Consider the following 58,260-nt stretch of genomic DNA (forward strand, 5'->3'; position numbering starts at 1 on the left):
AGCCATGAATTTAAAAGACGCTTACTCCTTGGAAGTAAAACTATGACCAACCTAGACAGCATATTAAAGAGCAGAGACATTACTTTGCCGACAAAGGTCCGTCTAGTCAAGGCTATGATTTTTCCAGTGGTCATGTATGGATGTGAGAGTTGGACTGTGAAGAAAGCTGAGCACTGAAGAAATGATGCTTTTGAACTGTGGTCTTGTAGAAGACTCTTGAGAGTCCCTTGGACTGCAAGGAGATCCAACCAGTCCATCCTAAAGGAAATCAGTCCTGAATATTCATTGGAAGGGCTGATGCTGAAGCTGAAGCTCCAATACTCTGGCCACCAGATGCAAAGAGCTGACTCATTGAAAAGACCCTGATGATGGGCAAGATCGAAGGCGGGAAGGGAAGGGGACGACAGAGGATAAGATGGTTGGGTGGCATCACCTACTTGATGGACATGAGTTTGGGCAAGCTCCAGGAGTTGGTGATGGACAGGGAGCCTGGCGTTTGCAGTCCATGGGGTTGCATAGAGTCAGATATGACCGAACGGCTGGGCTGAACTGAACTGAACTGAAACAGGGTGCAGCAAGCATCCTTGATGAGGTGTGCCACAGGTGTTTGAGGATATTCATGAGCTAGAGGCTTCAGTGGGATTCCCATGTGGCTCCTACCAATGCAGGAGACATGGATTTGATACCTGAGTTGAGAATATCCCCTGGAGGTGGGAATGGCAACCCACTCCAGTATTCTTGCCTGGGAAATCCCGTGGACAGAGGAGCCTGGTGGGCTACAGTCTATGGGGTCACAAAGAATCGGACATGACTGAGTGACTAAACAAGAACAAAGTGTTCATCGGGCCTGGGGGTCAGTGGTCTCTGGCAAGCTTGTCTGAATGGCCCCTCATGGTGGCCATTTGGCCAGTGGTGAATGTGATGCCCACTTCCCCATGCCCTTCTGGGGACTTTGAAAATCTGTTGGTGAAATGGTCCCTCCAGTCGACTGCGTTTAAAGTGCACTGGCAGAGTAGAGATTGAGGGAGAGGGAGGGACCCCTGGTGAGGTGGTTGGCTGTCACATGGGGTGGTCTTCTGTGTCGGGGCAGGCAAGTCTTCCTGAGAGAGTGACGTAGTCTGGCCCTCCAGATGGAGGAATTGTTGCTGCAGGTGAGAAAGAGGCAGGGGCTCCTGGCAGGTGAGTCACTGCAGGCCAGTCAGGGAGGTGTGGGCGGGAGTGTGGGTTTAGGGTGCAGTAAGGCTGTTGGCTTGGCAGGAGGGGACAAAACCGGCCTGTGAGAGCCTTGATTTGCCTTCTTGGTGCTGAGGAGTCAAGCAGGCGAAGGAGAAGGCAGGACCCAGGGAGGACGGGCAGGGCGACCCTACAAACACTGAGCACAGGGTGGAGGGAGCCCGATGTTTTATTCATGGCCGGCACACAGCCATCCATCTCTGCTGCCCAGCCCGCGCCGCCTCCATCATTCTGCCATCTCAGGCTATTTTGGGCTTGGGCTCTGCCTTCCTCCCCCATCATCCAGGCCCCTCTCCCCTCCTGGGGTGGGGGCACTTATCCTGGCTTGAGGTGACAGGCAGAAGCCATGCATCTACCTCCACTGAGCACTTGGGCAAACTGAGGTTCCGAGAGGTGCGAGGCCCGCGTGGCAGACGGGGGTTGTTCCTCCCATTTCAGGCGGGAGGAGGGGCCCGGAGGACCTCAGGTGGTAGACAACGTCCCCAGATCACATGGGGCGTCAAGACTGCCGGGAAGCTGGAGCTGTCCCCACCTGTCACCGGGCAGAAGACGGGCAGGTTCCCCCCGTGCCAAACCTGGGCAGTCTGCCAGCACCTGTGTCCTGCGTCTTCCCAGCCCCACGTGCACCTGAGCCATCCCGTTTCCCACAGCTGCACTGGCGTGTTTACCTCTTGTCTCCCTGGGGAGCGTTGCCTCCGCATCATCTGATGTGCTCACCCCTCAGTGCTCATGGCCGTGCCTGGCACACAGTAGGTGCTCTGCAAATACTCTGAATGAATGGTTGCCAGTTCTGTGCTCACAGACTTCTGCCCCCCCAAACCCATTCCCTGTCAGTCTTCCTTATCCTATGACTCTTACTGGGCACCTACTGAATGCCAGGCCCTGTGCAAGGGGCTAGGGGCACAGTCGTGGCAGAACAATGGCCCTGTCCTCATGGAGTTGACATTCAAGTTGGGGATTAATAAATATTGGGGGGACATAGTGCATTGAAAAGAAAATGGCAGGTGAGAAGGGCCCATGCTGCTGGGTGGGAGGAACTGCAGGTTAACATCTAGTGGTCTGGGAAGGCCTCCCAGAGCAGGTCACGGCTGAGCAAAGACTTAGCAGATGAAGGACTGAATGAAAATCCGTTTGGGGAAGACATCCCTGGCAGAGCAACAGAAGGTGCAAAGGCCCTGGCGTGGGCTTTTATTTCCTTGCTTCCCCTCCCCCACACACAGACCCTAGGTAACCTCTGCAGTTCTACCTGCTGAATTCCAAACCTCCTCTCCACCTCCACTGCCACTATCCCTGGCTGGACATGGTCGGTGGCTGCCTGTGGCCACCCTGGGTCACACTTGTCCACCTAAATTCCTCTTCACATGGCTCCTGGATTTTTCTGGCACCTGATTCCAACCTTCCCAGCACAGAGATCCCCTGTTCACCCGCTACTACTGACAGTAGGAGCCCAAACTTCAAGCGTGGCTGGGCTTCATGGCCCTACTAGGTTCCCTCTGCTCTCCCCTTTAACACCTGCTGTTGGTCCTGAAAACCCATGGGCCCCACTGCTGAGTCGCCCTCAGATGCCCCTCTGGCCTGGGTTGGAGGTGTCCCTGAGGGTCTGTGACTGGGATCCTGCAGCCCAGAGAGGAGGGGTGAGCCATGGTCACAGGGGCAAAGGAGAGGGATGAACAAAAGCAGACTCAGGCACTGGCCTCTGTCTTCTCACTTGTGAGGGGTCATGGAGGGCAGTGTCCTCTCCCCAGGTTCCAAGCTGGTTTTTAGACTCCCAGGGTAGTGGAGGAGCGGGGCTTGCTCTTCCCCTCCCTCTCTGCTACTTATCCACTTAACAGCCCTGATGACCTTGGGCCAAGAGGGGAGGGCTGCTTCTGGAGGGCCCCCATCAGCCCCATTAACACTGTTAGCAGCCCCCGGGGAAGCGAGGGCCACCGGGTCGGGTCGCAGCAGCGGCTTGGCCATTAACAATCCATTAGCCCCGTCCCAACCCCCACTCCAGCCGGGGACCTGCACTTCCTGGCAGAGCTTCTGCCCCCACACTAACCCTGCAGGCTCAGAGGCCCCTACCTCTGCTCAAGGGCTGGCTAGCCTGTGTAGGGCTGAGGAGAACAAAGGCAAGAGAGAGCCTGGCAGGTGTGAGCTGGTGGCTGGACCTCTGAGCAGGGGGTGATGGCAGGTAGGGAGGGGGTGGGCTGTGGGGCCAGCAACTCAGCACAGACTCCCCTCTGTCTCTTTACCAAGTAGGGGTCGTATGCTGTCCTCTGTGTCCTCCCTCCAGCGTGCGTGAAGTCCCTTTTACCCAGGAGCAGCTGTGCCAGATCAGGTAGGCAGTCAACAAATACCCACAGAGCTCACAGTAAGCAATGTTCTATCAAACCTTCAGTGTGAGAACAAGACTTAGACTCCCCTGGTTACCGAATTCATTCATTCACCAACACTAGGTCTCCTGAGCTTCCTGCCAGCTTCTCATACTTTCTAACTGGGAGAGTCTAATTCTATTTATTGAGCATCCACTGTATGCCAGGCCCTGAGCAAAGCAGTGAAAGAGACAAATATTCCCAGGGCAGGGTGGAAAATAATCATGTGAAACGACCAATGGGGCAATTTCTGAAGGAAAGTGCCATGCAGGATATAAAACACAGTTTCCCGTGAGCAAGAGTGGGGGGCCCTCTGTGGTCTGGGGTCTTGGGCTGGGGCTGTCGAGGAGGACACCACTGAGCTGAGGCCCGGATGGGAAGAAGGAGCCTGGCAAGTGGAGCGCTAGGGGAGGAGTGCTCCAGGCAGCAGGGACAGCAAGTGCGAAGGCCCTGGGGTGCTGAAGGAAGCCCAAAGCCAGTGAGAAGCACAGCAAGAGGTGGGCGAGGGCATGGGGGGCACTGAGGACCCCGGGGGTCTGGTTTCTTGCTATGCACAGGACAGTTGCCGGAGAGCTCAGAGCAATGCTGGACTCCATCCAGCTCACGTTTCCAAGGGCTCGTCTGGCTGTGCGTGGCTGCAGAGGGGCCAACAGGGAGGCCTGAGAGGCGGCTCTTCCAGGTGTCTTGAGCCTTAGGCAGCGGGGGTGAAGGGTGGCAACAGACTTGGACTTGCTTGGAGTCCCAGTCATCAGGAGTTAGAAGCCTTGGGAATCTGAGGATTAGACGCTCCCAGTTAGAACCATAATGAGAAGCCTCTGGGCACTTGGCCTCAGACACTGACAGGAAGCTCAGGAGACCTGGCTCCTGGCCTTGCGGCCTCAGCCCCCTGGGCCAACCTCCACCTCTGTCTAAAACAGCCTGCCCCCCACTCCGACTCAGCTGCCCCTGAAACTACCATGTCTGACCCGCTCCAGGCCCCCAGCATGTTGGTGGGCTGCAGGGCCGGCCCTGAAAGGCTGCTCCGCCTGCGTCCCTCATGGCAGGACTGGCCAGAGACCCAGGCTGTCCACACTGAGTGCTTTGTAATATTCCTTTACCGGCTCCTCCCGAGGCCCTGATGAGATGCGGGCTGCTACCCTTTGGGCTTCATGCAGGAAGGAAGTGAGGTTCAGCAAGGGTCCAGATCCAGCCTTTGCCAACCACAGGGGACAGGCTGGAGAGGAGTGTGAGTGGGTGCAGTGGGGGGGCAGCCACCTGCCTGCCTTGCTAAGGGGGTGGTGGGGAGGGGAAGATGGTCTTCAAGTGAGGAGGAATGTCAAGTGGTGTTGTAATTGGGATACTCCAGGAAGTGGTTCAGTGGGTGAAGAATCTGCCTGCATGCAGGAGCCGCAGGAGATAGGGGTTCGATCCCTAGGTCAGGAAGATCCTCTGGAGGAGGGCATGGCAATCCAGCCCAGTATTCTTGCTTAGAGAATCCCCATGGACAGAGGAGCCTGGTGGGCTACAGTCCATGGGGTCACAAAGAGTTGGACATGACTGACGCAACTGAGCAGCACGGGAGAAAAACTGTTACACTTACTCAATTATTTGATATCAAGCCCATCAGGGTGAGGAGAGAGCCCCAAATCTCAGCAAAGTTGGTGTGTTGGGGGGGGCGCTGGTGCTGGGGGTGGGAGGAATGGAGGTTTCTTCAAGTTGCAAGGCCAGGAGGGTCCTCTTACCCCACAAGCTCATGCCCTCATGATGGAGGAATTCCAGGTGCTGTGGGGGACACTTTGGTGAAGATCCCAGAAGAAGATAGACCATGCTAAGTGGAAAGGAGGGCCTCCTGGGAAGGACAGACCAGCGTTTATCTCTGTCTGGGTCACCACCAGCTTCATACCCTCCATGCTTCTCGCCTCCACCCCCGCCCCCCTTGCCCTCCTGATAAAATTAAGTCCCAACTCCCTGGCCTGAGTGGTCCTCATCATCTTGTCTCGTATTCTCCCTCCGGCCCTGCCAGGTCCTGCCCTAAGCCGCTTTGATTCTTAACCAGGCCTGGTAGTTTCCTGCTACTTGGACCACCATCTTCCTTTTGCTCACAGATGGAGAACTTGATGTCATTTTTTTCCTGGTTTGGTTCAACTTTTCTCCTCAGTAAATCACCCCATGTGTCTCACCTGCTGGCAGGAGTCCCTGGTATGTCCTCGGCCCTCAGTTACCTCATCTCTTCAGCTGGGATGGAGGCTGGACTGAAATTTCAGAATTCTGAAGTGCCTGTGCTGGAAAGGATCAGGGTGTCCAACCCATAGGCCCTCGAGAAGGTTTCCACAGTGGTCGGCTAGAGATCAGTCATCCCCAGGCGCTCGGCCCTCAGCAGAGCCTGGCCCTTGGCAGGTAGTCAGGGTGAGTGAGGAAAAGCTGAACATTTTGAATTCCATTTTAGAATTAAATTTCAAATTAATTAAAAGAAATTTATTTGACTGCACCAGGAGTTGTGGCACTCGGGATCCTTAGTCGCAGCAGATGAACTTTTAGTTGCAGCATGTGGATCTAGTTCCCTGACCAGGGATGGAACCTGGGCCCCCAGCATTGGGAATGTGGCGCCTTAACCACTGAACCACCAGGGGAGCCCCTCAGACTAATTTTTTAAATCATGATTTTTGCCTTCACAAATATGTCTGGGAATGGAACAGTGGCTGGGAAATGGGAACCTTATGGAGAATCATTTCTGCGGGCTCCCAGGAGCCACCCCATGGGCCTCCACTTCCCCATCTGTGAAATGGGAACACTCAGGTCTCCATGGAGGACTGAGTGTGTTAGAGAGGCTCAGTGTTATGGACAGAAGCTGTAACAGCTCCGCCCCCCTTGGAGACAAAGGTCAAGATTTCTCCAGGTTCCAGAGGAGGCCCTCCTGAGCCTCCACCCCTCTGAGTCCTCATTCACCTACCTATCCCTCGGTTTCCTTTCTTCCTCACTTACAGCATCAGTTTTTTCATTCACCTCTCACCTCCATCTGACTTCAACCTCCCCGCTAGATGGAGGTGAGAGGTGAATAAAAAAACTGATGCTGTAAATGATTAAGAAAGGAAACTGAGGGACAGATGGAGGGTCAATGGATAGACGAATGGATCAATAGGTGGCTGGATAGACAGGCAGATGGATGGATGGGTCAACCGATGAGAGGCTGGGTGGGTGAACAGATGGCTAGCAGAAGGACAGTGATGACGATGGTGAGAAGCAGCAGCTATGATGCACTGAGGGATGCCTCTGTGCCCCACCTGCATTTCACACACTCGATCTCATTAAATTCCCATTTCAACTTGGTGAGGGAGGCATTTATGCCCCCATTTCAGAGATGAAAAAAGCGGAGTCTGAGATGTGAAATGACTTACTAAGGGCTCACAACAAATGACAAAAATCCTTTCTCAACCTCCCTCTGTCCTCCTCAAATGATGATGGGCAGTGCCTCCTCACCTGGTGTGAGCTATGTGCTGACATAAAACCCTGGATTCCTCATCATGCTTCCCTCACTGCACACATTTTGTGCCTAAGACCTGGTTTGATGGAAGGCTCAGGAGGGATCCCTGGACAGTTGTGCCCCAGCTCTGGGCACTGCCCTCTCAACTCGACATGCCCCCTGTCCTGATGAATACACACACACACACGACACGCTGACCAGAGCCCCACCCAGACAGAAGCAGCCCCCGCCTGCTGCTCAAGGACAGAAGAGTCCTGGCTACTTGCAACACCTCTTGTAACGTGGCTCTGACTACCCCAGTGGCAGCTCTGTCCGGCTTTGAGCGGCTCTGGTGGTAAGAAAAGTTGCTCTTTCTTCTGCAGGAAGAATGGACCAGAAGGAGGCTGACTTTTGGCCTCCAAGAGACTTTGATTCCACTCCTACCACCTGGTCCCACCACCAACCATTTGTCTTTTCTGTTCTCTCTGCCCAAAGGCCCTCCTTGCTCCTGTTCATTTTGTAATGCTGGGCCTTTAGGCACCTGAGGACTAGGGGGAAACAGCCCTGAGACTTTTTCAGGAAAGGGGCAGCAGCTGTTGTGAACCTCAGGTCAAGTCAGTACTTTGTGGCCGTGTGATATCAGACTCGAGGTCTCTGTACCTTGGTTTCCCTCAACTCAAAGTGGCCAAGATGCTCTCACAGGGAGAATGGGGGTGGAGAGGTTGCCTGGGAATTAAGTGTGTTGAACCCAGGGATGAGCTGAAAATATCCTGAGGTCTTGGGGCCTCCCCAAGAAGCCCGGGTTCTGGGCCCCCATATTCAGCTGAGCTGCCTGCTTTCAGAATTGGAGGATGGGCCGCTTTCTCCAGGCGGCCCACCTGCCCCATTACAGAGCCCCTTGTGGACAATGCCTGTGCCCTCCCAGCCTCCCCGACCTGGGCCCTCTCATCTCTTTCGCTGCCCCGTCTTCTGAGTGCTGGTTTTGGGTGCTGGAGACTCTGGTTTTCCAGGGGTGTCAGGAGCCTCGGCCTGGAATCTGGGGAGGAACCAAGAGCTGCACCTGGAGAAGACGGCTCCCTGGTGGACTTGGCAATGGCAAGGCCAGCAGTGAAGGCATGAGGTCTCTTAGGGCACCCCCAAGGACAGCACCTGCCCGGTCCCTACCCCAGGGCACAGAATCCCCTTCTGGTCTGACCCCTTGAGGGAACCTTGGAGCTTATGCAGATAGCTGTGCTCGAGGAAGGGTGAGCTTGGGGCTCTGAGGTGTGTGGCCATAGGGCCAGGACCAGAGTTGGGCCGCCTCTCTGGGGCTTTCTGGCCCTTTCCTATGCCTTAGACACCTCCTCAGAATCTTAGTTTTAAATGCATCACCTAATATCCAGGATCCTCATGGGGCCAGTTATTGCAGAGGTTAAAAAGCTCACTGTGATGTGGCAAGATGTGAGGTGTGTGTGCACATAGATTATAAAGCTGAGTGGCACGTTTCATCTCAACCACACTGTGGGGCCAGAGATGAACATAAACGACATAACCCCAGCCCCGAGAGTGGGATATGAGTGCTTCTGTGACTCTTCTTGGTGACGAAGTACTACTACTTCATCTACTGCTGATGCAGATACCAGGGTTTGCTGCTGCAATTCACAGCTGAAGGAAATGCTCAATTTCAGCTGTGCTTGGTAAAAATAGTGATACTCTCCCCATTCAAACACGTGGGCCCAAGTCCATCCCTGACATTTCGCCTGCTCCCGCCCTCTCTGCCAGGAAGAACAGCAGCAATAATGCCACACTCAATGATGGGTGGTGACAAGTGACAGTCACTGGTCTTTATGGAGGCCTTGCCCTGTGCCAGACACTGGGCGAGTGATTTTTCTGTGTCTTATCCTTACCACTTCCCTGGTGGCATAGACAGTAAAGAATCTGCCTGCAAGGAGGGAGATCTGGGTTTGATCCTGGGGCTGGGAGGAGGGCATGGCAACCCACTCCAGTATCCTTGCCTGGAGAAACTCCATGGACAGAGGAACCTGGTGGGTTACAGTCCATAGGATCGCAAGAGTCAGACACGACTGAAGCAACTAAGTACACACAGCACATCCTTACCACAGCGCCTGCAGGGTAGGCACTAGTATAGTCCCCATTGTGCAGAGGAATAAACTAAGGCACAGAGAAGTTAAGAAACTCACCAAGGTTACTCAGCTTGTAAGTGATGGTATCGGGATTTTGATCCAAGCCTATCTAACCCCAGAACCCATGGTCATTACTGAACCCTCTGTGTTCACAGAGGGATGTTCCCTGGGGCTGGGCTGGGCTCTAAGGATGTATAGTTGATTCTATGTTTGTCGTCCTCATCTCTAGGCTAATGGATTTTAAATGGAGGCGGTACTAACTGTCCCCAGCTGTGGATGGGCCAGTCTCGGGGCAGGGTTCCCTCCAGCTCTGAGCCTGTGGCCAAGATGCCAGTAGGGGTAGCACTGGGCCAGGAGAACAGGGCAGGCACAAGTGTGCCTGCAGACCACTGGGGAACCACACGCTCCCATCCCTCAGACCAGCAGCTCCTCCTGGCCGCTGGCACAGGGCGAAGCTGTCCCCAAGGAGCTTCTGTGAGATTTAGGTCATCACAGAGTGTTTATTAATCACCACAGACAGGATGGGGTTGGGCAGCTCCACGGGGAATCTGGAGCTGGAAGGAGCGGTCACAGGAAGGAGCGGTGGTGGGGGAGGAAGGGGGCTCCGGATGGCTCTCTGGACCAGCCTCCTGGGCAGCAGGGAGCCCCTTCTCCCCTCCAGCTTTTATTTTACTTAGTTTTGGCTGTGCTGGATCTTCCTTGCTATGGGAGGGCTTTCTCTCTTTGCAGGAAGCAGGGGCTACTCTCTAAATGTGGGCATGCAGTTTCTGATTGCAGTGGCTTCTTTTTGTTGTGGAGTATGGGCTCCACATGCGGGCTTCAGTAATTTTGACCCAGGCTTAGTTGCCCTGTGGCATGTGGAATCTTCCTGGACCAGGGATCGAACCCATGTCCCCAGCACTCTAAGGCAGACTGCCAACCACTGGACCACCAGGGAAGTCCCTGGGCTACTTTTAATGAATTGGTGTGTGTGTGTGCTCATGGAGCCCTTGAAGGTGGTGTGAAGGCACAACTGACCCACAGAGAACAGTGCATCTCCCTCCTGCCCCTAACCTCCTGATCCTCCTCCGGGGAGTCAGTTTGCCGTCCTGCGGCACTTCCAGACCCTTGTCCTTCCAGACCAGAGCATGGGCCTCACTCCCCAAAACTGTGTGCGCCTCACCTCCCCGGGTGTGGGATGAATCCCCAGCATCAAGGGATGTGTCTTCTTAACTTGGCCGGTGGTGGCCAGACTGTGGTTGAAATGTCAGGGCCTGGCTGTAGGCAGGGAGGTGACCCAGGCTGGAGGTGGTCCCGATGCAGTGGAGAGGGAGATACCCAAGCTGGAAGGGGGATGTGTTTGGGGAAGGGGAGGGGGGACATCCCCTCTGCTCTTGAGGAGCCCCCAGTCTGAGGGAGAATCAGGCTTGGAGAAGGACAGTGATGTGATGTGGGCAACTGGCAGGCTGCAGGTGCCTGGGGCAGGCGTGGGACCCAGCCTGGGAAGGCGGGGCACCAGCGAGGTCGAGGGAGCCCCTACTGTGCTGGGAGACCTGCATCCTCAGTCTGCTCTTCCAGTGAAGCATCTGAGGGCTGCCCAGGTGCTGGGCACTATACCTGGGTCTCACCGCACCTGCTCCACAGCAGAGGAAGCAGAGGTATGGGAGGGGAAGGCAGGAGCCAAGTCTCCTCCCTCCCTCCACCCCAGCCCTGCCCCTGTTAAGAGCCCAGGCTGTGGGTGCTCCTTATATAGGCGCTTCCACCCAGGTTGATCCCTGAGACGGGACCTTGGGACACCAGGGAGCCTTGTTCACCCTGTCACTTTATTACATTTACAAGATAACTTGACTTAAAAAATGCTGAAGTGATAAATGCTTTCTGCACAAAATTTAAAAACAAACAAAAACGACCAGCCCTGAAACCCATCTGTTGCACTGTGCAAACCACTCTGGTTCCTCAGGGTGGAGGCTGAGCTCCTGCTGAGGGATCTGGTAGGGGGTGGCACAGGGGCAGGTACCCTCCTGGCTAGCCTGAGCCCAGAGAACTCAGGAAGCAGGGTGGACATTTGCCTCCACACAGAAGTGAGTGAGGAAAAAAGGCTCCAGACCTCCAGAATTTTTGCTTTGTGATGCAAATCTGAATGGTCTAGTGGTTTTCCCTACTTTTCAATTTAAGTCTGAATTTGGCAATAAGGAGTTCAAGATCTGAGCCACAGTCAACTCCCGGTCTTGTTTTTGCTAACTGTATAGAGCTTCTCCATCTTTGGCAGCAAAGAATATAATCAATCTGATTTTGCTGTTGACCATCTGGTGATGTCCATGTGTAGAGTCTTCTCTTGTGTTGTTGGAAGAGGGTGTTTGCTATGACCAGGGCGTTCTCTTGGCAAAACTCTGTTAGCCTTTGCCCTGCTTCATTCCGTATTCCAAGGCCAAATTTGCCTGTTACCCCAGGTGTTTCTTGACTTCCTACTTTTGCATTCCAGTCCCCTATAATGAAAAGGACATCTTTTTTGGGTGTTAGTTCTAAAAGGTCTTGTAGGTCTTCATAGAACTGTTCAACTTCAGCTTATTCAGCGTTACTGCTTGGGTCATAGGCTTGGATTACTGTGATATTGAATGGTTTGCCTTGGAAACGAACAGAGATCATTCTGTCATTTTTGATTGCATCCAAGTACTGCATTTCAGACTCTTTGGTTGATCATGATGGCTACTCCATTTCTTCTAAGGGATTCCTGCCCACAGTAGTAGATATAATGGTCATCTGAGTTAAATTCACCCATTCCAGTTGATGCTGTCAAAGCGCTACACTCAATATGCCAGCAAATTTGGAAAACTCAGCAGTGGCCACAGGACTGGAAAAGGTCAGTTTTCATGCCAATCCCAAAGAAAGGCAATGCCAAAGAATGCTCAAAATACTGCACAATTGCACTCATCTCACACACTAGTAAACTCGTGCTCAAAATTCTCCAAGCCAGGCTTCAGCAATACATGAACCGTGAACTTCTAGATGTTCAAGCTGGTTTTAGAAAAGACAGAGGAACCAGAGATCAAATTGCCAACATCTGCTGGATTATTGAAAAAGCAAGAGAGTTCCAGAAAAACATATATTTCTGCTTCATTGACTATGCCAAAGCCTTTGACTGTGTGGATCACAATAAACTGTGGAAAATTCTGAAAGTGATGGGAATACCAGACCACCTGACCTGCCTCTTGAAAAACCTATATGCAGGTCAGGAAGCAACAGTTAAAACTGTACATGGAATGACAGACTGGTTCCAAATAGGAAAAGGAGTACGTCAAGGCTGTATATTGTCACCTTGCTTATTTAACTTATATGCAGAGTACATCAAGTCACTCCAGTACTCTTGCCTAGAAAATCCCATGGATGGAGGAGCCTGGTAGGCTGTAGGCTGTGGGGTCGCTAAGGGTCAGACACGACTGAGTGACTTCACTTTCACTTTTCACTTTCACACATTGGAGAAGGAAATGGCAACCCACTCCAGTGTTCTTGCCTGGAGAATCCCAGGGACGGGGAGCCCGGTGGGCTTCCATCTATGGGGTCACACAGAGTTGGACATGACTGAAGTGACTTAGCAGCAGCAGCAGAGTACATCATGAGAAACGCTGGGCTGGAGGAAGCACAAGCTGGAATCAAGATTGCCGGGAGAAATATCAATAACCCCAGATATGCAGACGACATCACCCCTATGGCAGAAAGTGAAGAGGAACTAAAAAGCCTCTTGATGAAAGTAAAAGAGGAGAGTGAAAAAGTTGGTTTAAAAGCTCAACATTCAGAAAACGAAGATCATGGCATCTGGTCCCATCACTTCATGGGAAATAGATGGAGAAACAGTGGAAACAGTGTCAGACTTTATTTTTTGGGGCTCCAAAATCACTGCAGATGGTGATTGCAGCCATGAAATTAAAAGACACTTTCTCCTTGGAAGGAAAGTTATGACCAACCTAGAGAGCATATTAAAAAGCAGAGACATTCCTTTGCCAACCAAGGTCCGTCTAGTCAAGGCTATGGTTTTTCCAGTGGTCATGTATGGATGTGAGAGTTGGACTGTGAAGAAAGCTGATCGCCGAAGAATTGATGCTTTTGAACTGTGGTGCTGGAGAAGACTCTTGAGAGCCCCTTGGACAGCAAGGAGAGCCAACCAGTCCATTCTAAAGGAGATCAATCCTGGGTGTTCATTGGAAGGACTGATGATGAAGCTGAAACTCCAGTACTTTGGCCACCTCATGCAAAGAGTTGACTCATTGGAAAAGACTCTGATGCTGGGAGGGATTGGGGGCAGGAGGAGAAGGGGATGACAGAGAATGAGATGGCTGGATGGCATCACCAACTCGATGGACTTGAGTTTGAATGAACTCCGGGAGTTGGTGATGGACAGGGAGGCCTGGCGTGCTGTGAATCATGGGGTCACAAAGAGTCAGATACGACTGAGCGACTGAACTGAACTGATGGAAATCTATCTGTAGCTGTTCTTAACATAAATAGGATCATGTAATAGGCCCTGTTTTGCTTCCTGATCCTCTGGGGGCTGGTGAGGAAGTGGAGATGGTGTCTTGGCCAATTCACTCTCCGTTGTCTGGCCTTACAGATCTACCTCTATTTCGGAGTCAGGCCCAGTTCAGAAGAGAGGAGATGGAGGCAGAGAGCTCCAGCCCTGCCCCCTTTTGAGAAGGGAGGGGTGAGGGGCTGGTCCTGGGGTAGAGACTCCATAGGTGGATGATGGCCCCTGTGGATACTGCAATGGGTGCAGGCAGTGGCCATTGGGTGGATTATCCCAGCGGGGAGGCCTCCTAGGGGAAAGCAATTTTTTACTGTGAGAGCTGAAGCGACTTCCCTCCCTTCCTCTGTTGCCCTTTATTCCTGTCGGCCTGGACCCGCAGGTCATAGCTCCTCCGGACGAAGGGAGAAGGTCTTGGACCCCCATGGTTCTGCCAAGGAGGAGGAGAGAGAGGTTCAGGAAGTCTGGGGGGTGGTGTGGAGGCCTTGCTGGACTGCTTAAGTCCTCAGCAACCCCTTGACACTAGGAGCAGAGCCCAGGGATTGCTCTAAAGTGGCTCCCACGGCCACATCTGGAGTCAGGTTTTTGCACTCTCACCTCTGCGTTCCTCTGGGAGGGGTCCTCTCAGGTGGGCTGAGCCTACATTGGAGCAAACATGTCCCTAGCAGCCCCTGGGGACAGAGTGCATCACCCAGCTAATTTAAAGTCTTGGGGCTGGTTCTCATTGGTTGGCTTCGATCACATGTCCAACCCCAACCAATCACAGTAAAGCTCACAGCGAGACGTGGGTCACTTGTGTTCTGGGCTCACTGTGGTTCCAGCCATCCCTCCAGCAAGCAGGTGGCAGAGGGCACAGGGATGGCCTGGGTAAGATTCTCAGGAGAGGGGCCCAAACAGTGGGAGGATGTGGACCACCAAGGCCTCCCAAGTGGCCCAGCCAGGACGGCACCTGCCTAGCAGACAGGAGACACTGGATGGAGTGGCCTTCACCCTGGTGCTGCCCCCTGATCTCCAGACAGCTGCAGCCGCGGGGCAGCATGGGGAGGAGGCTGAGTGCAGAGCCTGCGGGAGGGAGACGTCAGGCAGCCCGCTCCAGGCTGAGATCAATGCCTGCTTCCTGACCGGCTGGGCAGGACTCAGTGTCCTGTTTCCAGGACTGTCCTCCGTTCCTGGAGTTCTGTTCTCATCAGATAGATGCTGAGGGTCAGCCCAGGGCCTGCAGGTGCCCGGGGATAGAGGAATGCATGGCCAGGAGCTCCCAGCTGTCTCTTTCTGGACCTCTCCCTGCAGTCATGTCTCCACAGCACCCCTGACAGAGGACCTTAGCCTCAGCCTGCGCACCTGTCACGTCCTCCCCAGGCAATCCCTTCCTACTGTTCTGGGGCTGTGGGCTATGAGCATGCTATCCCTGCCCTCATACAGCTGACATACCTTGGAGGAGACCGACAGTAAACAAGATGCTGCAGAAAGTGGCCTGCTGGGAAGAAAGCAAAACAGGGGAAGGGAGGCTGTGGGCAGGCCTCTCCAAGAGGTGCCCTGAGGTGCCCCTGAAGGAAGAACAACCTGGGAGGAGGGCTCAGCAGCAGAACCAAGCTGGTGGTGTCTGGGATCTGGATGGCCAGGCAGTGTGTCGGAAACAGGGAGGCTGAGAGTGGGGAGCATTGGGACTTTGGTTCTCTGTCCTGCCCTGAGAGGCCGTGAGCCTGTTGTATGTTTTGAGGGTTTCCCGCTGAGGAAGGAGAGACCTGGGCAGGTTCCTGGGAAGAGGCAGTTCCTGGGGCTGTGACACTGAGAGGAACCTTGGGAGCCTCAGGGCGGCAGCCTGCAGGGCGAGGTACCAGTGAGGCACTGCCTGGTTTTCACATCCCAGTCACTGGTTAATTGACACTGGTATTGTCATATTAAGATGCCAGTGTTACAGGAGCTGGCAGCTCTGAGCCTGCTGGCCACTCAGCCCAGTGAACCCCAGGCTGCAGAGTCCCCTCTTCACCAACCCCTGCTCCTCATGGCTCTGTGGCCTCAGGAGCAGCCCCTAGTCTCTGGGCCTCACACTTCTAAAATACAGTGAAGTCGCTCAGTCATGTCCGACTCTTTGCGACCCCATGGACTGTAGCCCACCAGGCTCCTCCATCCATGGGATTCTCCAGGCAAGAGTAGTGGAGTGGGTTGCCATTACCTTCTCCAGGTCTCAAATAAAGGAGCGGCTCAATTGGGCCAAGGGGCTTTTTGCCCTTCTGGCCTTTCTGTGGCTCTGAGAATGCCTGGCTCAGCAGATGTTTCTTGGACAGCAACTGTATGCCCCACTCAAGGCTGGGAGGGCCTGGGCCCCACCCTGGAGTAGAAGAGAGTATTTCAGAGTAAGGTGCGCTGGGAAGGGCTGGCTGTAGTCAAAGCTCCTGCTCATCTCACTGGCTTCTCACAGAGCTGTGGGAGGGGGTTGTTTTACAGAGAAGGAAGGGGGACCTCCCTCCCAGGGCGAGTCCAAGTTCCCCTGACTGGCCCTGCTTGGCCCCCTCCACATCAGAAGGAAGTGTGATGCCCCCCCCACTGCTGTGGGCAGTGCCCTGGAAGGACCATGAGCCCTCTGCCCACAGGTAGACAGTGCCTGCATCTGGACATGGGAGTGCCTCCCCAGGGAAGTTGGTGACCTTTGTTGCCCAGCCAAGGGCCCATAGTGGCTGCTGGTGGGTGCGATTAGGGTTAGGAATTGAGTTCCCACCTGGCAGGCAGGTCAGGAGGGAGTTGCAGAGCCTGAGGAGTCAGGCTTATACCTCTGCTGGATGACCTTGGGAAGATGCCTGCCTCTCTGGGAAATGGGTCTGATAAAGATTCTGGGGGAGGCTGGGGCCCCGGGGTCCGGCTGACTAGCTCTGAGACTGGCCCTCTGGGTGGGGGCTCTGTACTTGGGGCTTAGGGTGCCCTCGTCCCAGGACCTGCTTGAGTTCAACACAGAGTTGATCCAAGGTATTCCTGTCTATTCCCCATCTGAGACCGTTTACTGGAACTGTCTCCCAGCTGAGAGGTGTCTTGGCTCCTCCGGGGACCCTGGGTGTCTTGGGCCCCTTCCTCCTAGGGTGGTACTCTGTCCTCTGTCTTCTGGGAAACTGGGCAGGGGAGGGTGGGGAACTGAGCCACTTCCCTCCTCTGTCACCGTGAGGGAGAGGGAGGAAAAGTTTCCTGAGAGCCGTTGGTCCCCAGGGAGCTGGTCTCCGAGGAGGAAAAAACCAGGACACCAAGTACCAGTGGGCGGGGGGAGGGGCTGTGGCTGGGATCTCCTGGGATGCCCCTTTTCTCCACTGCAAGCTGTCAAGGCAAGGGCGCTCAATGTGGGGGCAGATATACTTTTGAACTCGTGAAACAGGGCTAGTGTCGTGGTAACAGTGGAGTGTGGTTGTGAGCCAGCGCTCGGCCAGCGTTCCGCCGTGAGCCTGCCGAGGGCGTTGGGAGTGCTTGGTCCTCAGTCCTCACTGTAGCTGCATGACCCGGGCGAGGAGAGTGAGGCACAGGGGGTAAGGGGATCCGCCGCCACCGCTGGGCAGAGGACCTGGTGTGGCTCCAACTCTGGACAGCCTAGGGTGAGTTTCCTTGGTGGCCTTGGCCACGCCAAACCGCCAGCTGCCTGGGGCTGGGAGCCTGGGGCTGGTGGGGCCTGTAGACCGCTCTGTCTGAACCGCCAGCAATCTGGGCGGTGGCCAGAAAGCCATCCTCCTTGGTTAGAATCCTGCAGCCAGTCTCCCTGCTGTGCAGACACATAATTATATTTCACATTAAAGGGGAAGCTGGAGGCTGAGGGGGCCAAAGAGCTCTTTGAGGCTGCTGCTCTGGACACAGACCTGCCTCCTTGGCCCAAATCTGTGGCCCCTGAGCTGAGCAAGGGTTCAGGCTGGTGATAAAATGGGGTCTCCCTTTTAGGCCAAGGTCCAGCAGGGCAGGTCTGTGTGCCGGGATGAAAGGCCTGGGCCCTGCCAATGGCTGAGAGATCTGAGGCCCAGACAATAGGCCCCAGGAGGCTTGAAGGGCAGGCCTGTGGGAACAGGCTGGGAAGAGGCAGAGGCAGGGGTGTCAAGAGAAGAGGGTCACATGGGGGGTCAGGTCCTCCGAGAAAGAGGGCAGGGGGAGGAGCACAGAGAGAAAGCAGGAGACAGGAAGAGTCAAGCAGAGCACAAGATGAGGAGGAAATTCTATTAAAGAGGGGGAAATATGTGTGTCTGAGTGTGCACGCCTGGTGTGCAACGGGAAAGGAGTCCATGGGAATGTGCAGGTTGAGATCCGTGCACAGGTGCCCTCCTGCAGCCACCAGCCTGCACGCGGAAGTATGAGTGTTTATGGCACCTGCGCACCTGCAGCCGTCATGTATGTCACAGCATGCATTCTGCATGTGTGGATCCAGCGCCCGAGCTCGTGTACTGGGCTGTGTGTGCCTTCGCCATGCACCTGTGTGGGTCCCTGGGAGGACATGCCTCCGCCTGTGTGTGTGTGTATGTGTGTGTGCGCGCGCGTGTGCACGCTCGCGCGCGCGCTTCAGTGCGCAAGTGGCTGGTGGTGTGTCTGTGTGTGGAGGGGGGCCGGGGCCAGGGACGCCCGGTCAGGCCTGGGGCTGGTGGGCGGGGGCGGCGGCGGAGCGGCGCAGAGCGGGAGTGCTCTCGGAGAGTTAGAGTTGTTGCCGAGCTGGGTTCTGGTGACAGCCGGGCGCGGAGCTGGGAGCGCGCCGAGCCTCAGTCTCCTGCCGCCTCCTCGCCCTCCATTCCACTCTCCCCGCCTTCTCCGGGCCTTGCCTCTGCCACCGCCTCCCGGGGAACCGTAGCTGAGGGCGAGCGGCCGGAGCGGGCGTGGAGGCGCGGGGCGCCTGGGCGTGGGGGAGCGCGCCGGGCCCAGCCTGGGATCAGATAGCAGCAGGCGGGGGAGGGGTTGGATCGGCCGCACGAGCCGCCGGACTGAGGGACGGAAGCCAACCGCGCCGACCGGAGCGTGCGCCCCGCGACCGGGGGCGCCGTCCAGGCGCGCGCCCCCGACCCGCGGCTGGACCGGGGCGATCGGCGGCCCAGACCGACGCGCCCCTCAACATGGAGCGCCCCCGGGGGCTGCCCTGAGGCGGCGGCAGCGATGCAGGCAGCGCGGCGGCTGCCGGGGCCAGGAACAGCCGCCCGGAGCTCGGAGGACGCGGAGCGCGCAGTGCCCAGGGCACTGACCGAGGTAAGCGCCCGGGGGCTCGGCTCCAGCTCCCCGCCGGTCCCCTCCCGAGCCGACCGAGCAAGAGAGGGTGCCGCAGCAGGGCAGGTGGGACGGCGGGCTTGGTTCGTCCTCTCGTTTTCTGTTTTTTTCTTCTTTTCCCCCTTTCTCCCCCTCCCTGGTGAGCTATCGGAGGAAATGCTGACTGCAAGCTTTTCTCCCCTGCCATGTCTCCAGCCACCGCCACCAAGGAACTTCGCTTCTTGCTAACCTTCGTCCTGGGGGCGCTCCGGGAAACTTTGAGGCGCCCACGGTCCCCTTCTGGACGACTTGCACGAAAAGATTCGGGAGGGAGCGTGGGAAGGCACTTTCGTGGGCAGCGTCAGTCTTACCCATGACCTTCTCCGGAGACCCCCCGACCGGGGTCGGGGTGCAGAAGGGAGCGCGAACTACTGGCCGCCGGGAAAATGCCCCCAGGCCCAAGGGCTGCGGGTCCTTGGAGTCGGCTCTTTCCGATCTTCTGTGCTCTAATGGAGCAAAAACATTCTGGAAACGGTGTTCTCTGTTGGCGAGTGAGCTAGCCAGCGAGTCCAGGCGCACCTTATTTTTTTTCTTTGCTTTTAGAAATCGGCCTTGATCGCGGAGCGGGGGGCCTTGGCTGAGAAGCCTGGAGAATTCGGGGCCGGGGTCCCCTCACCGTGCTGCGGTCTGCTCTGGACGTCCTGGGGCGCGGGGAGGGGCCCCGGCGACAGCAGCTGGGTGCAGATCTCCTGTGGGGCTTCAGATGGGATTCGAGGCCTGTTCTGACGAGTGTGCACATGTCATGTGAATATTTAAACTCCTGTGTTCAGAACGGGAGAGCACAGCAAAGTGTCTCTTTGGAGGTGGTCTTTAGTTCTGCCTCTCCACGGCCTGGATCTGCTAGGACCTGGCCACCCTGCTTCCCTTTTCCTGGGCTGCTCATCCTCCCGGAGCACTGCCCTGCCTGGGACCACTGCCCGCTTCTTCTCTGCTCCCCGTTGCCCAGGATGGACCCTGGAATAAAGTGCTGGGGACCTCCTGCCCCCCCCATATCCATGTCCCGTCCCACAGCCCAGGGTTTTCAGGCCCCGTTTCCTGGGAGCACAGAGGCGCCCACACGCCACTGAAATCAGCAGCCACCTCCTCGAAGGTGTGAACCCAGAAGGTGGTAGCCTCTGGCCTACCCCTCACCTGCTCCCCAGGTGCAAAGGACAGCCAGGCCCCGGATGCTGCCTGACGTAGACCCCAGCCTTGCCTTGTGCTAGTTTGCTCCTTTGCAGTGCCTCATCACAGGTCTCCGTCCCGACCGCCACCATGTGGCCAGGGAGGGCCAGGGAGGGGACAACCCATGGAGCGGTGGGGGTTTCTGGCCTTCCTGTGCTGTGGCATGCTCCCTCCTCCCTTGTGAGAAGAGCACCTCGTGCTAGATTCCCATCCCAAAGAAACTCCCCAGCAAAATCTGCCCCTCAGCTTTTGGGCAACCCCTCCCTTCCAGGTAGGGGCCTGGGTTTTGGCAGCTCCAGAAAGGGGGCATCCATCATGTGGGGCCAAGACCCCAAGGGAGAGCAGGGTGCAAGGGGGAGGGGCTTGCTTGAGCATCCTTGAGGACAAGAAGAGGGCTCCAGTGTGCGGGACAGCAGGGGAGGTCCCTCTTCTCTACTGATGTACCGCTAAGCGCATGCACTGGGCATTCTATAAATGCTGGTTGTTTACAAACACCTGTGTGTGTATATGTTTGTGTGCTCAGTCATATCCAACTCTTTGCAACCCCATGGGCTGGAGCCCACCAGGCTCCTCTGTCCATGGGATTCTCCAGGCAAGAATACTGGCATGGGTTACTATTTCCTTCTCCAAGGGATCTTCCCAACCCAGGAATCAAACCTGGGTCTCCTGTACCGGCAGGCGGATTCTTTACCACTGTGATTGGGACACACCTGGCACATCTGAATTCCCAGTCCTGGCCCTTACCTTGTGCCCCCTGTTCAGGTGAGGGTAGAGCAGAGCCCCCTCCCTAGACCTAAATGGGATGGACCTTCCCTTGGTGAAAGGGGCAGAGCCTGACTTTGTTGGTCTCTCCCTGGACCTCTTCCCATGCCCGACTGCCATTGTCAGACCCCCCTTGGGCTTCAGGTTGCTCAGGAGGGGACCTCCTGAGATATGTGCCTGGTGGAAGGATGTTCACTGAACTTTGCTGTACACGGAGGAAAAGGTGCCCAGGGAGGGGTAAGATCTTGCCCAGAGCCACACAGCTTGTCAGGAGTTTGAGCATAAAACTCCACCTTGCTCTCCCTAGGCCAGAGGGCTGCCCTGTCAGGTTTCCTGTCCCAGGGCCATGCTGTCCCCCCTCTCAAGTCTGCCCAAACAGGACAAGGTAACACTGGTGGTCCTCAGGCAGTGATAACAGGAATAGCAGTCGCGGTGACAGCAGTGCCCTGTGGTTGTGAAGCACTGGGACCGGCTTGGCTGTGGGCAGATTCCTCTGGCCTGGCGAGGCCTCAGGTGCCCTGGGCCATGGCTGGCAGTACCAAGCATGGCACCCAGAGCCTTGGCACAGTGTTTGGGGTGGAAGCAAATGCACTGTCACTCCCAGAAACCTCTGTGGCCCTTGTCTGGCTCCAGGCTGGAGGCTGCTGGAGCCCCCTCAGGGCCCACCTGAATCCCACTCTTAGCCTGCTGCTCCCAGCTCGGCTGGCCGTCCTTTTGACCGGCTTCACCTGGTGCCTGCCTGTTGCTGGGCCCCTGCTGGGGCTTTTGCTGTGAGTGACACTGGGCACATCTGCCCCTCCCCTGGGGCTGCAGCTGGAGCCTTGCCACCGCTGACCTGGAGGAGGGGCTGGGGGAGGCAGCTCATGGACAGCAAGGGGGTTGAGGCTGGGCTGGCCACTCGGAAGGTGAGGTGGGTGTGGGCTTGGTCCACAGGATGGCTGCTCCAGAGGAATTTGGCTCTGTGGTAGGGAGACAGCCAGGGGAAGGCCAGAGATGAAAGAGAGCCAGCCTGAAACTGGGCTGCGGGCAGGGCAGGAGGCTCAGAGGCTTCAGAGAAGCTGTGGGGGTGGGGATGGGGTTGGGGGTGGGGGTGAGATCAGGCTCAGGCAGGCGGGTTTTCCAGAGGATCTGGGGCCGAGAGCAGAATTGGAGCCCTCACTGGGACTGGCTGAGGGCCCAGCACTCTGCCAGCTGATTTAATTTCCTAATGGTCAGCCAGTGCAGAGGGTGGCAGTAGCTTTTGAGTCCCAGGGAGGCTCCCGGAGAGACTGGAACATGGCTCCGACCCGGAGCCCACCTTCTTGCATCTCCCAGATACCCTGCCCAGATGCATCTCTGCACCAGGCTGACTGTGGCGGCTCCTGCACCCACGGCTGGTCCCCTACAGGCCCTGGTGCCTGCCCGCCATCCCAGCTCCCAGGTTGCTGTGTCCTCAGGGCCTGGTTAAGGCCTGGCATGCAGTAGGAGCTCTGTAAATGTTCAGCGGGTCTGTGTCTGGGCTGCTTTCTCTGCCGCAGAGCCTCAGCAGAAGCGTGCTCCTGGGGTGGAGACTCTGGTGCTCTCTGCTGAGCTGTGGCCCCAGTGCAGCGTCTGGCATACAGAAGGTGATTAATAAATGGGTATTGAGTAAATGGAGACCCAGCGCTTGCCCTCAAGGATCTCTTTGTTTCAGGAGAGACTTTGGGGCAGACAACTGGGGCGTGCAGCCGGTGGTCTGACTGTGGCGAGTCACTTCTCTTGGGCCTCAGTCTGTCATCTGTGAAGTGGGATCAAAGCTCCAGGCAGGGAGGCTTCTGAGATGCCCAGGATGGGACAGTGAAATGTGAGCCTCTGTGTGTTCCTCTGGGGGGGGGGTCCTAAAAGAAATGGGGTGTGGAGTGGAGGGGCTCTGTGGTGGAGGGCATGGGCTGCTTTTGCTGTGAGTGACACCAGGCACACCTGCCCCTCCCCTGATACCTTCCTCCCCTTGGACAGGTGGGGAAACGTAGGCCCAGCGAGGGCAGGCGAGTCCCCTCCACACTCCACTGCCTCCACTCACCCCACCTGTGTCCTGCTGCTCAGTCTTCCTACCCAGCTGTTGAAGTGGCAGCTGCAAAGGCTGCATGAGGCTGTGGGGGCCCTGGGCCCCTAATTAGCCTTCAGTCACATGGCACCTCACATGGCTCTCTTGGCGTGGCCCCTTGGGTCTGGGCTCTGGACCCTCCTCATCCGGGTCCACAGGGCCCTGCAGACTGGCCCTCCTTATGCTTTTGCTTCCTCCTCCCCTCAGGTCGTCCTGCTCCCTCCCCTCTGCACCTCCAGCATGCAGGCCAGCTCCTGCCCCAACACTCCCCTGCAGATGTCCACTTGACTCCGCCCTCATCACCTTCAGGTCTTGCCTCTCTCGGGCTCCCCTGGGCAAAGCGGTCTGTCGTGTTTGTCTTGTTTCCTGGGGTCTCCCTTGGAGTGTTAGTACCTTGAGTGCTCATCTCCTGAGCTCACCTCTGGGACACAGCCTGGTCCCACCAGCTCACTGTGGCCATGGTCCCCAACTGTGGGGGCATCCTGGGGGAGAGGATGGTGGGACATGCCCACTGTGGGAGTGGAGGGTCAGCCTGTGGCCTGAGAGGGTCAGCCCCAGCTGGAGGTGGCAGACCTCTCAAGGAGCAGAGTTGGGGGAGCAGTTGAGACCCTCTGCCCCTAAAGCCTCCTCACAGCATCTTGGAGGCATTCCTCGGAGAGCTGGGCTGGGTGGGTGGGTGGGGGGAATCTGGAGATAAGATAGCGAGGTACTGAGCTCTGTGTGTGTGAACAGCCGATGGCCGAGGTCAGGGAGGGGCTGTGTGCCCCGGCTCCCCGCCCACCTCCTCTGCTTCCAGCTGCAACCCAAGCCCCCTGAGTTGGCTGCTCCAGCCTGCAATTCCCCAGCACTTAAAGCAAAAATAAATCTCTGCCAGCAGCTGGCATTCTGGGTGGTAGCAGTCACGCCACCCCCTACCCCGACCCTGTGCCTCTGGGCTCTTGGTTCCAGGCCAAGCTGGGCCAGGGGTGCCAAGGGGAGCTGGCTTCATCTGGCCTCTTTCCAGGGCTAGAGGTGCCTCTCTGGGTCACTGTCACTGGGAGGGCAGAGGTGGATGGATGCTGGCGACTCCTATGGGAGCTGGGATCTGGGGGCAGGTGGGAGCTCAGAGGTAGGGATTCCCAGGGGCCTGGGCCATGACCTTGTGGAGTCAGGGTGTGGGCAGGACCCTGGAGCCCCTCTCACATGACACCCTCAGGGTGGGCCCCTGGCTCTCACTGTCTTTGCTGGGCTCTCTTTCTGTTCTCAAAGAGCCCTGGAGGTCTCCGATGGGTGAGTTTTAGTGACACAGGCCTCAAGGAGCTCAGAATTCAGCATTATTCATTCTTCTGACAATGAAGTCTCCAACAAGCATCATTGCTATGCCCTGTGCCTGGGGCTGGGGCCTGGGAACTGATGTCTCGGTTGGGGGGATAATGAAACAAGTGAACAGACACTTAAGGAAGCATAGACTGTCATATTCTTCCGCTAATTATCACAGCTTTTTATGACAAGAGTGTTACATGCTCATGGTAAAGCATCAGACAATTTTATGGATATAAATGAATTTCTTTTTCTCAAACTTTGTCTTCCCCTCACCCCTACCACGAAGCTACATGCTCTTGTGACTGTCATTAGAGAACTTCCTGGGTTGTCCGAGTGCTTCACCAGTACATGTCGGCAGGGCCCTGTGTCTTTTTCCCCATCCCCATTTCCATGTTTCTCATCTTCCATCCCCGCTGTCCATGCTGGTTCCCCAGGCCCCATCCCCTGGGGCTTCATCCCATCTCCTTCCATGGTGTTGGCATGAGGGCTAAGTCAGAGCCTTGGGACCTTGACATCTTAGCTGTAGAATCTAGGAATTCACAGCCACCCAAGTTCCCAGGCAGTGGGCTCTGAGTTTTGGTTGTGGTCTCTTTGGGACAGAGAACCTGGAATTGCAGAACTGGTGTATCTTGGCCCTGGGAGGTGTGTTGAGTACACACCTCTTTGCTGGGGGACCTTCTTCCTCAGCCCCCTCGGGCAGTAGTTGGAGATTCCAGATCTGGCTCCATCCTTAGAAATCCTGGTTCCAGGGGCCTGGGGTGGAGCTCTGGCTTAGCACCCACGGGGAGGTCACCCTGCTGCAGTCAGACCTGGGCTGTCCATGCCTTCTGGGTCTCAGGGACCGTGTGGCCCAGCATGGACAAATGCGAGGCTTAGGCCGGTGTGTTGCCTGACCTCGAAGGGAAAGCCCTGGCCAGGTTGCTCCTCTGAGGCCCTGGGGGCAGTGGGTGGGGGGGAATCAGGCCTCTGCTTGGGACGGTCACTCTCAATCCGCCACTGAGCTTCCTGCTGGGGGCCACCATCACTCCTGTCGCTTGGTTTGGAGGAATCAGAAGGCCGGGCCCCGCCTGGCCCCACTGAGGGCCCCTGTGGGTCTGAGAGGCTGAGTTGAGAGGGCCGCCTGGGTGCTCACCCCGAGCCTCAGCAGTCCTCCTTGTGAAGTGGATGTGAGCATCACGCCTCCGTCTGGGAATCTGTTTTCTTATCCCCCTTCCGCTCCAGCTCTGCGGTCAGGGTAGCCAGGGCAGCCAGGGCAGCCTCCTCGTTCCCTGCCCCCAGCCCCTCTGCCATGCAGGCCGGAGGCTAACTGTGCCCATCACCTTGGCCCGCTGTGCCTCAAGCTGTCAGCAGCACCTGCCTGGCCAGGGTGGCCAAGTTCCCCCCAACCCCCATCCCGGCTCCAGGAGCCTTCAGGACCATTGGAGGGAATGCCTTCAAAAGTCCTTGGGGGCAGCCACAGAAAGGCCCCTTCCCTTCCCTGGGGGCTTCATAGCAGAGGAGACCCCAGCCACCCTCTTTCTTTCCTATGCTGGCCCTGCCAGCTATAGCCTCAGGGCACTTGTGGGCTTTGTCCCAATCCTGCAGCAAATGCCCTGACCCTGAGGCTATAGAGCGAGGTGACCAAGCTCTGAGTCCTGTCCTGACCCAGCTGCCCTCCTGGTTGGCCTCAGATCAGACACTGGTGGAGGGGGTGGCGGGGGAGCAGCACCCCTGGGAGCTGTGAGCTGAGCCTTTGGTCTCAGTCTGCTCATCTGGGAACTGGAAACATGAGGGCAAGTGGTTGGACAAATCTGCAGAGCTGACATGTCTGCACTGCCCTCCGTGGGGCTGCCGTCCTGCAGACAGCTAGGTCCCAAGGGGAAAATGAAAGTGGGATGGTGGGCAGCAAGTGCAGTCTGTGCTACTTGCTTCCATAACAAGTCAAAACAGACTGGGGGGCTTAAAACAGAGCAGGCTATTGTCTCTCAGTTCCAGGGCCAGAGTCTGAATTCAAGATGTTGGCAGAGTCGCTTCCTCCTCGAGGCCTCCTGGGGTTCCTTGGCTGGTAGACGTGTCCCTGCCGTGTGTCTTCACATGGCCTTCTGCTCCCTGAGTCTTCTCTCCTCTCTAGAGGACACTTGTCATTGGATTTAGGGCCATTTTCCCCTGATGACTCAGTGGTAAAGAACCCGCCTATCAATGCAGGAGACATAAGAGACATGGGTTTGATCCCTGGGTTGGGAAGATCTGGAGGAGGGCATGGCTACCCAGTATTCTTGCCTGGAGAATCCTATGGACAGAGGAGCTTGGCAGGCTACAGTCCATGGGGTCACACAAAGTCAGACATCACTGAAGTGACTTAGTGTGTGTGATCCAGGATGGTCTCATCTCCAGATCCCTTGCTTAATTATATCTGAAAAGACTCTTTACCTAAATGAACTCACATTCACAGGTACTGGGTGAACACGTGGTTTGGGAGAGCCATCGTTCAACCCATTACACGTGGTCAACCTGGGTATGCTGCCCTGCATCCTGATTTTTTTTCTTCTTTAAGAAAAATATGTAGTGTTTAGTGACTTATCTTGGAGAGAGAAGCATATTCAGTATGCTTGGTTTGTGCTACTTACCAGCTGTGTGTCCTTGGGCAGATTGCTTGACTGTTCTGTGTCTCTATTTGCTCATCTGCAAGTGGAGGTATTGATGGTCCCCACCTCATCAGACTGCTGGGAACTCTCAGAGGAAATGCACAGGAGAGGTGTGGTAGATGGCACCTTTGATCAGTACGTCCATGAGCAGAATGGTTTTATAGTCGCCCGCATATAACACTGCTATGATCACCTGGGTCCTGAGGTCCCTGTGCCAGGACCATGCAAGCAAGAAATCTGTATGTGGCCCTGCTGGGTCAGAGGGCCTGTGCCTTGGCAACTTTTAGAGCTGCTAGCGATGTGCCCTCCAGGTGGGTCGCTGCCCTGCACCTCGGAGAAAGGACGAGACTCTGTCCTTGGCAGCGCCTCCACAGGCACCTTTCTTGTTTTAGAGCCAGTGGAGCTTTTCTTCCTGTTGAAATACCTTTCTGTGGTTCCCTTCCTGGCTGCTGGCTGCTGCTACCTCCTGCTGAGCGGTTATTTCCTTAACCTTTGTCCTTCTCCACGTTGAGGTCTTTCCCAGTGCCCCTGCCACATGTGGCACCCTTTCTCATCCTGGTGGGTCCTCATGGTTAGACCCAAGATTGGAGAGCAGCTGCCCTATTTCCAGATGCCAACACTGAGGCTCAGAGAGCTCACACAGCAGCCCAGCCTCTCTTGTTTCTAATAGTCCATCTGTACCTGGAGCCTGCAGGGCCTCCTCAGGTGTCTTGGTTTCCCTGCAAGCCTGCTGTCACTGGAGGGAGAAAGTTGGGTTTCAATCTTCCTGTGCCCCTGTCCTGGCTGCATCCCTAGGCTGCCAGGCAGAGTCCCTTTGGAGATGGCTGATGTGGGATCTGCTGGCCTCAAGTTGCTGCCCCGGGAGCTTGGGTGTCCTCAGCCCCCTCCTTTGGCTCCTGGTAACCATCAGGATATTTTAGATGCTTCAGCAAAATGCCTGCCTTTGCGGTGACTTCAGCAACCCATGGTGTCACTGGGTGCCTTTATTTCTCAGGAAGTGCTCTGATGTTTCACTGAGACTTGGCACCCAAAGATAATAATGGAGATGACTGTTTACTCTGTCTTCTGGTTCCAGGCACTGCTCACAGTGCTCTCCCAAACTTTGTCTCATTTAATTCTCAAATGTACTGGCTGGGAGAGGGGCAGGGATTGAGAGATGAGGCACCAAGGGAGGCAGGCGGCCAGGTGGAGAAGCGCCGAGGCTGGAGGCCCCAGGACCTTCCAAAGACATGAGGTTCTGTAGGAAGGCCACGGGTCCTGCTGGACTCTCCCTTGAGGGAAGGCTGAGACCTGGGCTGAGGATCCAGGTGCAGTGTTGGGCATGAGCCAGGTTGGCCTGGATTTAAGTAGGGCTGCCCCTTGCCCTGTCTGTGGCTCCAGGCAAGTAGCTTCACCCTCTGAGCCTCACTATTCTGAGAAACAGGGCCAAGTCTGCCCTTTCAAACGTCATTCTGTGTGCCAGGTTTCAGGAGTATTACAGAAGCCTAGATGGTGAAGGGTTCTCAGCGGCCTGTCCATTTTACCAGTGGGAAAATTGAGGCTCAAGAAGGGGAGGGGCTGAATGACCTTCCCCCTCCATCCCCTGAGACCTCAGCCACAGGACTTGGGGCTGGTCCAATCTCCCTTGTCTTTACTCCCACAAAACTAGGATAGGAAGACAGATCATTGTTTGAGCAACTGCTCTGTGCTGAGAGGCTCATGCAAGGGAAAGATTTAGGCCAGAGCCCTGCTGAAGCTCTCAGGGTGGGGATCAGGCCTCCTTTATCCTTTCCTTAGGTAGAGGTGAGGCTCCCATCTCTCCATCAGCCCCTTGTCCCTGGAGCCCCGAGCCCTCCCAGGGCTGAGTTCTGTGCTTCTGCGTAGGTGGGAGCGCTGGACTTTCCGCAGACCTTCCCGTGAGTGCTGCTGAGAGGCTGGGATGTGGGGGCATGGCAGAGCTGCTTGCGGTGGAGCAGCGCTGCCCACCGACCCATCCCTTGTCCACTTCACTTTGGACCAAAGTTAAATGAATTCACGTGGCCTGAGTAGAAGTCCTCAGGGGCTGGGGGAGCAAAGAAGGTACCTCAGGGGAGGGGTGTCTTGCCCTGGCCCCACAGAAGGCTGTGGTGGCACCTGTGCCTCCCAGGGTGAGTGTGCAGCCAGTGAAACTTAGCCCTTCAGAACCATCCCTGGTGCCCTGGTCCCCTGCTGCCTGCTTCCTGAGCCCACCCTGTCCCTCCTGGACATGCAGGAGATGAGATTTAAAGGGCATGACCCTCTGCTGCTCTGGTGCTGCATGGACCCCTCTCTTACTCTGGTCCCAGACCCACCTCCTCCCTCTCCATCCAGATGCTGCTATCTTGGTCCTGGGGCCTGGCCTCCCCTCTAGGCTCCTGGACTCTCAGCCGACAGTGTGGCCTCCTCATTACTGAGAAAATCGAAGAGGAGCCTTCCACTTGCTCCCACTGCAGCTCCCACCTCCCGCCACCTGCACCCCTTCACCATGCCTTTATGCCTTCCCCGTGACTTCCCACCTCCCGCCGCCTGCATCCCTTTACCCTGCCTTCCTCCTGTTCCTGTGACTGGATTGTTGTGTTCCACGTCCACTCGGCCCTCCGCTCTCACCCACCCAAGGCCAGCGCTGTGGTGTCTCCCTCTCCCCGCTAGAGCCTTTTCTATGTGCTGCGCCCGTTCCTTCCAGAGGTGACCATTGAGGGCCTGCCATGGGCTGATGCTTCCTCCAAGCACCAGGACATACCAGGGGAGAAAACATAGCCCGGCCAACATCCGTTTGTAATACAAATGCTCAGTGAAATCGAGGAATTGAGGGAAACATTCTCAACTTGTTAAAGGCACCTACAGAAATCTAGAGCTGACACCCCACTGAACGATGAGAAACTTCCCACTAGGATCAGGAGCAAGGCAAGGAAGTCATCTCTCACGACTGCTTCTTAACGTCTTATTGGGGATCCTGGCTAAGGAGGTAAGAAAAGGAAATAAAAGATATACAGATTGGAGAGGAAGACATAAAACTATCTCTGTCCACAAATGACATGATCATCTTTGTAGAAAATCTGAAGAAATTGACACAAAAGCTCCAGGAAGTATTTCTGTGCTCTGTGCTAAGTCGCTTCAGTCGTGTCCGACTCTTTGTGTCCGACCCCATGGACTGTAGCCCACCAGGCTTCTCTGTCCATGGGATTCTCCAGGCAAGATTACTGGAGTCGGTTGCCATTTCCTTCTCCAGGGGATCTTCCCAACCCAGGGATCGAACCTTGTCTCCAACATCTCCTGCACTGACAAGCAGGTTCTTTATCACTGAGCCACCAGGGAAACCCATGGAACTATCTAGATTGGTGCAAATGTAATTGCAGTTTCAGATGTGAATTTTAAATCATTATAACTAGGTTCAAACACATCTTGATTACTCAAAATAGGAACCATTACAATCAATATATTTTTGCCAGTGAGAAATAAGGAAATCAGCGTGTTTATTCCTGTAGCATAAAAACCCATGTTTTGTGATTAGATGAACTCTTGGTGCTTTTGAACTGTGGTGGTGGAGAAGACTCTTGAGAGTCCCTTGGACTGCAAGGAGATCCAACCAGTCCATCCTAAAGGAGATCAGTCCTGGGTGTTCATTGGAAGGACTGATGTTGAAGCTGAAACTCCAATATTTTGGCCACCTGATGCGAAGAGCTGACTCATTGGAAAAGACCCTGATGCTGGGAAAGATTGAGGGCAGGAGGAGAAGGATGAGATGGTTGGATGGCATCACCAACTCAATGGACATGGGTTTGGGTGGACTCCAGGAGTTGGTGATGGACAGGGAGGCCTGGTGTGCTGCAGTTCATGGGGTCGTAAAGAGCCGAACACGACTGAGCGACTGAACTGAACTGAACTCTTGGAAAGCATTTTCTGCCTCCTGCTGGCTGTGGAAGTGTTTTCCCTGCAAAAAGCTGTTGAGAAGCTTCAAGAAGTGGTGGCTGGCGAGAGGTCAGGTGAATATGGCGGATAAGGCAAAACTTCGTAACCCAAGTTGTTTAACTTTTGAAGCACTGGTTGTGTGACATTCAGTCTCATATTGTCATGGAGAATAATTGGGCCCATTCAGTTGACCAGTACGGCTGCAGGCACTGCAGTTTTGGGTGCATCTCTTCGATTTGCTGAGCACACTTCTCAGATTTAATGGTTTCACCAGGATTCAGAACGCTGTAGTGGATCAGATGGGCAGCAGACCACCAAACAGTGACCGTGACCTTCTTTTGGTGAAAATTTGGCTTGGGAAGTGCTTTGGAGCTTCTTATCGGTCCAGCCACTGAGCTGGTCGTCACCAGTCGCCATATAAGATCCACTGTTTGCCACATGTCACAATAATCTGATAGAGAAATGGTTTGCTGTTGTTGCATAGAATAAGAGAAGATGACACTTCAAAACGATGTTGGTTTTGGTCAGCTCATGAGACACCACTTATTGAACTTTTCATCTTTCCAATTTGCTTCAGACGCTGAATGACTGTTAATGGTTGACACTGAGTTCCCCGGCAACTTCTCCTGCAGATGTGAGAGAATCAGCTTTGAGGACTGCTCTCAGTTGGTTGTTATCAACTTGCGATGGCAGACCACTATGTTCCTCATTTTCAAGGCTCTCACCTCCTTTGCAAAACTTCTTGAACCATCCCTGCACTGTACCTTTGCTAGCAGTTCCTGGGCCAAATGCACTGTTGATGTTTCAAGTTGTCTCCACTGGTTTACGAACCATTTTGAACTCGAATAAGAAAACTGCTTGAATTTGCTTTTTATCTAACATCATTTCCATAGTCTAAACTACATATAACACAAAGAGCAAGTAATAAGCCATTAGCAAAAAAAAAAATAGAGCAAAATATGTGCGTTGAAATGATATATAACATAACCGCATTTATTTAAGAATGTATTCCAATATCAGATGGTGAAGGTTAACAATGCAAAACTGCAATTACTTTTGCACCAACCTAATATGAGTTTGAGTGAACTCCAGGAGTTGGTGATGGACAGGGAGGCCTGGCGTGCTGTGATTCATGGGGTCGCGGAGAGTCGGACACGACTGAGCGACTGAACTGAATTGAACTGAATAATAAGCAGTTAAAGCAAGGTTGCAGGATACAAGGTTAATGTACAAAAGTCAATCACTTTCATATACACTGGCGGTAAACAAGTGAAATCTAAAATTAAAATCACAATACCATTTGTATTAGCACCCCCACAACGAAATTGTGCTGTGCTTAGTCACTCAGTTGTGTCTGCCAGGCTCCTCTATTGATGGGGATTCTCCAGGCAAGAATACTGGAGTGGGTTGCCATGCCCTCCTCCAGGGAATATTCCTGACCCAGGATCAAACCTGGGTCTCCTGCATTGCAGGCAGATTTTTCACCTTCTGAACTACCAGGGAAGCCCATGAATACTGGAGTAGGTAGCCTATCCCTTCTCCGGGGGATCTTCCTGACCCAGGAATAAAACCTGGGTCTCCTACATTGCAAGTGGATTCTTTAACACCTGAGCTACCAGGGAAGCCCTCAAAGAAACTACCTAGATATACATCCAACAAAACTCTAATGAATGAAATCAAAGGAAAGCTAAATAAATGGAGAGATATTCCATGTACATGGATAGGAAGACTCAATATTGTTAGATGTCAGTTATTCCCAGCTTGATCTATAGGTTCAATGTATCCCAATCAAAATCCCAGAAAGTTATTTAGTAGATATTGACAAGCTAATTCTAAAGTTTATATGGAGAAGTGAAGGACCCAGAACAGCCAACACACTATTGAAGGAGAAGAACCAAGTTGTAGGACTGATGCTAACTGACTTAAAGACTTACTATAAAGCTACAGTAATCAAGACAGTGTGGGATTGGCAACGGAACAGACAGATAGATCAATGGAGCAAAATAGAGAGCCCAGAAATAGACACACACAAACATAGCCAACAGATCATTGACAGTGGAGCAAAGGCAGTACAGTGGAGCAAGAATAGTCTTCCAACAAATAGAGCTGGAATCACTGGATGTCCACATGCAAAGAACTTAATCTGGACACAGACCACGTTACCCTTCACCAGACTGGGTCATAAATGTAAGGCACAAAGCTATGAAACTCCTAGAAGATAGTGTAGGAGAAAACTAAGATGACCTTGGGTATAGTTAACGGCTTTTTAGATGCAATATCAAAGGCATGATCCATGAAAGAAATAATTGACAAGGTGGATGGACTTCATTAAAATTAAATGCTCTGGGAAAGATGATGTCAATAGAATGAGAAGGCAAGCTTCAGACAGGGAGAAAATATTTGCAAAAGACACATCTGATCAAGGGCTGTCATCCAAAATAAACCCAAAACTCTTAACACTCAGCAATAGAGAACAAATGACAGACAGTAGAAAAAAAATGGACCAGCGACCTGAACAGATACCTCAGCAAAAGAAGATATACAGATGGCAAGTAAACATATGAAAAGATGCTCTATATCATTTATCTTCAGGGAAGGGTAAGTCAAAACAACAGTGAAACACTGCTCCATGCCTTTAGAAGGGCTGGCGAGGAGGTGGAGCAACAGGAACTCTCATCACTGCTGGTGGAATATAAATGGTACAGTCACTTTGGAAGACAGTTTGGCTGTTTCTTATAAAACTAAACATACTTTACCGTATGACCCAACAATGATACCCCTTGGTATTTACCCAAGGAAGCTGAAAACTTATATCTACACAAAACCCTGCATGCAGATGTTTCTAGCAGTTTTATTGGTTATTGCTAAAACTTGGAAGTAACCAAGATGTCCTTCAGTAGGTGATGGATAAATAAACTGTGGTCCACCCTGACAGTGCAGTATCCTTTAGCGCTAAAAAGAAACGAGCTCTGAAGCCATGAAAAGACGTGGAAGAACCCAAATGCATACTTAGCCATATGCATGAAAGAAGTGAAAGAAGCCAGTCCTGAAGGGCTGCATGCTGTGCCATGTGATTCCAGCTACCAAATGTTCTGGAAAAGGCAGACCTATGGAGACAACAGGCAGATAGGTGGTTGCCAGGGGTGGAGAAGGGGAGATGGATAGGCAGAGCATGGAGTTTTTAGGGCAGTGAACTGTCCTGTGTGATACTGTCATGGCAGATACAAGTTCATTTGTCCATTTGTCCAAATCCACAGGCCATACAGCACCACGAGTGGGTCCTGATGTAACCTGTGGACCCTGGGTGATGTTGACGGGCCCAGGGAGGGCCATGGGTCATAGCGAAGGTCCTGCTCTATTGAGGAATATTGATGATGGGGGAGACTCTGCATGTGTGGGGTCAGGGTAAATGACAACTCTCTGTTCCCTCCCCTCAATTTTGTTGTAAACCTAAAACTGCTCTAAGAAACACTCTTGAGGAAAAAAGAATCCCGGCCCTCACATGTCCGTGGGCGACTGAGTTAGTGACCAGAGAACCTGTGAGAGGGCAGGGTCATCTGAGCAGAGATCCATGTGGACTTGGGGAGGAACCAAGAGGGGGCCTGAGGGGAGAGGCTGGGGTGGATGCTGTTCACCAGGTCAGGTGTGGGTTCATGTCTGTTTGGTGTGTGCCCTCATAGGAGTGGATCACAGTGAACTGAGGAGCCCCTGAGCCCCGTGTCACTGGGAGTGCGATGGAGTCACGTCACCCACTCCAGACCAAAGTGGAGCCATGGGAACCCTGGGTCCCACAGGCCTGGCACACAGTAGGCACTCAGCGTGTGCTCACTTAAGGGGCACAGTTGTGGACGTGTGTATGCCCTGCAGTGCCCAGTCCCCCATGCGGGCTCCCCACAGAAGGGTGGGTCTGCCTGCTGCAAGGAGGGCAGAAAGGCAGGCAGGGGACAGGAGCCCCTCCTGTGGCACCCCTCAAAGGCTGCAGCTGCTCCAGTGGGAGGCGGGGGCCCAGCTGGCCCCCCACCCCCTAATCAGCCTGTCAGCACTGAGGAGCTGGCAGGAGCTCCCATCAGCACTATGCTGGTGGCTGGATTTGGAGGGAGTCCAAGCCACCTGGCTCCCCTTGGCTTGGGGTGCGGGTGCTGTGGGAGTGCAGGGTCTCACTGACCCCCACCCTCCTTTCTGTGTCCCCCTCCTCACAACACAGCATCCTCAGGGTTAGAGCCCAAGCAAGTGAGTTCAGAGGGTAGGCTTGGGACCAGTCTTGTAGGCAGGATCAGGCTGGTTGAATGGTAAACAGTGTGGACGGACAGTGGGCCGGAGGGTTGCTTGGTTGTGTGTTCTGTGGCTGTGCAGGGCCGTGACTGTGTGGAGGGCATGTGTCTGAGTGTGTAAGCAGTCGTGAGGAGTTCGTGCACTGTGACCAGTGAAGCGGATGCAGCCGATGGTGCGGGGGGGAGAGCTGTGCCACTGTGTGTGCGCAGCACCTGAGGCTTTGGGCCCCACTGCCCCTTGGGTCGTGCTCAGACCCTCAGTAACTTTTGGGTCCCAGTGCCTTCTGCTGTCCCCCGTCCTGCACTCTATCCCAGCACCTCCCCAGCTCATGGGTTTTCTGACCCCGTCACCCCTCCATCCCCCCTCCCCAGCTGCAGGGAGGCTGGGCTCCTGGGTCTCAGGAAAGCATGCTCCTGGAAGCTTCTGCTGCCTTGGGCTTTCGTGGGTGTTGATGCATGGCTTCCCTGAGGTGACCTCTGGAGGTGCCAGTGCTTTTCTTACCCCATTTACAGAGGAAGGCACGAGGCTCAAAGGGGTTCGGGGACTTTCTGGGGCCCTGAGGTGCCTCTCTGAGCCTCTGTCTAGAAGTCTGGCTGTGGCTGACAGAGTAGCCTTCAGAAGCCCGGCTTCAGGGCCCCAAATGGTCTGTCCCCATATCCCTGGCTACTTGTAGGGCCGGCCTGTTCACCTCGCCCCCATGCTGCCCTTGCTCATGGGCACACAGTCTCTGCAACTCCCTGCCTTTGTGCCAGGCCTGGTGCCTTCTCTTCTTTGCTTATGGGGCCATCGCTGTCTGCTGGTTGTTAACCTGGTGCCAGGGCCTTTAATGCCCCCCTGGGGGCCTGAGACCCCTGAACCGGTGACCTGTCAATAGGAGGTAGAGGCCTGAGTGGCAGGAGGCTGGTGGACCCTGGACAGTTAGGACCCCCTGCCCTTCCTTCCACAGCTGATGGCTGAGTGCCCACTACCAGGTGCTGGGCTTGTCCCTACAATCAGAGCAGGCCACAGAGACCCAAATGCAGCCTCCAGGTGCGTCCTGCTCCATCTTCCAGCCTCCATGTCTGCACTGAGGGTCTACATTGGGGCTAGAATGTGGTTTCCCTAAGCTCGGGGCTGGGAGTGCCACCAGGGCTCAAGGGGTCTGTTGCCATTGCTGGTCACAGCCCACATGGTCTTCAGCGTTCAGAGGCCACCTCCCCATGCCTCAGTTTCTTCTGATGTCAAAGCAAGACTCTGGGAGACTTAAGGGAGAGCAGCGAGATAAAATCCTGGTGGGCGTGCACACTCATTTCTGGTTCTACACACAGACATCATCCTTCACCCCTGCCCGGCATTGTGCTGGGTGACTCCAGCGATGAATCAGATCAAGAAGCTCGGGATACCTAGTATGGCCAGGGTTTGTGTGACACAAAGAAACCCAGGGGCCATGGATGGTTGGGAGTGGCCCCAGACTCAGGCCAAGGGATGAGGCAGAAGTTGGCCAGTGGCTGGCACCCTGCCAGTGGGAGCTGCTGGGGTTCAGCATTGCCAGAGGCGAACCATCGGAAAATGTGCATTCATCTTCTTTCCAGAAACCCTTTCTAGGCGCTGCTGGGGCCACAGAAAAGGGCTGCCTGGACATGCTTGAGGACTTCTGGGTCCTGGCAGGCCTGGAAACAGACCACGAGCGCACAGCATGGCCAGTGCTGGAGTGAGTGGGTCCCTCCTGCTGTCCCCCTGGTGCCTGGCACAGAAATGCTGCTGCTGCTCATGGTGGTGATCGTGGTCACTCTTCTCTAGGCTCTTTATGAACTTATCAGTCCTCAAAGCAGTCACATCTGAATGCCCGTACATTACAGATGGGGACCCGAGGCCCTGTGAGGCCAGTGACTTGCCCAGGGCCTGGCCTTGTCTGAGCTGCAACCCTAGGATTGCACGTAGTCAGCACACAGGCAGGGTTGTGGACTGACTGGGGGAGGGTAGGGAGGGGCTGTGCCCTGTGGCCGGGGCACTTCGGGCCTTCATTGGGCCCCAGAGGGGACGCCCAAGTGGAGGTGTCCCTCAGAGGTGTCTGCTGCCCTGGCCTTGGGGTCGAGTGGAATGAGGAGCTGTTTGGCTCTCAGGCACTTGCTGAAGCTGGAGTGGAGTCCAGCACACACCTGGACAGGCCTGCGGGAAGGCAGGGAGACCATGGCTCAGAGGGGCTGCCAGGTGCCTAGACATGCAACTAAGGAGTCAGAGATGGAATTTGAGCACAGAACTGGCACACTGCAAAGCCCATGCAGCTCTGTGGGTCACAGGTGGGCTGCTTCCCACTTTGCAAACGTCAGCACAAAAGCCTACCCTGTGGCCACAGGCTGAGTGGTGACTGTGTAAAGGCCCAGTGCTAGGCCCCATGTCTCAAGGGCCCAGCCCTTCTAGGGGGCCTGTCTGCACCTGTCTTACAGATGAGGACACCAAGGCCTGAGAGGGGCCCGCACTGCCCTTCGGTAGCCAGAGTTCTAGCTGGCTCAGTTCCCAGGGTCTCAGGAGAAGCCAGGGATTATGGGATGCCTGGGGGATGGGCAAGGGATTCCCGGAATCCCCCATCCAGTGCTGCTGTGGCCTAGTGAGGGGCCCCTTGTCTGTGAGGGTGATGGTCAGAGGTTAGCAGTAGGATGCAAGTCTCTTCACACTTGTCCCTGTGCTGACAGCTGGGCCCTTGGCAGCACCAGAGCCCGGCAAGCTGGCCTCCACAGCTGTCTGGAAGGTGGGCTGGGTATTGAGGCAGGGCCACCTTGCAAAGTGAAGGGGACCCTCATGGCTTCTGCTTCAGGTAGCAGTGGGGACTGGCTATGCTGAGCCATTCTCTCCCCCAGGGGCTGCTCCCTGCACTCACTGGAGGGTCATCAGGGCATGGATTGGGGCACATTACCAGGCAGGGTCATATGTCTGGCTTCCCTTCCTGGCTGCATGACCGTGGGCAAGTCCCTTCACCTCTCTGAGCTTTAGTTTCCTCTTCTGTAAAACAGGAATTGTAATGAGTCCCCTGCCTCTGGGACTCAACTGGGGAGGTGTGTGCCGGGCAGCAAAGGCCCAGTCTTTGGGGGCGGCCTGGCAGGGGGTTCGTCCCCAGCTCTGCGTCTTCTAGGCTGTGTGGCCTTGGAGAAGTCACTTTAGCTCTCAGTTTCCTTATCTGTCCTCTGGGGACAGCAGCAGACCCTCCCTCAAAGGGCCTTCTCGGGACGCAGTGAGCAGGCAGGGCAAAGCCCCTGTAGCTGTGAGCGGAGTCTGGCCCAGGCTCCTGAGCAGAGTGTGCACCTCCACTCTGCCTGACGCTGCCGGGTGGCTGCCTGCGGGGAGCGGCGCCCGGCTGGTTCCGTCTGATGAGATATAAATAGCGGGCAATGTTTGCGAGCGAGGATCCGCCTCCCTCCCCAGCCGCCAGGGCAGCGAGGCTGACGAGCTGGTCGTGGGGACGGGAAGGGGACGGGAGTTCGTGAATAAATCATCACACGACCCGGGTTAGTGCCCCGGTCTCAAGGCGGCGGTGCAGTTAGCGCCGCCAACAGGCGGGAGAGGGTGACGCGCGCGGCTCGGCCCAGCGGCCCTGATGTGCCTGGCGTCTGGAGCGCCCTCTTCTGGGGCCCGGTGAACCTGCAGGGCGGCCCCACCCAGTCCCGTCCCTGCCTGCTGCCTTCCCAGGTGGACTCCCGGGTCTCCGAAGGGACCCCGCACCACGGACTGCCTGCCCACTGGGTCGAGCACTCGTGTCCTGGCTCTGGAAACCCTCACTGACTCAAGGACAGACAGGCCAGGCTGCGAATGGAGCCTGGGCCAAGCCTGGCCCTCTCAGCCCTCCTGATCCTCTTTGTGTTCAGTGGTTTGATTTTTTTTTTTTCTTTTAAACCAAGGCCGCCCCGGCTTAGCCAGCTCCTGCCCCATTACCAGGGTGACCAGGCCAGCCATGTCCTTCACCCCACAGCTGCAGCCAGGTTCAGGTGAGGGACTAAAGTGCATGCACATGCATGTAGCCTGAACATGTGTGCATGGCTGTGTCACACCTCCTACACACGTGTGTACACACAGCTCACACATACAGATACACGCGCGCAAGAACAGACACATGGAGACTCACCCCATGGTGTCCAGCCCTGGTGTGATGGAGGCACAGATGTGCCCTCGTGAGGACACAGCCCAGGCCCCTTTGCTGATGTTCCCAGAGGAGCAGGGGTGTGTAGACGCACACCGGTCAGTGTGTAAGCTTTGTTTCTCATGCCCTGGTCTCTGAATGATCGCCACCTCTGGCCACGCATCTGTGCGATGAACCACAGCACCCTATCTCCCGGCCACTGCAGCCTCCAGCTCCCACAGCACCTGCGTCCAGCTGCTGTCCTTCTCTGGTCACCTCCCAAGTAAACTGTCTGCTCCCAAACCCTCCACTCTAGATCTGTTTCTGGGGAAACAAACTGGGGCCACATGCGTGCACACTCTGACGCTCCTGGCATCACACGCACCCACACCCTAGGCCGTCTGTCCACACAGGATATGGGCACATGTGTGTGCATACCTTTGTGTGCTGGACTGGGGTCTGGGCACTGTGCGTAGACTAACAGGCAGGCAGTAGAACTGGGTCCCTTTCAAGGATCTGGAAGTGAGACAGGGATTAGTCATATAAACAGGTAGCTCAGATGTAGAGGAGGGCAGGCTGGAGCTGGCAAGGCCGGGACCATGTGCAGAAGGACTCCCCAGCCCCGGCCGCTGGCAGTGCTGACGGTGTAGATGAAGGCGGGAGCAGCCTCCCAGTCCCTTGGCTTCTGGTCATGTGCCCCAGCCCCTGGGTACGCACGACCTCTCCAGGATGCCCGGCTTGAGGATGGCACTGACTAGCCTGTAGCTTTGGGGCACTGTATTCTATCTCTGACCCTGTTGCTTCCTCTTGGGGCAGAGTCTCAGGATTGTTGAAAGGTGCACACAGTTGGTGCTAAATAAAAGTTCCAGGTAGGAGAAAGCTTTTCCTGGGGCTCTCAGTGGCCACCCTTCCTGCTCTTGGGGAAACCGCCCCCACAGTCTACCTCCTGGGCACAGGCTCAGAGAGGGCCAGTGGCTCAAGGCCACACAGCACACCAGGGCCTAATACAGTCCAGACCCCACCCCCCTGTCCCCTAGTCTTGGGCTCTCTGCAGCCCCTGGCCTCCCACAGTACTGGTTTGCCATGAAGGAGAGGCAGCTGGGGAAAGCTTCCTGTAGGAGGCAGTCCTGAGCCCCTTGGAGAGAACTGTGGTTTTTCCTGGAGATATTGGGGCCAGACATGTGGTCCGTGCCTGAGTCTTGGTTTCCATGGTCCTGAACCTGGACCCCAGTGGCTCCTGCCCAGCTCCAGGTGGGCCGGCTGTGCGGCCCTGAGCCCGGTGCTCGCCCTCTCTGAGCCCCGTCTGTTGTGAGTATCTGAAGGAGCCACAGTGTGAATGGAAGTAGCACGTGCCACGATGTCCACGCGGGTGCGCAGTTCCAGTGGTTAGGGTTGGAAAAGCTTCTGTGGCGGAGGCCAGTGGGAGGCCGTGTGGGTCAGAGGCTCAGACGCCCTCTAGCTTGCTGGCTTCCCACCCTGAGCCTCAGTCTCCTCGAGCAAGGCAGGGTGTGGGAGCGTTTCGTCCAAAAGCCATTTCTGGGGCGTGGATTGTTCTTACTGCTGGCAGATGAGAAAGAGGAGGCTCGGGTGCCCCGGCACACGCAGCTCTAACCCCGCTGCCTCCCTCCAGTTCCTTGAGCACATGGAGCAACATCCCAGCCTCAAGGTCTTTTTGCTCATATTTCCAAGAACACTGCTGTCTCCTCCTGCAGACCTCAAGTCACATGTCACCCCTTCAGAGAGGTCTTCCTGTGCCCACTCCGCTTCAGGTATGACTCGGTTCTTTCCTCCCCAGCATGGTTTTTGTCTGCCTTGCCCCCTTGGCCCTGAGCACCGTGTCTGCATACAGTGGAGGCCCAGGTGGTGTCTGCCGAGTGAGTGAATGCCCCATCCGTCGAGCAGGCAGAGGCCCAAGGCCTCGGCTGTGCTCCTGGAGCCCAGCTCTCCAGAGGATCCTGGATGGAATGATGGGTCGTCCAGAAGCCCACCCTGTTTTCCTGGATTCCTGATCTCAGAGCACAGCTTCCAGCCCATCCCAGGGTGAACCCTGGACCTCAGAGGTCTGTCAGGCCTTCCTAGTGAATCTTCTGTTCCCAAAATAAAGCCAGATTTACAAGATGAGGAGGAGGAGAAGAGGGAAGCTGAGAAAACAACTGTCCCTCTGCTCCCCTAGCAAGTGTCCAGGTCCATGGGGCACTGAGGCCAGGAGCCAGGCCGTGTCCTGCCTGACCTTTGCCTGGAAGGCCTCACACTGAGCCCAGCCTGCCGTGAAGCAAGGTGGCCCTCGGTCAGGAGGGTTCCTTAGGGAGGAGGTGGCTGGACACAGAGGGACAGAGGCCAGGTCGTGGGTGCAGGGCTTGGATCTGCTGCTCAGGGCCTGGTGATGGTGGACACAATGCTTCTCTCTGCAACTTACTTCCTCCTTGCTCAAAGACACATGGGCCATCTCACCTGGACTGTTCTTGGGTGCAGTGCCAGGCACTCAGCAGAAGCTAGGCATTTGATTCCAGGGTTCTAAGAAACATGCTGCTGGGACCTGGCAGGGAGCAGCAGGGGACCCAGGGAAATCTTGAAAGGCTTCCTAGAGGAGGCATCCTTGGAACTTGAAAGATGAAACTCAGAGCAGGGCTTTCCGAGGTGAGGGCCCAGCCCAGGCTGAGGCTCTGGGTGTGGACATTTCTGAGATGTCCCCAACTGAGGATGGGAGGTTCACATTCCCACTGTGTCTTTTTCTCTTGTTGATTTATAAGAACCTTCTATATACTAAGTATATCAGCCCTTTCTATAGCAACCGTATCATTTACCTTTCATTTTGCTTATAATGCATTTTCATGAGCAACATCATGCATATTTTTATGGTGGCCAATTTTCCAACCTTTTGTTTCGTGGTCTTTCATGTCCCAGGGTGTTCTTGTCCCTTTGTCTCAGGTCTCTACTCTCCTGTAGACACTTAGAAAATGTTTGAGACTTAAGTTGAAGGTTGATAAATTATAGCTGTAAGGAAAACAGACACCACAGTGCCTTTGCTCACTACATGGTCCCTCCCGTCCTATCTGCTCTCCCCTTCCTGCTTGGAGTGAAGTCTAGTCCAGGCCCTCCATGGAGGGACCTGTGACCCTCCTGCTTCAGGGCGAGTCAGAGGCTCAGAGAGGTGGTGGTGGGAAGGTGTGGGGGGACCAGGATATTTCCAGCTCCATGTACTAACCATCATGACCACGTGAAATAGATAACATTATTCATCCCATCTCACTGGTGAGAAAACTGGGCTCATAGACTTATATGACTTGCTCAAGGTCATCCAGGAAGGGACAGAGACAGTATGGCTTTGAAAACAAGCCATACTGCCTCTGGTTTTATACTTTCAAACTCTTCTCTGGCGCCCCATTGCCCTTGGGGTCAAGTCCAAACTCATTAAAATGACGTGCAGGGCCTCTCAGCACCTCGGTGTAAAGTGCACAGGCCCTCAGCATGTCGTCTCCCTGCTTTTAGGGTCTCTTTCCACGCCCTGCTCATCCCCAAATCCTTAGGATCCTGAATGCAGGTGCTGGAAGGGCCAGCCCTCTCGCGTGTAGTAGGAACAGAGTTCAGAGTTGGGCGAGCTTTGCCCAAGGCCCAGTGTGTGAGGAGCGGAGCCAGTGTGCACCCAGCTCTCTGGACCCCAAGTGCTCCTGGCAGTGCTGTGGTCAGTCTCAGCTGGGCCCTCTCCAGGGAGTCCCCTGCCCCCGGACTGGGTCACACTCCTCCCCTGGCCTCCAAAGGCTCTGACCGTGCCTCTGACCCTGCCTATTGTGGCTGCTACCTAGCTCGCTGTCTTCCTGCCTGATGAGGTGCCCCTTGTAGACAGACGCTGCTGGTCCATCACAGAGCCCCTGGTGCCCAGCTGAGTGCGGCAGTGAGCGAGCCCTCAGGAAAGTTTGCCTCCCAGAGGGAGGTCCAGAGAGGGACGGGGCCTGCCCTAGGTCACATAGTGAGTTTGAGCAGAGCTGAGGGCCCCATCAGTAACCCAACCCCAAGACCCCCCAGACCCCACTTGGTCCCAGGACCCAAGGAGGCCCAGGGATGGGGCAGTGTCTATAATGGCCACTCTAGCAAAGGGCACCAGGAATCTCTGTCCTCTGCTGCTCCCAGGGGCCTGGGGCCAAGGACACCCTGTCTCCCTCCTGCTCCTACTCACCATGAAAGGATGTTCTCAAGATAAAAATACCCTCGGAAGTATTTCCTGGTGCCTGGCATGACCTGTCTTCCACACTGGGGGCCAGAACTTCCTGCCCTGGCTTCACCTTGGGGCTCAGAGAGTGGACATTTATCCCTCCCGGCTGCTTGGCTCAGCCTAGCCTTGTGGTCAGTGCATCCAGCCCCTGTCTCCAGGCCATGGAATCTGAGGGACCTGAGGGGTGTGGCCCCTGTGGTTCCTGTAGCTGGCACTTACTGGGCACCCTTGCCAGAGATGACACCCCGGGCACAGAGCTGGGGGGTGGGGGCAGGGCGGCCAGACCCAACCCCTGCAGGGCTCAGGGCTCTCCTGCTTCAGTGCCTATTGGGTGCGTCCTGAGAGCAACACACCGGGCCACACAGGAGGGTGTTGTTCTCTTAGAACACTGGGATGGCCAGCATTTACTGTGCGTCTGCTGCGCTGGACACCCTCTTTGTACCCTCCCCATTTTGCAGATGAGAAGCCTGAGGCCCAGGGAAGTTCCCACTGGGAGCTAGGGGGTGATCAGGCCTCAAATGCAGGGCTGAGGCTTGCTGGCCCCTGAGTCCCACCTCCAGGGGAGACTGTCATTGGTGAGGATGGTGACTGTGGTGGTGGAGCCGCGTGGTGCCCAGCTTGTGCCCAGTGCACTTCCCCCACGGCACTGGGCGAGGCTGATCAGGACGGGGAAGGGACCTGTCCCTGACTGACAGGACGGTCCTGGGGAAAAAGCAGAGGGCTCCCCTCCCTTCCTGGGAAGCTGAGGGACAGTCTCGCTGTCATGTCAGGTCATCCCTGTCAGCTGAAGACCCTACCCCTGCTCTGACCTTCCCTGTTCTGGACTGTGGACCCCCCCCTCGGGAATATGTTTAGTGAGCCTCCGAGGGTTGGGGGTCACATCTGTCTCTTGGGCTGTGGCCACTGCAGGGGAAGACGGAGTGCTGGGAGGGTGTCAGATCCTGGGCTCTTGTCCCTGAGCTGCCACACACTGTGTCTTTGTGACATGGGGCAGTCCCTGCTCTGCTCAAAGGCTCCATCTCCTCCTTGTGGAATGGAGCTGGTTTTGCTTCCCTCACAGGAGAGAGCCTGTTTTAGGAAGCAGGGAAGCAGAGGCTCAGAGAGCTGGGGAAGGCAGGCCGAATGACGCCAGGAAATGGAAGGCAGGCGCTCCTCCGTCTGCCCTCCCCATGGCCAGAAGTCATCTCCCCTGGTCAGAGTTCCAGCTCTCAGTGACCTCACCCTTTGCAGCCTCAGTTTTCCCATCTATCCCTCAGGGTGGGCTGTGAAGGTTGGAGTATCACTGAGGCCAGGAACCCAGCACCCAGGGCCAGACACAGTGCGTGTCCACTCCAGAGAAGGACAAGAGGTCAGAGGCCCTGGAACTGGTCCTCGCTGTCAAAAGTCCAGCTGCCTGATGGGAGTCTGGGGTTGAGCCTCCATCGGTTTTAGAGGGGCCAATGGCAAGGTCCATGGCTACTGCTTTGGGAACCATGAGGAATGGGGAAGCAGGGGGCTGAGGGCTGGGTGTCTTGAGGTGAGCCTGGAGTGAAGGGAGACCAGTCAGGCCACCTCCTAAGAGCATGAGCAGGTGCCCGAGCCAGGAAGTGACTCAGCCAAGGTCATACAGCTGGTGGCATATGAAGAGAGGCAGAGCTGTAACTGGAACTGGGTTTGTATGCTTCTGAACCCACCACTCGGAGAAGGCAGTGGCACCCCACTCCAGTACTCTTGCCTGGAGAATCCCAGGGAAGGGGGAGCCTGGTGGGCTGCCATCTATGGGGTCGTACAGAGTCGGACATGACTGAAGCGACTTAGCAGCAGCAGCAAACCCACCACTGGCGCTGCCTCAGAAGGCTTGTGATGTGGGGCTGACTCACCACTAGTTCCCTTAATCCCAGCTGGAAGATCCAGCGTGACTGTGGACGCCCGCCAATGGTGGCTGCGAGAGGGTGGCCTGCATGGGCAGCGTGGTCAGAGGACATCTCAGGTAGACTCGCCTCCAAAGACACCCCGATGCCCCCTTCCCCCTGCCCGCTGCCCTGAGCTCATGGCATGCTGCAGAGGAAGGCGGGGACTGTCTGCTCACAGCGGGGCCTGTGGTTGGTGTGCTGAAGGCTCTGCAGGTAGCCGGGTGCACAAGCCACACCCTGAGGTCCTCAGTGACCTGAGGAGAACCGCCGCGGTGCCCCTGTCTCTGCAGCAGGAGCAGCAGTGGCTCCAACTTCATACGGTTCCAACGGCGCGAGGCTTGCCTGAGTTGGTGTCTGTGAAGCACCTACCAAGCGTCTGGCACGCAGTAGGCATTCAGTAACTGTCAGCGGTCACTTTCTCTGGGGGCCCACATCGAACTGCCTTTCTCTGGTTCTGAAGGGTTGTTATGAACAGACTCACAGGGTCCTCCACCTTCCACGGGGTCCTGGGAAAGCAAGCAGAGATGGGGGCTTGTGTGGGAGTTTATGACTGTTGAGTCCCGCCCACCAAGGAGAATGGTAACTGTGCTCTGTCAACTTCAGGGTCTTCCAGCCGCTGAGGCCCCTCCAGCTGGTGGGGAAATGGCAGCCACTGCGAGTGCAGCCTTGAAGACGGTCACCTGCTTGGTGAGCACGGTTACCTAGAAGATAGGCTTCCAGAGGTAAGACTGGGCCACGGTGTGCCCCTGTCCACCCAGCCACCCTTCCACCCAGGTGCTCACCTCTTCACCCAGCTGCCCATCCAGCCATTCACCCACCTGTGTGACCTCTCAGCCAGCCTCTATCCATCTGCCATCCATCTAACGCTTCACCTGCCTACCCAACCCATCCAGCCATCCTTCCACCCATTCACCTCCTCCACCAGCTAGCCAGCCACCCATTCATCCATCCATCCCCCCACCCACCCATCCGTAGATTCATCTGTCCTTCCACTCCTTCATCCGTCCACTCAAACATCCATCCACCCACTCTGTCCATCCGTCCGTCCATCCGCTCAGTCCATCCGTCCATCCACCAATCCACTCAAACATCCATTCGCCCAACTCATCCAGACGTTTCTCACCCACCCAACCGGTCCACCCCTCCAGTCATCCTCCATCCGTCCATCTAGTGTCAGCCCCGTTTATGCATCTACACGCTTGACCACCCATCGGTACATGTAACGGTCTCCTCAATCATTGATCCACCCGTGCCTCTGTTCAGCAGCTTATTCCCTTGTCTTTGTCTGAGCAGCAAACGTTTACTGGGTGCCCGTTCTGTCCCAGGTCTTCCTCAATCCCTCTGGACCTCTGAGACTGGCCAGAGATGGGGCCAAGGCAAAACCAACTCTCACACAAGGTGGAAAAGCACCTTCTGGTTCAAACAGAAGAAGCCCAGGGCTGGAGAATCTAAAAGGGCCTCAGGGAAGTGGTGGGCTTCCACTGGTTCCTAACCGATGGATTTCCAGCATTCCCATTAGCTGTGATTTGGAGACTGGACCACGTGGGGGCAAGGTTCACCATAGGAACATCCATAAGGAGCCTGTCGCAGTGTCCAGATAGGAATGCCTGGACAGAAGTGGTCTGTGGGCAAGGAGTGAGGGGATGACTTTGGTCATTCAGGAGATGAAATGCACAGGACCTGGGGACGGGGTGGATCTGGGGGCTGAAGAGGAGGGAGGTGGCCAGGCCTGTTGCTGGGGTGACTGGGGAAACGGTTGGGCTGCCCAGTGACCTCTGAAGGTGCGGGGGGTGTGAGGAAAGAAGGGGGGAAGTAGGGGGAAGGTGTAAGCTTTGGAGAAGAGGAGGAGCCTGTTCGGTCTGCGGTGCTGGGAGGATGTGGGGGTGGTGGGCTCAGGATTGGGAGTCCCTGCTGCGGAGCAGCCCAGAGGCCTGAGGAGGGCCCAGGCCTGAGGGGCCCTGCGAGCTTTAGTAGAGCAGCACCCCAAGTGTGCTCTTTGCAGTGGGGAGCTGCTCCCTGGCCTGCCACTGCACAGGTGGAAAGACTGGTGTTGGTGGTTAGAAACTGGGCAGGTGGGCCTGGAAGTGCAGAGGGCCCAGGGACAGCTGAGCATTGGCCAGGCCCATCACCAGCACACAGCTCTCCTCAGGTGTCACATGGGCCTTGCAGGGGCCCCACCCTGAAGGCCTGCACAGTGTTGACTCCAAATGTTTGCAGCCTGGGGGTGACATCTGGGGAAGGGGAAGGACTGTGTCTGGGAAGGGTGGGCAGGAGATGGCCATCATCACCCCAGACTGTGAGGGCAGAGGTGTTGGGCTCTCCCCAGCCAGCCTTAGCTTACTGAACCCTGAGGTGCCAGCCTGCCCTCCCCACGCCAGGGATGCCCCTCTCCCGCCTTTACACCCTGAGCTGCCCTGTCTCCCTGTGGTGCAACCTCCAAGCCTGGCCCAGACCGCTTGCTCCCTATGTGACTGAGTGAGGGCACCCTTCTCAGAGCCTCCAACTCCCCACATGTGGATGAAGGGTTGCATTTTTCAAGCCCTTGTGCTGAGTCTGATAGATAGTGTCTGGATTAGAAAAGAGGGCGCAGCCACCACAGGCTGTAGTGAGAAAGTGCTCCGTGATGGATTAATGATGTCTGCCTTGGGCATGGACTGAGGAGGAGGTGTTCATAGGCTACATGCTCGCTTTCCCTGAGACAAGTGCTTTATAAGGATTCTTCCAGTTGACCATGGACTTATAAGGACTTGACCATGAGGTAGTGAGTGCCCCTTCCCTGGGTTCCAAGCAGGGCCTGAATGGCCATAGATCAGGAGTGCTGGTGAGGGTCTTGCCTCTGTTTTTGTGTGCTGAGAGAGGGGCTGTTTGTGTCTTCTGAGAGAGGGGCTGTTTGTGTCTTATCACCATGTGGCATTGCAGGGACCCTGAGGACTGAGGCTAGGAATAGAGTGTCATGTCCGCAATCTGGCCTTGGGGCCTGGAGGAGATAAGGAGACGGGGAGTTGAGTTCTCAACCCCCAACACTAGGTGGTCACTTCTGAAAGGCTGTGTGACCCTGCGTAAATGACTCAAGCTTTCTGAGCTTCAGTTTCCTCACCCAGAAAGTCATAAGAAGGGATCACATGAGCTGTTTGAGCTCTTAGTGCCTGGCAGGTAGTAAGTGCCTGACAAATATTGATCACTCTGTCACACCTATGCAGGGGTCCTGCCACCTGGGAAGCCTCTGGCGGGGGGGACATTGAGCGCCTCCTCAGTGGCCCCTCTATCGACCCAACTAGTCAGTTCTTTCTTGGCTTTGCCGTGGTTGCTTCTCGGATGCTGCAGAAACCTGAGGCCCAGAGCCTCAGGGGACCTGGCAGAGGGTGGCCCACTCCATCCGGAGGCACCTCCTGATGACTCGGCCCCACCGGTAGTCATGTGTGAGCTGCCTGCCTAAAAGCTCCCAGCCCAGTCCCTGCTGGGGCACTGAGTCTGCTGTGTGCCAGAGCCTCTGTGCATGGGTGCTGTGGCCGGCGGGCATGCTGGCTCTGGAGACGCTGGGATCAGGACAGGTTTGCCTCCCCTTGGGGGTCTCTGGGTCCAACCCACTGTGGGTGCCTCACACCCCACCTCCAATGCTGTAGTCTCCTGTCCCGGCTCAGGTGGGAGATCCCAGTGCCTCCCCTTCCCCTCCTAGCAACATCTGGGACCCCTGCCAGCCAACCTGGGCTTCCAACTGCTGTGATATTAACTATTGTCTTTATTATGTATCTCATCCTGGCCCACGAGGTGTTTTGTGACCGGAACAATTCTCAGCCTCAGTTTTCCCATTTAGAAAATGGAGAGCTAGCCTCCTTGCTTGCTAAGGCCTCTTCCAGCAAAGCAAATCTAGCTTCCTGTCTGTCTAATCTAACCGTATGCACCCGTTGACCAGGAGCCAGATAGGCCTGTACATCCCTGGTTGAGGATATTGTCCCACTTTTCTTTTTTTTTTTTGGCCATGCCCTGCAACTTTCGGGATGTTAGTTCCCAGACCAGAAGTGGGATCCAACTCAGGTCCCCTGCAGTGGAAGTGCAGAATCCTAACCACTAGACCAGGGATGTCCCCCACGTTTCTTAAACCAAGTCCTTAAAGACCACAGAGCCCTGCAACCTTGCCTTCTGTGTATGGAGGGTCCCTGGGTGTTTGGCACGTTTGTGGTGCCAGGGCTCCTACTGTGGGTCCTTTTCTCAGCCTTTCTTTGTGGTGGTGTGTTCACCAAGTGCCTGCGAGGACTCCCCACCGCCCTGGCATCTCATGCACACACACCCATGCACATGTGTGCCCACAGAGCTGTCTGCTGTGTCTCTGCTCCTTGGCTTCCAGGGGTCTTTGCCTGGGTGACTTTGCTCCAAGTACCAGTTTCCAGCTCTGAATAGTGGGGGAGTGGCTGTGAATGAGGCCTGTGGATTTTCTCTATGGTTTTAGAAGAAACATCAATAGAATAGGTCTGGGTGGGGCATAGGCACCCAGCCCAGGCAGAGATGCCAGTGATCACTGTGACACCCGCCACCTGCCTGGGAGCTGGCCAAGTCACAGCCTCCATGTGAGGCTGCCCAGCTGCTGGGAATAGTCGTGCCAGTCTGGGCTCTCTTGGCCTTTGATTCTTTTGATTCTGTCCCCGTTACAGGCCTCAAGCTGCTCAGAGCCTTAACCAGAGCAGCCGTGACCTGCTGGACATCCCGCACGTCCTCCCGGCCACACAGACCTGCCTCTTGCAATCTGGTGGCATGCTGCCGGCTTCTGCGTGCCCCATCTTGGTCACCTCCGCTTGGAAGGCCCAGGAATCTTGGGCTGGACTGTCTTCCAGGCACACTCCCTGGGGTACCCCCACCGCCGGCTCCTTGCCTCCTGGCCCAGGCAGAAGCAGCACCCACCATTATAGCCTCAGGCCTCAGCTTCTCAGACCCACGGTGAGGTAGTCAGCTGGAGCAGCTGTAGGGGATAATGGCAGCATGAGGAGGGCTGCCGCAGAGCCTGGGGTCCCCGCAGTGGGGGACCTTGTGTCAGACAGAAGTAGTTCTGAGTTCAGCTCTCCTGCTTAGTGGTTATGTGATTTTGGGAAAGTCACTTGACCTCTCTGAAACTCCATCCAGAGAGTAGAAATAGCCACAGTAGTTACCTCCTTGGGCTGCTGAGGAGTGACCCAGGAATGTTTGCTGATGGGTCTGGCCTGCTCTCCCTGTGGACGGATGAGCTGGGAGCATTGTGTACTTGCCAGACCTGGGGGTCCAGTGACACCGGCAACCGGACGGAGCCTGGGAGGGGTCTACAGCCTGGCTGGTTGAATGGGATCCACCTTCACCTTCTCCCAGGTGTTTGGAGCAGAGGTCAGAGGTGGTGCCCTCTCTGCAGCTCTGGCTGTACCCCATCCCACAGACCAGGGATGATCCCAACTTTGCCACCTCCTGGCTGTCACCTCCATTCCCTTTCTCCTGGTCCGGCTGCCCGGGGGCCTTCTCTGGGGCCTCAGCATCTCAGTGCATTCAAGCGCTCCCAGGCTCATCTGACTCTGACCTCGTGGTGCAACTGGTTTGGGGTTCGGGGCGGGGCATGGGGTCCATCAGTGCCCTGCCACACTGTTCCCGCTTGGTGCCTGACATGGACAGCCACATGGCCTTAGTGCCTTCCCATGGGGCCAAGTGGAGTTGGGATCTCCCATCTACAGATGCTGCCCCAGAGCCAGCAGGGCCATGGGGAGGGGTGGCTACCTGTGAGTCTGGGGCCTGGATGCTTGCCCCTAGCAGTGAGAACAGGGTTTGTCTGGCTGTGGGAACAGTGCCGTGGGGTGTAGCCTGGGCCACCCAGTGTGCGAGTATGTTTGCCAACCAGGTGCTGTGCTGAGTGGGCTGAGGACCAGGACTCTTCTGAGTGCTTCCCACATGCTCTTATTTAGAGCTGAGGAAGGCAGGGGTGGTGGAGGTCCCCAGGCTGAGGTCAGGGGTGGTGGAGGTCCCCTGGAGGCTGACTCATGGGCCCCCTTCTAGCCACCTTTGGTGATGAGGACACCACAGGCCTAGCTTATGGGCAGTGAGAATAGGCACCTGGGGGAGAGTGTGAGTGTCAGGAGGGTGGTGGGTCCAGCTTTGGGTGTCCATCAGGCCCAGGTCCAGGCGCCAAGAGTGAAACTGCCATGAACAAACAGTAACACCTGTACTCAGGGAGCTGGTAGTCTTGTGGTGGGACGGCTTGTGCAGTCCCAAGCAAGCTGTTGTTGTGGTCACTAGTGTTATGAGGTCAGGGGGGGATGTGTGGGATTCTAGTGGGGTTCTGGGGGGTGTACAGTTTTCTCAGGTGCAGGGAGGCCCTGGGAGATGCCCCCGAGGCATCAAAGCCAGGGCTGAGAGGAGGGTGTCCAGGTGGGCCCGGGGGTGAGCAAGGGCAAGGCTGGAGATGAGTTGGACTGACTCCTGGTGGCTGCTGGGGACACTGGCACTAGGGTGGGAGCAGGAAGACCAGCATGGTGGGTTTCATGCTGGTCTTGTGGGTGATTTCAAGGACTCAGGCCAGGAGGGTAGAAGAAGGAGCTGGACCCTGAATCCTGAATATATTGGAAAGCAGAGCCCTTGGTGGGAAAAAGGGGGACTGAGGAAGAACCCAGGGTTCTTGTCTGGAGCATCTGGGAGGATGGAGGCAGGCAAGGAGCTGGCTAAGATGGGAGGGAGGACCAGAAGCTGGTTGTGGGTGAGTCTGGGTCTCTGAAACCATGGCTGGGCCGGGGGCGTGGAGGTGGGAGGGTGGCTACCACGCCAGCACCACCATCAGCCCTGCCATCCTCTCTGTTGCAGGAGCTGCCCAACCCTGAGCCAGTCTGGGGTCCAGCGGGGTCCTGCTGCCCCCACCTCCTGGATGACGACGTCTGGCCGCACAAACCCCTACAGCATCGTGTCTTCAGAGGAGGACGGGCTGCACCTGGTCACCATGTCAGGCGCCAACGGCTTCGGCAATGGCAAGGTGCACACGCGGCGCAGGTGCCGGAATCGCTTCGTCAAGAAGAACGGCCAGTGCAACATCGAGTTTGCCAACATGGATGAGAAGTCGCAGCGCTACCTGGCGGACATGTTCACCACGTGCGTGGACATCCGCTGGCGCTACATGCTACTCATCTTCTCGCTGGCCTTCCTCGCCTCCTGGTTGCTGTTCGGGGTCATCTTCTGGGTCATTGCTGTGGCCCACGGGGACCTGGAGCCCGCCGAGGCCCATGGCCGCACGCCATGCGTGCTGCAGGTGCATGGCTTCATGGCGGCCTTTCTCTTCTCCATTGAGACGCAGACCACCATTGGCTACGGGCTGCGCTGCGTGACCGAGGAGTGCCCCGTGGCGGTGTTCATGGTGGTGGCACAGTCCATCGTGGGCTGCATCATCGACTCCTTCATGATTGGCGCCATCATGGCCAAGATGGCGCGGCCCAAGAAGCGCGCACAGACGCTGCTATTCAGCCACAATGCGGTGGTGGCGCTGCGTGATGGCAAGCTCTGCCTCATGTGGCGCGTGGGCAACCTACGCAAGAGCCACATCGTGGAGGCCCACGTGCGGGCCCAGCTCATCAAGCCCCGGGTCACGGAGGAGGGCGAGTACATCCCGCTGGACCAGATCGACATTGATGTCGGCTTTGACAAGGGCCTGGACCGCATCTTCCTGGTGTCTCCCATCACCATCCTGCACGAGATCGACGAGGCCAGCCCTCTGTTTGGCATCAGCCGGCAGGACCTGGAAACGGATGACTTCGAGATCGTAGTCATCCTGGAGGGCATGGTGGAGGCCACAGCCATGACCACGCAGGCCCGCAGCTCCTACCTGGCCAACGAGATCCTGTGGGGCCACCGCTTTGAGCCTGTCCTCTTTGAGGAGAAGAACCAGTACAAGATCGACTACTCGCATTTCCATAAGACGTACGAGGTGCCATCCACGCCCCGCTGCAGTGCCAAGGACCTGGTGGAGAACAAGTTCCTGCTGCCAAGCACCAACTCCTTCTGCTATGAGAATGAGCTGGCCTTCCTGAGCCGTGACGAGGAGGACGAGGTGGACAGAGAACAAGACAGCCTTGGCCCCCAGGCCAGGCGCGACTTTGACAGGCCGCAGGCCGGCACAGCCCTTGAGCAGCGGCCTTACAGACGGGAGTCTGAGATCTGAGCTGCCGTCGGTCGGCCGAGGTGCAGCATCTGCCCCGCCAAGGAGAGGCCTGAGCCCCTCGAGGGCTCTGGGCCTGAGCAGGATGAGCTTGGGCCCTGGTTGCAGACTCAGTAGCGTTTTAGATGTTTTATGTTTCTTTACAACGCCTGGGGATGTTGGCGGGAGAGTGGGTGGCTTATGCTGCCTCCGGGGCTGGGGCAGGCCCAGGGGTGGGGAGGTGGCCTCCAGGCACTGGGGTGCAGGAGCCAGGGCCTTCTGCCTGAGGAGGGAGCGCAGTCCTATCCAGAGACGGCTGACCAACCACCCGACCTCTGTGGGCAAAGGCCAGCAGGCAGTAGGGTGCCTCACTGGTTTTTACCTTGGGGAGAAACACCAGTTTTGGCTTTCTCAATCTTAGTTTGAGTAAGACTGTTTACAAAAAAAAAAAATTAACATGTGATTGATTTTTATAATTTGTTGGGGGGAGAAAGGACAGTTAGAATTCTGTTAGTCTGCTAGGATGCAAGCAGCTGAGTGCAGTTTCCAGCAATTTCCTGATGCTGGGCAGGCCTCTCTTCCATGAAGATGGCGCATATGCCTGATGGTGCAGCCTGCAGGGTAGGCGTGGGGCTCACCCCCATTCTTTATGCTCACAAAGTGAATTGGATTTCATTTGTGATGTCAGTACCGAGACCATAATGATCCTAATGGAAGCTTTCCAGTGTTACTGGGGTGGGGGTAAGGGCCAGGAAGAGTCTGGGAAGAGCTTTCAAGTTTGACTCTGTGCCTCCTGCGAGGCGTGTCTCAGGGCCGGGATGGGACCTGCCCCCCACTGCCCCCCACCATGGCCTGCTGGGTTCTCCTGTTTGCTTCTCTCTCCTTTTCTGCCCAGAAGCCTCTACCCCTTCCCCAGAACTGTGGGGGTGGATGGCTCCATGGGAAGGAGGGCTGGGTTCCCCAACTCCAAGGAAGTGTTTCAGCCCCATCCCCACGGGGCCCCAGCATGAGTCGTGCCTTAGAGACCCTGGGAGTCTGGCTCCAGTTGTCACTGTTTTTATTGGACTCACACGTCCTCTCCGTAGCCCCCGACTCCACCATACCCCTCTGTCTGCAGAGGTTGGGCTGACCTGGCACCCCACCCTCCCAAGGCAAGCAGTGTAGGTGTGCCTGGGCCGGGCCCAGCCGGGCTGTGCCCTGATGCTGAACACACAGGAGTGTCCTAGGAAAGGTGAGCTTGTCAGCACACACCTCTTGGTCGGGTAGAGGCTTGGATTCCTTGTTTGTCACTGGCGTTTGGCTCTGCCAGCCCAAGAGCTGCCCAGCACAGGCTTGTTCTTGATGAAGAAAGCAGCTGGCAAGGGCCAGGCCTCAGGATGGAGCCTGGGCCTCTCCCGGGACTGCTGAGAGCATTGTGCTCACATATGACTGGGCTGTTCAGTCATTAGAGAGCTGGCATCTCCCCAGCCCACCTGCCCAGGTGCTGTGGGACAACTCAAGACCAGGAGGTGCTAGGACTCCGGCCCCTCCCCTCCTCCAACCCCAAGGCAGCTGGAGGCTTGCCCCAAGGTCAGGGGCCATGCGGGTCCTGGCACCGACTGTCCATTCCCAGCCAGACAGCCCTGCCCTGGCCTCAGACCGCACCCTAACTTTCAGTCAGGAACAGTCAAAAGGGTCAGTCCAAGGCAGGTGGAGGCTGCTCGTCCACTCAAGATCTACCGGATGGGCCTCTCTCCTTCCCAGCCCTGAGCCCTGGGCTTCTTCAGCCTTAGTCCTGGGGGGTGTGGACTCCCCATGGGAGCCATGAGGGTAGCAGATGGCCCTGGTCACTTGGGGCTGGCACACCGGTCTGCCGGGCCAGCCCTCCATTCACCCCACCCAGGCCCTAGCTGTCTCGAGTGGCCTGGGGCACCTCCTCTCAGGCCTGTCCACCTCCCAGGCTCACACTGGATGGCTCAGGCCACAGACTCTGCAGGAGGGCCACTCCGAGCTGCCTGTTATCTCTCACCAAAGGCAGATGCTGTGTTTTCAAACTCCACTATCTGCTTTTTGCCTCCTCTCTGTTTATTTATTTATTTATTGCTTGTGCTAAAGACCAAAATAGTCTCCCTCTTTAGTGCCCTTGAAGCAGGAGGGCAGATGGAGGAGCTGTGTGTGCAAAGGCAGTATCAGGTGGTCCCTGGGGCGTGTGTGCCTGTGTGTGGGGTTTGGAGTGTGTGAACTCACTGGGTGTTCAGTATGCCATGTGCTATGTGTGTGCGGAGCATGTGTGTTGTGTGGGAGTCTATGGGCACACAGGTGTATGTCACATGTGGCCTGTGTGCTGTACAGGTGGGAGTACAAACTTGCTCTGCCCCCGCCCCCTGGCGGTGGTATTTCCAGGAAGCTTCCTGGCAGCCTGGGCCTGGTGGTGCGGGGGCTGGAGCTGCCCAAGGTGCCCTGTGCCCTGAGAAAGCAAGCTGCTTACGTGGGGAGGGGTCTGGAGCCAAGTGTGTGAGATCCAAGGCGTGAATTCCCATGTTGAGTCATCTCATCCATGTGCCAGTGAAGTGTGTCCAGTGACGGCTTTTCCTTTAAGTGCTCGAGTCTGTGCATGGGGGTGTCCTGCAGATGTGTGCCCACGACCATCTCCACATGTGTGTGAATCCTGGCAGGTGGTGTCTGTGCATGATACCACGTGTGTATCTACCCATGGGTCTGTTTGTGTGTTTGTTGGTTAATACGTTCCCAGGCTGTGGGGCTGGGCACACAGCACTGAGGACGGACCCCAGCTGTGGTCCCACCAGCCCTCTGCCCTGCTTCTGTCCACATGGGCACGTAAGGAGCACGGGTGACAGGGTGAGGCTTCTGTGCACGTTGGCACAAGGTGACAGCCACACGAGTATGTGAGTGTGTCACCTCCAAAGGTGAGCATCTGCACACGACTGCATGTTAGGAAGCCTGTGTGCATCTGTCCACAAACACACATACATGCATTTGCTGGGCTTCGGCAGCAGAGCTGCGCGTGCCTGCCGAGTGTGGTGTAGGTGTGTCTGTGGGCCGCTCACGTCCGGTCAGGCTCAGGTGTGTTTCTCAGAACACGGTGCCCCTGCCTGACACACCTGCCGGTGCTGTGCCACCCAGTCCCTGCCTCCAGAGGGTCCCAGTGGGGGCAGGAGACCTGGTGGGAAGGAGGCCCCTGCAAAGGTCAAATCGACATCAAATATATTTTAAATGGTAAAACGAGGAGAATTTTCATGTTATTTTCAACACACAGCAGTGTCTGGAGATGCAGGCTACGAGAGTAGACCACACTACACTCATTTCAGCCTCCTGGAGCGGCGCCGTGTGCAGACGTGTGTTTACAGGCCCTTCCTGGTGTGGTGCGCCCTGCCCCTCATGTTGCCCCCACCCCCACCAAACACCCCGTGACCTGCGGGGGGCTCCCCAGAGGCCAATGAGGGAGGACAGAGAGGACCGAAGCGGCCTCCTTGCAGACCCCTGCAGGCTCCTCGGGCTGTGACGTGGCCCAAGTGTGCCAGACAGCCACCACAGCCGGGCCCTGGGCCCCTGCGGGGTCCTCCCCAGGCCTGTGCCTCCCTTTCCCTTTCTCCTGCAAGGGTTTGGTGAGGACAGGGCTGATGTGTGCTGAGTCCCCAGAATGAGGCAGGCCTGGCTCCCACCGGTGTGGGGAAGCTGAGAGGGGTTGAAGTGGGGGTAGTGGGGCCGCAGAGGGCAGGCTCATGCAGCTGCAGCGTGGACGCGTTGGTCTGTTCTGGGCTACGAATATCGTCGCCTCGAGGGTCTCTGTTGGAAGAAGCCCCCAAGGAAAGAATCCTTCCTTTTGCCCAAATTTTCCCTGAGTGGAGACCCCTTTGTGTCAGTGAAGATCCATGCGATAATTCCGGGCCACTGGAGAGGAAGCCGGGTGGGGCAAAGGGGCTGTGGTACCTGTGAAGGCTTCTTGGCCCGTGTTCCCATGGGTTGGACCCAGAGGTGATTGGCTTGGTGAGGGGGGCGGGGGCTCTCCTCCTCTGGCCCTGGAGCTTTCCCTTGGGTCCCAATGCCAGAATCTAAGCCAGTCATGGCCTTCCCTGCCAACCGCCCCCCACTCCCACCCCCGAGAGCTCTAACCAAAGCACTGCCAGGCCGGGCCTCCGGACAGGAGGACCTGGCTCCAGTTGGAGCTCAGGAGTCCCTCAGGGCAGTCCTGACTCAGTCCCACCCCAGGCCACACACTTGCTCACCATTCAAGAGTGGCTTCCTTTCCCCCTCTGGCCTCAGTCTCCCCATCGGTGGAGAAGGGCGTTGCCAACAGCTGCCAGCTTGCAGATTTGTTGGAGAGTGAAAGAGAGAGCCCGTTAATTCAGCAAGAGCCTTGAAACCGTGCCCTTGGGTTGGAACACAAGTCCTCAGGCCCCCATCCGTGTGTGGCCGTGCCCACTAGCTGTCTCTATTCTTTCCTGCCTCCCAGAGGATGAAACGAGTCCACCTTGGAGTCATCCCTAAAACAGGTAAAAATGGGTTGGGGTGCGGTGGGGAGAATCTGAGATCAGGGGACAGGCTTACTGTCCTGGAGGAGGTCAGTTCAGATTCATTGAGGGTGTTGCACAAGGGCAGTGGGAGGGTAGTTATCTGATCTGGAGTTAGAGCTGGGGCTCAAGCCCCAGTGCCCCATGAGGCCTTCATGTCTGGTCATTGGACACAGAGGCTACCGCCCTCCTAGTCAGGACTGACAGCCTGGCCAGAGGGTCTCCCCAAGTCCACCTTCTGTTGTGGGGGGCCTGAGACTCGGAAGGAAGTTGGAAATGGGTTTCCCTTCAGTGCCAAGGAGTCAAGGTCACAGCAGTGTCCTCAAAGGACACCCCCTCCCTCTCCCACAGGCCTCTCTCCACTAGGACCAGAGTGGTCTCCAAACCAGAGTCCGGCCTTTCACCCACTGCCTGTGAGCCCTCCCTGGCTTCATTCTGCCCTG

The 58,260-nt window shown here is 56.3% G+C and overlaps 1 protein-coding gene across 3 annotated transcripts; it reads left to right on the top strand.

The window, feature by feature from the left end:
- Nucleotides 1-18,255: 18,255 nt before the first annotated feature.
- Nucleotides 18,256-57,431, top strand: KCNJ12 (potassium inwardly rectifying channel subfamily J member 12). Of its 3 annotated transcripts, XM_055407518.2 has the most exons (4): nt 18,256-18,837; nt 38,859-38,945; nt 45,782-45,900; nt 51,986-57,431. In XM_055407518.2, exon 4 carries the CDS (start codon nt 52,047-52,049, stop codon nt 53,328-53,330), a length of 1,284 nt encoding a protein of 427 aa, XP_055263493.1. In that variant the 5' UTR covers nt 18,256-18,837; nt 38,859-38,945; nt 45,782-45,900; nt 51,986-52,046; the 3' UTR covers nt 53,331-57,431. The 3 variants fall into 3 exon arrangements, with proteins under 3 accessions (XP_055263493.1, XP_055263491.1, XP_055263494.1); XM_055407516.2 differs by lacking the exon at nt 38,859-38,945; XM_055407519.2 differs by lacking the exons at nt 18,256-18,837; nt 38,859-38,945 and adding an exon at nt 40,584-40,845.
- Nucleotides 57,432-58,260: the final 829 nt, after the last annotated feature.

Source organism: Moschus berezovskii, chromosome 20 (assembly GCF_049115385.1).
Source record: "Moschus berezovskii isolate FMDL1 chromosome 20, NW_MosBer_1.0, whole genome shotgun sequence".
Classification (NCBI taxonomy): Eukaryota; Metazoa; Chordata; class Mammalia; order Artiodactyla; family Moschidae; genus Moschus; species Moschus berezovskii.

Excerpts from the sequence above, each read along its gene's own strand:
- KCNJ12 (XM_055407518.2), top strand. The coding sequence starts at position 52,047 with ATGACGACGTCTGGCCGCACAAACCCCTACAGCATCGTGTCTTCAGAG.